A 72,089-nucleotide genomic window follows, 5' to 3' on the forward strand; every position below is an offset into this window, starting at 1 on the left:
GGCTAGGAGTTGGGTTCGGCCGGAGACCATACCTCTGGCTCCAGGAGCTCTTGTTTGCTTACAACGCCTCCGCATCGCTCTCTGACTCGGGCGACGCGGTTCCAGTACTCTGTGATTCTTCTGCAGCAATTACCGCTCTTCCTGCTTGGTGCTGGTTTGGCTCCAGGCTGTCAGGAACAGTATCTGTGGAGACCACCCCTCCTTCTTCCTCGAGGTCTTCTGGGGTACAGTCGGCTGACGGTCCTTCCACAACTTTCTTGAACCATGAAGTGTTCCTCGTGACTACGCGAGTCCCTCGCACCGCAGACACCATTGTGCCCTGCACATTGACGACCTCCCACACTTCATGCTCATACGGGGTGCGATACTTCCAGCCGGGGTATCAATCTTTCACCACAACTTGGTCTCCAACACGAATGTGCATCGATTGGGGTCTTCTAGCTTGGCCCGCCTTCTCATTGGACATCTTCCTCCGGCTCTGGGCAGCCTCTTGATCCAGCGCTGGGGGAGTCCACGATGGGTCTGCGGGGACACTATCCCTGGGCACTCTCCGAAACAGCAAATGAGCCGGTGCACACTGGGTGGTGCAATGTGGGGTTTGACGATATGTGTTGAGAAACTGCAGGAGGAACTTCTCAGCATCTTCTCCCTTCTCGAATCCGATTCTGAGCGCCCGATTCATTGTTCGCATGAACCGTTCTACTTCCCCGTTCGCCTTGGGCCACTGAGGCGTGATCTTACGGTGTCGGATGCCTATGGAGGCAAAGTACTCCTGGAATTCTCTTCCCTGGAACGGGAGCCCATGTCTGACTTCACCTCCGCAGGCAGTCCCATCATGGCGAAGATGCGTTCAAGAGCAGTCTTAACATGGTGAAACACTGTTGATGATACCACTTCCACCACCGGAAATTTCGAGGGAGAGTCGATGAGTACCAGGGTGCTCCGTCCATCCGGAAATGATCCGAAATCCAGGCTCACCTTAGACCATGGCTCCTGGCACAGCTCTTCAGTGATTACAGGGTGGGGCGCAGGATCACCACCCGTGATGTTGCATGCACGGCATGTGCGCATAACCTCCTTAACCATGGCGTCCATCCCAGGGAACCAAACTTTGCTCCTCAGCCTGGCCTTGGTCTTCGAGACTCCCTGATGCCCTTGAGGCGCTAGATGGACCACTTCTTCTTGAAGGCTCCTCTGGATCACTAGGGTGGTACCGCGCAGCACGACTCCATGAAGGCCTTCTGTTACATCCAAGGATGACAAGGAAAGTATATATATATAAAAATTTATATTTAACCCGTTGGCTGCTGCCGTCGGCCATCAGCTGACGGCAGCACTACCTTGCTGGTGCTGTCGTCGGCCAATGGCCGATGCGACCACGCCCGTTTTTTAAAACGGCCGCACTGCCGCAAAAAAGCGGAAGCAGCCAACGGGTTAATCATGGAATAAGTACAGCACTCAGATCCAAGCAGAGTGTTTCTCAGTCCAGCCCAGTCTCCAACTGCAGAGCTCAAGGTCAACATTCCAAAACTGCTAAGCAACACAGAGACTTGAAAGATACATTCTTATCTAACATGCATTGAATATCTAAAACATATTGCAAAGAAATACATAAAACCTTACAACACCTTCGCTGAGTTCACTCTGAACTCTCCACACCTGTTGTCTGAACAGCCTTTCCTCCGCCATCAAAGAGCCGACACCATCCAGGAATTGATGCCAGTTTCTGTTAACGTGGTCTTGACCCTGGCAAGGCATTCATCCAATTCTGCAGCCTTCCCGACATCTTCCAGCATGAGCACGACTGGACATGCTACGAGGGAGACCATCCAGACAAATTCTTCAGTGCAATCTTCATCGACTAGCACGTTGGATGGAGTTGGCGGGTCCGAGTGCCGTGATAAGAAGTTGTCAGGCTTGTTGGCCCCTGGATGGAAGATTACCTCAAAGGGATAGGCTTGCAGCTGAACTGTCCATCTCTCGATCCGGGGAGGGGCGAGTCGAGATGTGCCAGCGAAGAGTAGAACCAGGGGTTTGTGGTCCGTGACCAGCCGGAACACATGTCCATATAAGTAGAGATGGAAGTGCTGGCATGCCCAGTTGGTCAAACGGAGAAATAGTGGTTGGATTAGGTATCCACTTCACACAGTGCGACTGGGAGTAGAACGTGAATTTCACGCTCCCCACAGGATTATGCTCATTTGATGGCTAGGACTTCACGTTCTGTCTGTGCGTACCGCATTTCTGTTGCAGTCAGCGCCCGGCCGGCATATGCAGTTGGGACCCATTCCTTGGACTCTGGTTCTTCCATCATGACTGCGCCCAGTCCTACGGGACTTTCATCTACCACAACCTCCGTGCGAGGATGTGGGCGAAAGTATGACATGACTTTGTCATCGATGAGGGCCTACTTGACAGCCTGAAATGCCAGATCTTATCTCGCGGACCAGACCCACGGTTGAGCAGACTTTGTGAGAGCCCGGAGCGGCTCAGACAGGGAAGCCACGTTGGGAATGAATCGGCCACAGAGCGTGGCCATGGAGGAAACTCCGGACTTCCATGGCTGATGTTGGTCTCGGGGCAGAACGTATGGCCTCCGCTTTCTTCAGGGCAACACACAGCCCTTCCCTGGAGAAGATATACCAAAAGAAACCCACTGACTCCTGATTAAACGAGCACTTGGCTTTCTGTAGAGTGAGTCCGTTGTCCGCCAGCCATTGAAGAGTGGCTCTGAGGTGTATATGGTATCCCTCCAGCATCTTGGAGAACACAAGGATGCCATCACTCAAGTTTATTACACCCTGCAGTCCTGTGAGAGTCTCTCTTATTGCGTTTTGGAACACTTCCATGGTCGATGATACGCCAAAGGTCAATCTCTTGTAACAACGCAATTTGACGTGTGTGGAGAACGTTGGGATGTTCCTACTGTCAGGGTGGAGCTCTAGCTGATGATAGCCAGCATTGAGGTCGAGTTTTGTGAACCATTTGGCGCCATTCAGGTCAGCCACAATGTTATCCATCGTTGGTGTGAGATGACATTCCCTCTTCACGGCCTTGTTAGGTGTCGACACAGAGTCGGATGGCCACTGGTTGTTTCGGTTTTGGGGACACTCATAGTGTGGGGCCAAACACCTTCTCTATCACCCCTAGGTCTTCAAACTTCTTCAACTCCTTCTCCACTTGCGGCCGCAAATGAAATGGCACCCGCCAATGCCTCAAAGCCATGGGCCAAACCGTTGGATCAACGTGCAGCTTGAAAGTCTTCCCTTTCAGGCAACTAAGGTCCTCGAATAACTTGGGAAAGTCTCTGAGCATCTCTCGGGCATGTAGGTCATGTACCTGGTTCACGAAGAACACTAGCTCCAGGTCCTCTGCTGTGTGACAACTGAGGAGGGGGCCTCGTTTTCCTTCAGTGACGTGGAACTTTGTGTTGAGACGATGGCCCTCACTGACAATTTTGACCACCATGACTCCTCGTAGAGGAAGCAGCTCATTCCCATTGTACGTGTATATTCTTGCTTTGGACGGCAGGAGTGGTGATAGCTTCTCATACTGGTCACTGTCCATCACGTTTACTGACGCTTCTGTGTCTATTAGGGCACTCACAGGAGATACTGCGATGGTGACAGTGCACATGGGTGGCGGTCGGCACCGTGTTCCTTCCCGGCTGATAAAGGATACAAAGACGACATCTTCGTCGTCACCCAAGCCTGGCGGGGTTTTGTCCATTTGCGCCGCCGGGTCTTCTAGTGACAGTTGCTTCACCGCTATCGAGAGTCCGCTCTTGCAGACTTTGGCATAATGGTTACGTTTTCCACACTGGGAGCACGTTTTTCATCTTGCGAAGCATCTTCCTGCCGGTGGGTGATCCAGACCACAGTTGCCACATGTGGTCTTCTGGGGAGGCTGAGAGGATCCTCGTGGTTGAGTGGGCCGTCTCTGAATCGCGTCCACTTTCTCTTTTTTGACCACCAAGGGTCGTGGAGCTACACCTTGGGCCGGTTGAGGGCCGCTTCCATTTCGTCCGCACGCGCATTGGACAGCTCGTGGGACCTGGCGAGCATGAGGATCTCATCAAGACTGATGCCTGGCTGGCGCAGTATCAGACGGCGCACTGTCACAGAAGGGCATCCCTGGATGACCTGTGCTCTAATTTCTTCCCTCTGGTCGGGCAGTGTGCAGGAGCTAGCCACCTTCCATAGATGAGCGTTGAAAACGTTGATGTTCTCAGCTTCCCCTTGACGTGCTTGACAGAGCTTGAAGCGCTCGAAGTCAGGGTTTATTTGTGGATCAAAATGTCGGTTCAAGCCGCGAGTTCTACATTGTAATCATCATCCGGTCAGGTGTTGGGCAGCGTCTCAAATAGCTCGTATAATTCACCCCTCCATAGCACATGAGGAGCGACCTCTTCACCCTTCCATTGGTCTCCCGCACACCCACGAAGTAGTGATCCAGGCGGCCAATCCAGGACTTCCAGTGGGCCGCAGCGGTGGCGGGATCAGACAGTTCACTGAACGGCGGTTGGGGGGCGGCCATGGCCTGACCGGGCCGAAGATGATCGGGCCTGGCAACCTGTTGAGGCGGTGGTGGTGGTGCCACAGGCACATTCCCTCCTCGATCAGCATTCTGCACGCTCATGACGTGTCGTTAACGTGGGCAGGCGCGTGTGTCAGGGCAGGCGAAATGGGTTGTCACCAAGTATGCAGGTGCAGAGCGATGGCTTGTGTTCCAAGTGCCTCCACTGTTGTAGTTTAAATAGCGCTTTTTTTTCACATGTGTCTTTAGGTGACGGAGCCAGGCAGGCAAGTGTAGCACTATTCATGCAGGTGACAGACAGATGCAGGAGCCGTGCTGAGCAGGTATGTGCCTTCTTGCATTTGACTGCACTTTTGTTCTCTATCGTTCTCTTTACTATGTGTTGTTCTTTTTTTGCACAGGCCGTGCAGAGGCTGTCAGGCTTTGGAGCGTGTGAGGGCACTGACGGGCCGACCGGGCAGGAGACCAGTGCACCAAGCGGAAGAGGGACACACCCTGCGGTGGGTCCAGCGTCTACACATTGTGCTGGGAAGGCTCTAATCATGCCTGCTGGCTGCGAGCTCCACCGCATGACTGGGGGAGAGCAGCGCACAGCAGGCCTTGCAGGGCTCAGCACGTATGCTCGACCACACCAGTGTGGGAGCAGTGTGACTGGCGCGCGCACGGGCGTTCATCAAACAGGCTTACCTTCTGAGGACCGCAGCCTGTTCCGTCTTCTTCCGCCGTAGCCACCACACGGCCCAGGCATCAGGGTGGGGAACTGGGCACCGCAGGGTGGGCACCCGCTTGACGAGGTGCGCGACGGAGCGACCTCGCCCACCAGGTAGTAGCTGCTTCGCGGGGTGGGCACCCACCGCAATGGTGTGCTGGGCTGGCAGGCAGGCCACACACGCTCCGCGGGGCTGCTCCGATGGTGGCGCACGCCGCGGCCACAGCACAGGGCCAGGCACGGTGAGCACGGCATGGCACGGCAGAGGCATGGGTGAGACTCACTCTCGTCGCCAGTGTGGTATCCTGTCACACAAGGATACTCAGGTAATGCCAGGTATGCCGCATGCACTGGTACTTGATAAATGATTCACACTGACACTGTACTTCGTCACTGGGCCAAGACCCCGAGTGGTCAAGATCCCCTTTGTTTATACCCTCGGGCGAGCCCGCCCTCGGGGTGCGGGAATACGTGTGGCGTGCGTGGACGGGCTGGGTGGCTCCGTCACTACAACACCCTCATACAATCTCCAACAAGCTCTCATCCAGACTTCAGTGGTCCCTCAAACAGGAGGACCCAGTCGAACCTCACACTGACCACAAAACCTCTCACGCAGGACTCAACGGACGTTCACAAAGACCCACCTGACCCCCATGCAGCCTCTATCATACCCTCACTCAACCCCCAACACACCATAATCTTAAATCGTAACTGACCTTCAGTTCTCACCAACACCTCATTCCGCTCCCACTTGACACAAACAAAAGCCAACAAAACAACCCTCACCATAACACACTCTCACACAGCTCCCAATAGATGAAAGCAGCCTCAAAAGCCCTTCGCACAAGGCCCTAGATCCCCTGGAACAGGGCTAAAAATAGACTCACAAAGCAGGGCTTTAAGTAGGCCAGGTCTCACTGGGTCTGAGCACCGGCAGTTTTTTGAACGGGGGCTTGAAACGGGTCTCTATCGGGCTCTGTTTTGTGCCCTGGCACAGGCGGTCCGTTTTTTCCTGGACTGCGGACTAATAAGGTCCCCAGCAAGACGAGCACCAAGCCTGCAGATGGTGTTTTGTATATGGCTCGGTAGACAGTTCTACGACCCTTTATGTATTATAAGTCCCAGGCAGCAGGGCCAGCTTTAGCGCTGGTGGTGCCTGGTGCAAAATTCTATTGCGGCACCCCCCCATATGACCTCCTACTTGGATTCCCGCACTACCATCCAGCAAAAGTGCTACTCATCTCTCCATAGCCCCTTTCCTCAAATACATTTAATTTGCATTAAAGTTCTGGTAAAGGCTGGCTTTACTAATCCATAGAAAATACAGATCAGTTCTGTGCAAAAGGCATACTAATTCTCTGCGCTACTTTATGGTTAGTCAAAACTGCCACTAGACAAAACTCCATCTCTCTCTAGCAAAGGCATTATTCACAAGAGTTATCTTGCCATTTTTATTGCTGCCTGGATGTATAAGGAACTCTGAAGCCAGGGCCGGACTGGCCGTAGCGGGCACCGGGCAATCCCCCGGTGCGCCGCACAGGTGGGGGCCGGTTTTGAGCCCCTGGCGTACAAAATGGGCCGAAAACCGGCCCTGACAAAGAGCTCGGCGGCACCCCAGTAGGGGATGGGGCCGGTTTTGGTTCCCAGTCCAGCCCTGTCTGAAGCTGGTGCTTTTAAATCATACCTTATTGCTAAACACAGCACTCCTCTCTGAGGTAAGTGACCCCTCTCGTGGTCAGCGCCCAGTGCGGCTGCACTGCCCTAAGGGCAGCTCTGCGGACAGGCAGGCAGTGCAATGTGCTCTCCCAGGTTCTGCACAGATCACGAGTTCTCGCTCCAGGATGAGTTGGAATGAAAAAAGGAATCAATTTGTTCTAAGAAAGTAAATGCTTCTCAAAAGTGGTCTGTAAAGTTTAGACAGCCCGGAGAAGTCATTGGTCACTACCACAACTTCATGTCCTCTCTCTGCATACTCATTTCACCCACAATGGGCTTATTTTCACAGTTGCAGTCAGGCTACACATCTATGTCGCATTTCCACTATTCTTATTCATATGGCACTTAGGGTGACCAGATCCTGAGAACCAAAAACCGGGACATTTCGGAAAAATTGAAGAAAGACTAACATTTTTCATCCAAGGAATGGCGCAGAATGACAGCTCTCATTAATATAGGATCACAGAAGATGCATTATGAAAATAAATACAATTTAATATCTACAAGAAACATCGTACCTATTAATTAATTTGCTTACTTATAACAGGGGCTAACTAGCACAGCTTTAGAACACCTAAAAAAGTGTCTCTCACTGCTTTCAGTTGTTCCCCTCTAAAACAAGCATTTACAATGCAATGGTTTCGCCTTTGGAAAAGTTAGAGCTATTGGCATTGTAAATGACAAAATTTGTATTTATGTGTTGGTTTTGAAAACAGATAAATAAATGGCATTGTCTTTTACATTGCCATTAGCTTAATCTCTCGCAAATGTGAGACCTATTGTACCCTACGGACGAGCTCAGCAGACAGCAATTACTACCACACACACACCCAGAGCCACACACAAGGTTGATTTGTGGAACGGTGAGATTAGAAATCAGCGGGTTTCAAGGCAGTTTTTTGTTTCTGGGCTGAGGGTGCAAAAGGAAGGGCGATGATCTCTGCAGAGCCGGCTCAGATGTTCATCGCAGCGAGGTGGATGACATAAAGGTTTAGCTAATAACTCCTCTTCACAAGGGCCTGGTCAATTAACTCCGGGCACTGCAGTTTACTATCACCATTAAATTGTTATGTACGTCTCTGCTTTTCGAGTATTTTAGAATGACTACCTCTGCAAACAACACGTGTTCTCACAAAATAGGACCCTTTCCACCTCGATTGAACATGCACATCTGTGAGTAAAGCCTTCAACACAGTTTTAATGTGATTGACAGCCGTCTAAATCAATAAATATGATATTGTGCAGCACGCATAAACATTTTATGGGCGCTATAGGGAAATCGGGAGATGCCATCCTGACAGCGGGTGCCCATGAACTCCTGAAAGGGCAGGTAGAGGTATGGTTGTTTAACGTGACGTTGTTAGAAGTATGGACATAGTCACCCGCTCTACGGCACAGCTGGGACACTTTTTGACAGCTTTGGGCTGGTGCGCGCGTTTAATTGTTATGTTGAATGTTTGGATGGCGCTTTTGAGAATATAGCGTTACTTCGAAGCGCCCAGAGAAGCAAGAGGGATGGAAAAGATACAGGCGGGGGCTAGAAAGCGAGGAGGGTGGGTTTGATGAAAGCAGCTTCTCCAAAACGCTGGCAATGCACTGGACTGAATGACAGCACTTTACCGGAGCGCCCGGAGGGTTCTTGAAGAAAGGGAGGGAAAGGAGCTGGAAGGTAGAGGGGAGATGACAGCAAGAGGGCAGGAGGAGAGGGGGGGCAGTCAGGTGATGGTGCGAGAGAGCACAGTTTGGGGAGTCCAGACCGGACTGAGTGAAACATCACAGTACACCGGCTCAAAGATAGGTGGGACTAGGAGTCCAACAGGGAGACCCCCCTCCTCCCCCTCCCAAACTCTGCTTTTAATGGGGCAACATCTCATGGGTCCTGGGCTTATAAGACGCAGCACCTGAGTGAATGAAAGGTAAGGTGACGGGCTCCCCTCAGACCTTGTCTAGTACTGCCAGTGCCTACATGCCAGGGCGTGAATGAATGAAATAAGGCAGTGCGTCCGGATGGCGTCACAGCTATTCACCCACACAGACCGCTAGTAGGGTCGGTGCAGCAGCCTCTTAGGGGCGGTGTCTCTGAGGGGCGCTTGGCCCGGGGCAGAGTCACGTCCCCTCGAGCTCTGCCAGACCTGGCCCTGGTGCCTTTCAGAGCCATGGGCATGCATTCTCCCCGCTCCACATCAGCTCACCCCCCTACGCAGCGTCTTGGGCATGTTTAGCTATTTATATGGTAAATGAAAATAGATGCACACAAACAGATCCCGTCAGCAAGAGAGAAGCACACAGCAGAGCTCCCGGACTCGAGGACACGTATAGGAAAATCAGTGAGTAAGGAAGGTATTTCCCCTTGTGCAGCCCATCCGCGCTGAAGGCACAAAGGACGCGTCGTGTCTAGACAGGGGACATCAGAGCAGCTCGGTGGGTTGAGAGCCGGAAGCAGAGCTCTGCCCTGAAGGGAGCCCGCTGACTCCTGCTGGCCAGCCCTTGGCCTCTCCAGGGTCGTTAACATCAGACAAACATTTTCTTAGGTTTACAGCACAACAAGGCACTTCTGTGGGTGAGCTGTCCATGCCATCAGATCCCATTCACCGCAGCGCGAGCCCCATTCTACGGAGGCGCACGGTGTACACGTCCACCAAAGTGGACAAGGGACAGTCACATTTCCCAGTATGGCAGTTCACCTGTGGCACCCACAATGCCACACAACCCCATAGGAACTCCCCTGTGGCATCAGGCTTACGGGACTGAACCAGGCCCCCCTGCCCAGTGGGTTCGCCCAGAGCACCAGGAGACCCCACTCCCATGGGGCTCAGCACAGCAATTAGAGAACTCACCCACCCACTCCCATGGAACTCGCCTACAGCCTCTGGAAAACTCATCCGCCCACTCCCACGGAACTCACTGACAGCTTAGGGAAAACTCATCCGCCCAGAGCACCAGGAGACTCCGTCCACCCACTCACACGGCACACATCAAGAGCACCATGAGACTGCACCCAGCCTCTTCCACGGGGCTCAGCACAGCATCGAGACCTCACCCACCCACTCCAATGGGACTCACCCACAGCTCCGATAGAACCCATCCACCAACTCCCACGGGACTCGCACAGAGCACGAGGAGACTCCATCCACCCACTCCCAGGGGACTTCCCCACAGCACCAGAACTCATCCTCCCACTCCCAATGGACTCACCCACAACTCCGATAAAACTCTATCGCCCACTCAGCATCGGGACTCACACACACAGTCCCATGGGACTCTCCCACAGCAACAGGAGACTCCGTCCACCCTCTCCATTGGACTCCCATGGCACCAGAACTCATCCTCCCACTCGCAAGGGACTGGGACTCACCCCAAAGTACCAATAGAACTCATCCTGCCACTCCCAATGGACTCACCCACAACTCCGATAAAACTCCACCGTCCACTCAGCATCAGGACTCACCCACACAGTCCCATAGGACTCACCCACAGCTCCGATAGAACCCACCCACCCACTCCCAAGGGACTCGCACAGAGCATGAGGATACTCCATCCACCCTCTCCATTGGACTCCCCACGGCACCAGAACGTAGCGTCCTACTCGCAAGGGACTGGGACTCACCCAAAAGTATCCATGTAACTCATCCTCCCACTCCCAATTGCCTCACACACAGCACCAACAGAACTCAACCACCCATCCCATAGGACGCAGCACAGCACCAGCACATACCCGCCCCTCCCACGGGACTCACCCACAGCAACTGGAGAACTCACCCATCCATTTCCATGACTCAACAACTGCACATCCGACTCACCTGGAGAACTCACTCACCACAACAAACAGGGGGCTTCGTCGTCGCCCACATACTGGCCGATAGGATAATTCACCCACTGCTCTTGCACCCACCTACTGTTCACACAGGACTGACACCCCAAAGGCTCAGCCAACACCCCCCCCTTCATTCCCCCACTCCCGCATGCACTCACCTAGCGCTTTGAGTAGCTCATCAAAGTTCTCAGAGTGCTTCATCTTCCATTTGCCGTTTAAGTTCGGCATGTTTTCAGGATGAGTCTTGAGCTGTGTGAGGCAGAGGGCTGGTGGCAGGTGCGTCAGGGGAGGGACCTCCTGAGGCTGGCTTCTTGTGCCCTGTGGCGGGGGTCTGTGGGCGCAGCACCCCGGTATCCCTCTGCGAGCACCTTTTCAATCACCCGAGCGCCAGCCCCCGTCAGTGGTAGGGCGAGGACCGGGACCCGTGCCTCTGCAGTGCCGGCCGCTCTCCGTCTGATCTCCACGCTGCGGTCTACAGTCACCGGTCTGTGTGCTGCCTGCAGCCGTGTCCTCCGTGCCCTCCATGCCCGCTGGCTGCTTCCTGGGAGAAGGCGACTCGGCGTGAACGCTGTACCTTTTACCGCGCTCCAAGCGCCATGTGTCTTTTATTCCTCGCCAAGCCCCGGCCTCCCTGCTTGAGTCCCTGCCCCCTCGGGGAGGAGCCCGCCAACAAAACCTTTCTCCATCCCACCTGTGGAGTTTGATTCTCCCCACCCCCTTGTTGTCCCCCTCTGCACCCTCTCCCCACCGAAAAGAAAATCTATCTATTTTAAGGTGACACTTAAGACTGAGGGTGGCTGCTGTATCTGCAGATCGCCCTGATTCCTGTGGCGCCTGGTCAATACATGTCTTTTCTTTTACAAGTGAGGCCGGGGCCGGAGACACGGACAGCGGGATGGGGGGCGGGAACGGGCAGACGGACAGCGGGGGTGGCGGGAATGGGCACACAGACAACGGGAGGGGGGGGGCGGGAACAGGCACACGGACAGCGGGAGGGGAGGGGAATACTCACCAGGACGTCTTCCAGCGGCGGTCGGCCTCGAGGAATGACCCAAAAAAAGCTAATTAAAAAAAAAAAAAAACACCGCCCACCGCCGCATGACGATCGCAAAGGGGCGGGATGAGTAAAAATCACCGGAACGCCCACGAATCTGCTCCGGCAATGACGGACAGATCTCTCTTCCAGTGGTTAGCCTCCATTTATGGAGCTAGCCAATGGAAGAGAAGGCGGGACAAAGCCCCACACTGGTAAAAACATAAGATTTCGCCTGCGCGAAACGCTGCTGCGCAGCTGTTCGCCAGGCGAAACCTAAAAACGGTACATGAGCCAAAATTACCGAAATCTGCCGGGACAGCTGGTGAAAAACAAGGACTTTCCGTGCAAATCCGGGACGTCTGGTCACTCTCTGATGCTTAAACCATGCCGGCAAAACACAGCTCGTACCTTTTGCCACAGCCATAACCTTCACTGTCTCGGGTCTCTCAGTGTTGGGCCAGAGGGTTGCCTAGACTTTCTTACGCTACTGACAAGTATGTTGGGCAAGCCCAGCAAATAGGAGTTCAAGACCCATTAATTGGGGCAGTAAGAGATGCCAAAGTATAAAAGAAGTAATGGTTGCATTCTAGAATATCACCTACAGAAATATTGTCTGACATACATTTTTGTGGTGCCCATAACTTGTGTAATTCAATGTAGCGTGATCATGCAGAATTATCAAAAAATTCAGTGAGATTACACATAATTGCGCAAGAATAGTAAAGTAGGGTTTAGCTCTATTTTTGAATGCCAAAATTTCCCCTCACATCCAAAATGGGCACAAGAAGGCATTTTGCGCTACGAAATAGTGCTGAAAACAATAGAGCACAAATGGCAGCCGCTAGCAGCCTCTTGCGCTCGTAAAATGTGCTCTTGAGGTAGAATTTTCACCCACCTTACCCCCCGACATTTAGCGCTACGTTTTTATCTCAACATGTCCCCCTCATGTCCAAAGTGGGCGTGAGAAAGCAATGTGGGCTAAGAAATACAGTTAAATGTGCTGTTGGGGTAGAAATGCCCTCCACCTTACTCCCGGAATCTAGCGCTGTTTTCTTAGTGCATAATGCACCCTCATGTCCAAAATGCACACAAGGATGCATTTTGCATTAAAAAAATAGTGTTAAATGCAACAGAACACATAGAGCCAGCGAGAGCTGTTGCTCACGGTTGCTAAATGTGATCGTGTGGTAGGATTTTTTCCCACAAATTACTCTTAGCTACGTTAACAGTCATAATAATTCTCTTAACAGCAATTCTGCTTCAAAGAGTATTGTGGGACTACCTGAATTACTTCAATTATGCCAGCAAAATGAAAATTAAAACCGGGCCCACTAAATATCATCTTTTCACTATCATCATTTTATAAATAACACTTATGAGAATATAATGTAATTGGGTGTAGAGTTTTTTATTAACTCAGATGGAGTGATATTTTTGTAAACAATATTTAGGACGCAATAATTATGTCGGACGTTATTCTGACGACAATATTCTGATACCAGAAGTAATGCATGAGATGCAGAAAGAAGTAAACCTGTTTAACTCAATATAATGATCATCCTGAAAATTCTGGGCATAACATTACTTTGAGGTTTTTAAACATTTACGAATAGGCGTGATTTACAGTTGATTTAGGAACTAGAGAGACAGAATGAAATCAACTGAACTTGTCCTGCACCTGATCTGTTAGTGTTTTTGTTGACACTGATAAAATAGTTGTACTATCCACTTTTTTGCCACCCACGCTGGCCAAGGCACATTTTGTTGTTTGAAGAAAATTTATTTGTGGTTACTATGTTTTTTTTCTTGGGAAATTGACAATTTCTTTACATGTTAATACTGACTTCCTATTTTTTTAATACTTTTTTTGTTTATGATGTGGGTTTACTTATTTTAGTTAAAACCAATTCCAACTGATAAAACACCACCAACTGGAATATTTACTTTAGAATAATAAGTGGAAAGCACTCATTTTTTCTGCATGTTTACTGCTTTGGTGCCCATTAGTGACAAAACAGTATACGTTCCCACCTCTACCTATAATCCCTTTTCTGTGACAGAAGGTTCCACTATGACCCACTCGACCACGGTAATCCACTCTATTTGTCCTTTTGGCACCCACAATGCCCCTGGAATCCCTTAGCCTGCCTCCTCTCAGGTTTTGAGACCATCATTCACCTCATATGACATCAGCTTACTGTTTCCTGCCCATTGCTGCATAGTGAACATCACGTTTACAGCTGAACTAAGCGTACGGTCTCTGTTCAGGAAAATGGACGCCAACCAGCATGATGTCATCCTCCTTCACTGACAGTGGGCTAGAGCTTTGGTTTTGAAAGATCAGGCATCAGGATCATGACAAAAAAGATGACCATAAATAATGGATTCCTCCATAATCAATATTCTACCCTAAAGTGCAGCACCCAAAACTCATGTTCTTAATGTTACGGTGTTGTGGTCTGAAACGCACGCCTGTAGAAGTCACATCCCTCATACAAATGAACAAGGACTATAATATAAATAACTTCAGCAGCTATGCACATGCCCAGTGAGGGTGTTTGCCCCAATTTTGCTGAAACTGTGCTGCCTCCGGTGCATACATTAACCCAGGATAGGTACAAGGTACTGCATGAGCTGCAGGCCGTGCAGCTCACAGGCATGGCGAGGCAGCCGCATCCGTTTCTTACTACCTGCTGCAGACAGCACAAGTAGAGGTGCAATGACCCATTCTCATCCTGCACACCAAAGTAGAGCGTGTTCATGACACAGCCCCAGGATCAACTTTAGTTCCTACTGCCTGCATGTCAGAATGAAGCTTGGCAATTATGATGCCGAAACTAGGCCAAAACCACCCGCAGAAACCATGGTGACCATGTTTAATGAAGACATATTGAGCTTTGCTTCTTCTTTCTCCCAAGACAGAAAATGGGGTAGAACAGTGAACGCTGCACAGAACTCAAAGGTGAAGTGCCTTGGCAACTCTCAAACAAGCCTGCAGGAGCACAGTTCCCACACTGCTTTCAAGTAAACAAAGGACCGCACGCTTGGTGAAAATTGATGCTTAGTGGTCCTACCTCTGGTTTTCAAATAAACACAAGATCACTTTGGCATAGCCTACAATGTAAAATAAACTTCAATCGCAGTGTGAACTGCACTGGCAACCACCCCAAGTCAACCTGCAGGCCACGAGGTTTCTTTACTAACTCAGCTGGAGTTGTATACAGTGGCATGGTTTACTGTCTTAAAAGACCCTACAGCTAAGAGTATGCATATTACTTTCTATGCTGACGTTTCCCCCATGACTATATAGAGCAGTAATAGGCCACATCAAACAGTAAAACTACATATAGCAAAGTCCTTTCTTGGTATATTAGGGCAACAGGGCAGCATGACACTGTCTTGCAATAGTAGAGCATGTCTCTTGTCCAAGCAGAAACCTTCACTTGATCTTTGCAATTTATCTGAAGAATGTTGCATCAGGGAGGGGTGTTCAATGCTGATCATTAATTTCTACCTGCTTCATTTAAATCCTAGCGAGGTGTAAACATATTGCCATCCATGCACATCCTGGGAATTGGGTCTGATTGACCTGCTGGAAAGACTAGTGTGAGTGCCGGGATATGAAACAGGCATGGAGGTGAGGGAAATAACGTAATGTTATTTATACGAGCAAATTCAAGAAAAATGCACAGAGAAAGGAATTAGGAGGTGGGATGAAAGAAGAGAGGACAGCAAGAATGAAGGAGGGAAGAAAGATAATAAAAGTGAAATTACTTATAAGCCCTGGAAAAAACACGTTCCTCGTGTTTTTTATTCTTGAGCACAAAAGCATAAACACTGTTGACCACTGAAAACACTGAATAAAATCCACCAGAATACACAATAAATAGGAACTAAAAACAGGAAACCTCTTTGATAGATTTCATTAGCACTGATATACCTAAGAAGGTGTTTAATTGTGCCTTATAACTAATCAAGAAAGAACAATAAAAGAGTGAGATACATCAAGAAAGAACAGGCAATAACGCAGAGAATGACAAAAGGGGTATTTATTTATGTGTTTTTATATAAGGGTAACTTTACCCGAAGGTGTCAGGGACCTTTACAATAGAACCATTTACATTGCATAAGGACTTCAGATTACACGAATTACATAAAAGATACAAACAGATAAACTCTAAATTCACATAAGAATGGTAGTAAGCACATTAATCTACTACAGATACTAGTGGTTACAGTTACATATATACAAGTTGCAAATTCACTCAAGATTACAGATTAAGAAGGGTGTGGCGTCCAGTAGGGGGCTACAGACTCCAGTGGCCTTTGTCACAAAGGTATAAAATGTGATGAAGATCAACATGACTGTCTAAAAAACATGCAGCCCGGGACCAAAAAAGAATATTTCCCTGCCTGTTTCTTTTCTCATCATACACGGTGTTCACTCATCAGGCTCGAAAGCAACGAGGAAACCCCCAAATGAACAGGACTGGGGAGAACCTGCCTCCCCAGCCCTGTACCCCCTAACATCATGGGGTGCCATGCTAGAGGCACTTGGCATAGTGCATGATGCAGGTGGCCGCTGTATAAGTGAGCAGGCCACAGGAAATGCTGGGCAGAACACGCGCAGGCACTGCTCACAGCCTTCAGGCACTACACACTGGCAAAATTCAGAGCAAATGCATTAAACGTCCCCGCTCTCGCCACCACCTCCTGAGCTACCTTATGGCAACTGTGACCTGAGGGTGACCACAGATATCTGTGGCAGGTGCATTAGCTCGCTGAGCTGTCTCCCTGGGATTCAGACCTGTGGCCTGCAGGTTACACACATATCCCTGCAACAGATGCACTAGTCTCCTAAGCTATCCTGGTCTAGTTTTAGTGTTTCAAAGATGCCTAATATAGGAAAGTTTTAGCTCTTGGAATGCTGTTTGAATCCTGTCTACTTTTTCGGTTATAACTAACTACTCCTGTCAACTCTGTATTAATGATTCTGTGTAACTCTCATACATTGTCATTTTTTGTTTCCGAAATGCCTGTAATTCTTAGGGGCGCTCAGGTGCCCCCTGGGGACTACACAACCTGCAACAAATACATCATATATCTGAGATCGAAGCTTTGGCTTCACTTGTCATCTACACAACCCTCTTTACGGGAGTGCATTGATTTAACTCCAGAGGTCTTTGCAATTAGAAGAGCCCTTTGACCAAAAAGATGTTCTCGGATCGCTGCTGCAGGTGCATTAACACCCTGACCTATCTCGCTGAGATTGAACCTGTGGCTTGCAGGTAGCACCCACCTCTCTGGCGTAAACACATCAACCCACTGCACTCTCTCACTGGTAACGGAACCTGTAAACTTACACAACCCCCTGCAGCAGGTGCTTTGACACCATGAGCATATTACAGTTGATCGTGACTGCAGCTCCCAAAATGTGGCAAGTTTTACTTGGCTTCTCCCCCCCAGTCCACTACACCCCCTCGGTCCCGGTGCTGTGGTTTGGGCAGCTTCCGAGGCCACCTCTCTGCCCCCAGACTGGCTCGGATCCCACCCTCCAACCTGACCTCAGTGCTCGGGACCTGCGGCTTCCACCCCCGGCCAGGGATGTGTGGGGGGCGGACACAGCCGGCATTGATGCTCCGGGAATAAATAGGACCTCCCGGGCCAGGGCCAGAGCAAAGCCAGCCAGGAGCAGCCAGACACCTGCGGGACTTTCCATGAGTGCGGCAGGTGGAGCCTGAGGCCAGCTGCCCGAGTTTAGGACGAGGTGAGCGCAGACTGGGGGGCGCCGTGGCAGGAGAGGGGGCGGGAGACTGGGGGTAGTGCAGGGGGGTGGCAGGAATATGGGTGAAGGACTGGGGGTGCTGAGTTAGGGCAGGTCTGGAGAGCTCCGGCCAGTACTGGAAAAGTGAGGTCCGGCGAGTGCAGAATTGTGAGCTCGAGTGGACGACTTGGGGGTGTTCTCAACGAGGACAGAATTGGGGTGCAGGAGAGAGGTCAGTACTGGGTTGGATGTGGGGCAGGGCCCCTGGAATTATGCGTCAGGCAAACTATGAGGCAGGGTTGAGTAAATAATGTAGCAAGAAAAAGCTAAGTATGTGGTATAATGTGGCACATATTGCAATCGTATCACTTCTTTATTTCGTCATGATTAAACTTGGTTACACTGTATGGGCATTGGTTACACTTCATTAGTGCCAGTTTAACACCACAGAAAGAAGCGACAGAAAGGTGACCAGTCCAACTCTGCAAAGGGCCTTTCACTCTGCAGCAGCATGTGTCGCTGCATGTTCTGTAACTTTTGAACTGTCTGAGCTAGAAGCAAAATCTTTTTGTGTTAAAACTGCAGATTATGCTGCAGACGCTGGATTATGTGGCAAATACGGAAATGTTTTAATCGTGTGAAAATCGCTGCAGCCACACAATTGCATAATTTCCGTGGCCCTGGTGTAGGGCGAGGCCAGGGACAGGGGAACGAGTGCATGATGAGGGCAGGACTAGAGTGCAAGGCGAGGGCAGGTTTGGGGTACCGAGTGCAGAAGGGTGAGGGGTGCCCAATGACGGCATGGCTGGGATGCAGGTTGAGGGCAAGGCTGAGAATGAGGGCAGGACGGCGAGGGGTGCGTGAGGGCAGGACGGTGAGGGGTGCGTGAGGGCAGGACGGCGAGGGGTGCATGAGGGCAGGCCCGATGCCTGCAGGGTTGAGGGCAGGTCGGTATGCTGGGCGAGGGAACGATGGGGTGATTCGACTGTGGGTGTGTGAGACTAGCTGTCTGAAATGAGAGTGGGTGAGGGCAGACCTGGTCGAGAGAGGGCAGGGCTGGTCGACTCAAGGTGACGGGATGACTAGGGAGTGATGTTTGAAGGCAAAGCTGAGGGATGCTGGGGGAGGGAAAAAAGCACGGAGAGACTTCAAGGCACAAGAGGGTGAGTACCCCTTAAGGACAAGTCTGGGGGAGCTCGGGTAGGACTCGTGGAGTGCTTTGCAGAAGTTAGGGATTGTTGCGTAGCACAAGGAGCATGCAGGGCAGAGGTGAGGGACTATTGGGCAGAACTAGGGGAATGCAGGGCAGATGTGAGGGACCATTGGGCAGAACTAGGGGAATGCAGGGCAGATGTGAGGGACTATTGGGCAGAACTAGGGTGCTGCAGGGCAGCAGCGATGGGTTGCTGAATAGGACCGGCCTGAAAGGGTGCCATGCAGAATGGGTGTTGGCTGGTAGAGTGCGGGAGAGGGTATGGATGCAGCTGGGCAAGACTGGTGATTGTTGGGAATGGTGACATAAGCATTGGGCATGACTGGGCGAGTGCTGGGCAGGAGGGAGGGCTGCGTGAGTGCTGAACTGCACTAGCCTAATGACAGGAAGCACTAGGAGAGTCCTGGACTGGTGATCAGGGCATCATCTGAGCGACCCAGGCACGCGTCAGGATGGAGAGACTGTTAGGTGTAACATGGAGAGGAGGGTGTGCCACGCCACCATGGGCCATTCCTAAAGCGGTCATCCCCAGCTACATCAAAGACAAACAGATTCACCTCAAATTCATGACCGAGACTAGCGCCTTCACCCACAAACTGACCAGGGACAGCGCTATCCCCTAAACTATGTTCAAAAGACAACCAAGCCTTCGGCAGAGATCTAAATGAACTGAATCACTCCCAACCTGACACTCTGGCCAACACTGCTATCCCAAATGATCACCAAGGCCAGATCTGTTACAGAACCTGGGGCAAAGGTCAACGCTGTCATCCCACGGGATGGTCATAACAAGGAGAATTACGCCCCACCTATGTGCAAACCCAACTCTTAGGACCTTTCAACACCTCTGGGCAAAGTTATCACCCCAGCATTGTACCTAGGCTTGTCCCATCTTCCAAAATTGGAAGAAGATCAATGCTTTCATTAGCAATGAGTCCAAGGCCAAGACCATCCTGCTAACCGATGACCAAGGCTTGCACCTAGGGCCAAAGGTACCTCAGGTATTCCCAAAGAGGGCAAAGGTCAACACAATTGCTGCTCCCTCCCCGTGGCTAATCTTCTTGGGGTCATTATGTAGAACTGGCCAAAAAACTCATCCCAACCTCCTCTCAAGTTATGGCAAAGGCCTATCATGGCTAATACCATCATCCCTATCTCATACCAAGACCAGTGGCAACTTCCAATCTGGAGCCAAGGTAAACAACATCACTGAACCCATGGCCAAGGGGACATAACTGAACCCAGTGCATACTGTGATTCTGGGCAAATCACTTAATTCCCCCCGTGCCTAAAAAAATGAATGTGTCCTTATGTAACTCAACTGGTGCTCATGTAAAGCGCTCTGATACCCGATTTCGGGTCAAGTTTGCGCTATATAAAACTTTGGAAATAAAAATGCCTTCATACATCTTGGGGCCAATGCCTTCATACCAAACGATGGGTACAATTAAACAGAATTACTCCTATATTTATGTTGAAGGCAAATGCTATGGACTTTTAACTATGCCCAACTTAATTATCCAACCTAGGACCAGGGTCATGGTCACTGCCCAATCCATGCCCAAGGTCCATGCTATCATTGAACTTTTGGATTTGTCCAATTCTAGGACCAGGACAGCTTTATCATTAAACCCTGGGCCAAGGCCAACACCCAAGGTGAGTGAGACTTGCTGCAGCCCTGTCCACCACTCTCATCCCAACCTTGTACTAACGGGAATGCCATTGTCTCAATTCACAGCAAAGGCTGATGCTCTCTCAAAAGTCAAACTCCATTGTCCAACCAGGGGTGTTGGCCAATGTCCCATGCCACAGCCAAGAAACACATAAACACTGCCAAGCTATAATGAAGGCCAGGGTTACTGGGGCCCATCTGTATCAGTGACCAAGAGTATCATCTTGACCTGTGACTAATGTCAATGTCATTGTCCACACCAGGGCTACGGTCTACTTCATCATCTAAAGCTGCAGCATAGAGTAAAGCCCCAGTCCATACTTGAGACCTAGGCCAAAACCACTATCGCCACCCATTTCTGACGCCAGTAATTTTGTCGCCAATCTCAAATCAAGAGCAAAACCGTTTCCCAATCTGGTATCAAGGTGAATATCATCACTACCATCCCAACGTTCAACCAAGGCTACCACCATCATCCCACCTGTTAATGTCATCATTGAACTTGACGCCAAGGGTAACACCATAGTACTGCATAGGGTTACCTATAACCTGCTCTAAACCATGTCCAGGGTCATCAGCCCACCACTCGATATCAAGGCTGACGCTCTTAACCAGGTCTGGAGCACAGAGCAGCACAAGTTCTCCATATAGGGTCAAGAAGACTGTCGCCACTCCTAAGCCTGAGGCCAGCAGCGTCAGCCCGAATTTGTTCTGGGAGTAAGTGTGGGATCTAACCTGGGCCAAGGTAAAGGCCGACACTAAATCACCGGCCAAGGCCACTATCCAGAACAATGGCCAAGACAGAATTACGCCCAACCTATGGCCGACAGCCTACCCCGTCATCTTGATGCTAAGGGCAATCTCATTGTACCATCCCAAGATCAAGACTATCTCTAGATGAGGAGGGTGGGCCACCTACAGGAAGGATAACTTTTGAGATCCACAGACAGCTTCTGACACCAGAGAGCCAGGTCTTTCCATGATGGAGACCCTATGGTTGAGCAGCGCGTGTCCCAGATTCTCTTTCTCGAGACTCCCACAGGCAATCCTTTCCTCTCCCTTCTGTCTGTCGATCATTTCCCTCTCCTCTTTCTCTCCCAGCCTGCGTCTGCCCTCCTTCCCACCCCAACCCCTCTATCCTTCTTTAACACTTGCCAATATCTCTCCAAGCACCCCTCTGCCCCACTCTTCCCCTCCCCCAGCTGCCTGCATGTTGGTTGTATTACAGTCCAGGAAAGTGTTTTGAAAATGTTTTTCCCTCTATGACTCCTGGCCAAAAATAACTCCCTCTGCCCCACACCATGTCTCAACCCTCCCCTCAAACCCTTCCACCTCCAGCCTAAACCCCTCCCTTCCTCCCAGATGCCTGATTCTACTTAAACACCGCATATTCTGTTCTGCACCTCAGAAGAGCAAGCGCCCAGAAGACCAGAGCTCCAGATAAGAGCGGACTCCGCCTGAAAGGCGACAGAAGACGGACTTGAACCCCCTTCCTCAGACCCATCGGGCACAGGGGACAGCGCCATGCGGACCCTCCTCATCCTCGCCCTGCTCGCCCTCTGTGCCATGGTGACCCTTGGCTCTGGTAAGAAAAGAGGGGAATACAGACTTTTGGGCGTGGGTGGGGGAAGTGGGGGAGTGGGGTTGGGGGGGAGCAGGTGTTTTCAAACCAAAACCAGACTGGGCTCGTCCGTTTGAAACAAGGGCAGGTCCTGTGAATGTTGAGCTCAGTCAGTGCACCTCATCCCTTCATGTAACACACCGTGCAGTTCCAGTACTGGGACCGGACACTGCTCAGTCAGTGCACCTCATCCCTTCCTGTAACACACCGTGCAGTTCCAGTACTGGGACCGGACACTGCTCAGTCAGTGCACCTCATCCCTTCCTGTAACACTCCATGCAGTTCCAGTACTGGGACCGGACACTGCTCAGTCAGTGCACCTCATCCCTTCCTGTAACACTCCATGCAGTTCCAGTACTGGGACCGGACACTGCTCAGTCAGTGCACCTCATCCCTTCCTGTAACACACCGTGCAGTTCCAGTACTGGGACCGGACTCTGCTCAGTCAGTGAACCTCAGTCCTTCCTGTAACACACCATGCTGCTCCAGTACTGTGACCAGACGCCGCTCAGTCAGTGCACCTCAGTCCTTCCTGTAACACTCCATGCTGCTCCAGTACTGGGACCAGTCTCCGCTCAGTCAGTGCACCTCAGTCCTTCTTGTAACACCCTGTGCTGTTCCACTACTGGGACCAGTCTCCGCTCAGTCAGTGCACCTCAGTCCTTCCTGTAACACACCATGCTGCTCCAGTACTGTGACCAGACGCCGCTCAGTCAGTGCACCTCAGTCCTTCCAGTAACACCCTGTGCTGTTCCACTACTGGGACCAGACACAGCTCAGTCAGTGCACCTCAGTCCTTCCTGTAACACTCCATTCTGCCCCAGTACTGGCACCAGACACCGCTCAGTCAGTGCACCTTATCCCTTCTTGTAACACTCCATGCAGTTCCAGTACTGGGACCGGACGCTGCCCAGTCAGTGCACCTCAGTCCTTCCTGCAACACACATGCTGTTCCAGTACTCGGACCAGGCACTGCTCAGTCAGTGCACCTCAGTCCTTCCTGTAACACTCCATGCTGCTCCAGTACTGGGACCAGTCTCCGCTCAGTCAGTGCACCTCAGTCCTTCCTGTAACACACCGTGCAGTTCCAGTATTGGGACCGGACACTGCTCAGTCAGTGCACCTCATCCCTTCCTGTAACACACCTTGCAGTTCCAGTACTGGGACCGGACACTGCTCAGTCAGTGCACCTCATCCCTTCCTGTAACACTCCATGCAGTTCCAGTACTGGGACCGGACACTGCTCAGTCAGTGCACCTCATCCCTTCCTGTAACACTCCATGCAGTTCCAGTACTGGGACCGGACACTGCTCAGTCAGTGCACCTCATCCCTTCCTGTAACACACCATGCAGTTCCAGTACTGGGACCGGACACTGCTCAGTCAGTGCACCTCAGTCCTTCCTGTAACACACCATGCTGCTCCAGTACTGTGACCAGACGCCGCTCAGTCAGTGCACCTCAGTCCTTCCTGTAACACTCCATGCTGCTCCAGTACTGGGACCAGTCTCCGCTCAGTCAGTGCACCTCAGTCCTTCTTGTAACACCCTGTGCTGTTCCACTACTGGGACCAGTCTCCGCTCAGTCAGTGCACCTCAGTCCTTCCTGTAACACACCATGCTGCTCCAGTACTGTGACCAGACGCCGCTCAGTCAGTGCACCTCAGTCCTTCCAGTAACACCCTGTGCTGTTCCACTACTGGGACCAGACACAGCTCAGTCAGTGCACCTCAGTCCTTCCTGTAACACTCCATTCTGCCCCAGTACTGGCACCAGACACCGCTCAGTCAGTGCACCTCAGTCCTTCCTGTAACACACCATGCTGCTCCAGTACTGGGACCAGACGCCGCTCAGTCAGTGCACCTCAGTCCTTCTTGTAACACTCCATGCTGCTCCAGTACTGGCACCAGTCACTGCTCAGTCAGTGCACCTCATCCCTTCTTGTAACACTCCATGCAGTTCCAGTACTGGGACCGGACGCTGCCCAGTCAGTGCACCTCAGTCCTTCCTGCAACACACATGCTGTTCCAGTACTCGGACCAGGCACCGCTCAGTCAGTGCACCTCAGTCCTTCCTGTAACACTCCATGCTGCTCCAGTACTGGGACCAGTCTCCGCTCAGTCAGTGCACCTCAGTCCTTCCTGTAACACCCTGTGCTGTTCCACTACTGGGACCAGACACCGCTCAGTCAGTGCACCTCAGTCCTTCCTGTAACACACCATGCTGCTCCAGTACTGTGACCAGGCGCCGCTCAGTCAGTGTACCTCAGTCCTTCCAGTAACACACCATGCTGCTCTAGTACTGTGACCAGGCGCCGCTCAGTCAGTGCACCTCAGTCCTTCCTGTAACACACCATGCTGCTCCAGTACTGTGACTAGGCGCCGCTCAGTCAGTGAACCTCAGTCCTTCCTGTAACACTCCATGCTGCTCCAGTACTGGGACCAGTCTCCCCTCAGTCAGTGCACCTCAGTCCTTCCTGTAACACCATGTGCTGTTCCACTACTGGGACCAGACACCGCTCAGTCAGTGCACCTCAGTTCTTCCTGTAACACACCATGCTGCTCCAGTACTGTGACCAGGCGCCGCTCAGTCAGTGCACCTCAGTCCCTCCAGTAACACACCATGCTGCTCCAGTACTGTGACCAGGCGCCGCTCAGTCAGTGCACCTCAGTCCTTCCTGTAACACACCATGCTGCTTCAGTACTGTGACCAGGCGCCGCTCAGTCAGTGCACCTCAGTCCTTCCAGTAACACACCATGCTGTTCCAGTACTGGGACCAGACACCGCTCAGTCAGTGCACCTCAGTCCTTCCTGTAACACTCCATGCTGTTCCAGTACTGGGACCAGTCTCCGCTCAGTCAGTGCACCTCAGTCCTTCCTGTAACACACCATGCTGTTCCAGTACTGAGACCAGACACCGTTGAGTCAGTGCACCTTAGTCCTTCCTGTAACACCCTGTGCTGTTCCAGTACTGGCACCAGACACTGCTCAGTCAGTGCACCCCAGTCCTTCCTGTAACACTCCATGCTGTTCCAGTACTGGGACCAGTCTCCGCTCAGTCAGTGCACCTCAGTCCTTCCTGTAACACTACATGCTGCTCCAGTACTGGCACCAGACACCGCTCAATCAGTGCACCTCAGTCCTTCCTGTAACACACCATGCTGCTCCAGTACTGGCACCAGGCGCCGCTCAGTCAGTGCACCTTGGTCCTTCCAGTAACACTCCATGCTGCTCCAGTAGTGTGACCAGGCGCCGCTCAGTCAGTGCACCTCAGTCCTTCCTGTAACACTACATGCTGCTCCAGTACTGGCACCAGACACCGCTCAATCAGTGCACCTCAGTCCTTCCTGTAACACACCATGCTGCTCCAGTACTGGCACCAGGCGCCGCTCAGTCAGTGCACCTTGGTCCTTCCAGTAACACTCCATGCTGCTCCAGTACTGTGACCAGGCGCCACTCAGTCAGTGCACCTCAGTCCTTCTTGTAACACCCTGTGCTGTTCCACTACTGGCACCAGACACTGCTCAGTCAGTGCACCTTATCCCTTCTTGTAACACTCCATGCTGTTCCAGTACTCGGACCAGGCGCCACTCAGTCAGTGCACCTCAGTCCTTCTTGTAACACCCTGTGCTGTTCCACTACTGGGACCAGACACTGCTCAGTCAGTGCACCTCAGTCCTTCCTGTAACACTCCATGCTGCTCCAGTACTGGGACCAGACACCGCTCAGTCAGTGCACCTCAGTCCTTCCTGTAACACCCTGTGCTGTTCCACTACTGGGACCAGACACCGCTCAGTCAGTGCACCTCAGGCCTTCCTGTAACACTCCATGCTGTTCCACTACTGGGACCAGACACCGCTCAGTGAGTGCACCTCAGTCCTTCCTGTAACACACCATGCTGCTCCAGTACTGTGACCAAGCGCCGCTCAGTCAGTGCACCTTAGTCCTTCCAGTAACACACCATGCTGCTCCAGTACTGGCACCAGACACCGCTCAATCAGTGCACCTCAGCCCTTCCAGTAACACTCCATGCAGTTCCAGTACTGGGACCAGACGCTGCTCAGTAAGTGCATCTCAGCCCTTCCTGTAACACACCGTGCTGTTTCAGCACTGACACCAGACACTGCTCAGTCAGTGCACCTCAGCCCTTCCTGTGACACTCCATGCAGTTCCAGTACTGGGACCGGATGCTGCTCAGTCAGTGCATCTCAGCCCTTCCTGTAACACACAGTGCTGTTTCAGCACTGACACCAGACACTGCTCAGTCAGTGCACCTCAGTACTTCCTGTAGACCCCGTGCTGTTCCAGTACTGGGACCAGGCGCCGCTCGGTCAGTGCACCAGTGTCCTGTCCCCGCCACTTCCCTTTATATTCTAGCACTGAAACTCAGGCGCCGCTGTTCCCAACCCTGATCTGCACACCCCTCCTATTGCAGGACCGGGACCCATACACAGCTTGCCCCGATCACCCGAATCCTGCCCTGCAACCACACCTGCTGGCTGCTGCCCCAGTGCCAGGGCCCACACACAGCTCTGCCAATGCACCCCGACCCTGATCCTCAGCACGTGCGGCCATTCGACGAGTGGGCCTCTCACAGAGGTCTGTCCACGCGCCTGAATACCAGCCTGCACTGCCTCTGCTGCCCCAGTGCCAGGACCCACACACAGCTCTGCCAATGCACCTCAACCAGGGCCTTCCGCTTGCTTGGGATGCTGACTAAAGACTGAGGCCATATGCAGCTTGGCCAGCACACACGTTTTCTACCCCACAGCCCTTTTTACTGCCCCAGGCCCCCAGTCCACACCAGCTCTGCTAAAGCACGTCTTTCCAGACATGCAGTATCTGGGCGCTTCAAATGCTAGAGCCGTGCCGAGCTGTGCAGTGCACGTCCACCGTGCAATGCAGCACAGGGGCCCATCAGTGATTCTGCCAGTGCACCGCCTCCCTTACCTGCAGCGCCCCTGCTATTCCAGTGCCGGATTCTGCACCCAGCTCTGCCAATCCACCTCTCTCCCGACGGACAGCCCTCTGGGTATTCGCCCACGCGGTGCGCGCACCAGAACCACAGCCATCCAGACATTCCAGTACTGGGGCCCCCACCTGCCTCTGCCGGTGCTTTTAACTCTTGTCCTCCAGCACCCGCTTTTTTACAGTACTGGAGCCAACATACAGCTCTCCAGTTCCAGCCCGCATCACCCCTTACTATACCCACACAGAGTGGCAGCCTATGCACCTCACTCAGGCGTGCAACACCCATTGGACTCACCGGGCTTCAGCCCCCCCCCCCGCCCGTCGTGTGTGGCAGCCCGGGATGAGACAGATCCCGGGCACACACAGAGCCGCACCCGAACGTTTCACAGGTCTTTAAAAGACCATTTGAATGTTGATTAGGCCTTGCAGTTGTTTCACTCCTTCTAAGAGCCCCTGCAGCTCCACTCTGCCTACTGATTAAAAGTTCAGCCCCCACCGAAATTTTTTCTTAGCCCCGCCCCCCCCCCCCCCCCCGAAATTTGGCTCTAGTTGCGCCTCTGACCTCACTCATATGCTTTAGCCCCTGCCAGCCCCCCTACCCCCCCCCCCCCCCCCCCCACCGTCTCACTGATTTGCATATGGACAGATCTAAACTGGGGTGGCATGGTGAGCAAAAGAATGATGGATTTAAAACCAGATCTCCTGACTGGGGTTGAATGTTTTGATTTGTTCTGCATTCCTCCCATCAATTGTGTGTCTTTTGCATCCACATATTCCAGTACTGGTGCCCCCACCTGGCTCTGCCAGTGTTTTTATCTCTTGAACTCCAGCACCCGTGCTATCACGGTACCGGAGCCAATATACAGCTCTCCAGTTCAAGCCCGGTATCCACTGGTGGCTGTACCAGTGCAGCAGCACACATGCTACTCCAGTACTGAGCCCCACATACACCTCGGGTAATGCTCCCCATCCTTCCCTCAGCACACACGCACCCCCAGAGCATGTGGGCGGTCCTGGTGATAACGGATTCCCATCATGTCTGCCACAGTCTCTGGCTGCTGCTGGCGCCAGATGAGGAAATGTGCTTGGTATTTCCTCCAGAACTGCTTCACTTGAATTCTGGAATATTGGCAAGTCTGAGGGGCTGGTTCATTTGCAAAATGCATTCGCTGCAGAACTGCAGAAACCCAATATGCTTCAAAAAACAAATGTCTGTTTCCAACATTTTCCTCTCTCTTCACACTCTCTCTTATTTCTCCCCATGTTGACTTCGCTTTTATATCTTCAATGTTTTTTTTTCAACTTTCCTCCTGTTTTTTAACACAAACTTTATTACATGTTCAATATTAGTAGGCATTACAGGAGAATGACACTTTACTTAGAACAGGAATACAGTCGGATGGAGACAATATAATATGTAAACAGGGTGTGGCATTCAGTCTCAATCTCAGTATGCTGAAAAAGGTAACAAAACAAGGAATAAGAAATAAAACGAACCTTCCCCCCCCAACCCGGATCCCAAGCCAGCCAAAGCCCGATGTGTCACCTATGAACTGTCTCATCTATGTTAGGGGTAAGTGCATGTGGGTAAAGTTCAGGGCCAGACTGGCCATAGCGGGCACCGGGCGTTTCCCGGTAGGCCGCTAGCGTGGGGGCCGGTTTTGGGCACCTGATGATCCGGTTTTGTTACCGGGGGTCGGACGGTATGGAGATGGGCTTGCCACTCTATTCAGTGCTTATGACTCGCAAACTGCTCGGCTGCACTCTCCCTCACCCCGGGGGGAGCCAGCAGAACTGTTTGCCAGGGCCGTTTTCTGTTCCCAGTCCAGCCCAGGTAAAGTCTGGCCATGGACCTGGTAGAACCGGGGGCATTGGAACCTCTGTAGCACAGGGTTACACAAGGGCGTAACCAGCGCCAGGCCCGCACGAGACCCCCCACACCCTAGTATCACTTGGGAGATCTGAGACTTGTGCTTTAAAGCCCTCCAAAATCGTATCCCATTCCATGGAGATTGGCGTTTTGCGCAGCCCTCTGTATTCCTCCCGCCCTCGGGCTACACTTTCTGCAAGACCCCAATGATGGACCTCCTCCCGCCAGTCCTCCACCCTCAGGCCCAACGGCGATTTCCAGCATCTAGTGTGTAGGCGTTTCGCCCGTAGTAACTTGAGGTTTGTGAATCGCACTCCCACCTTGGAACCTCTAGGTCTCCTGGGCAGCCTGAGTATACAGTGTTCTATGTGATCCTATCAGGCCTGCCTTGTGACCTCGCCCGAGGCTCCCGCTAATCCCAACCAGTAGTTTGAGAGGTACGGACATACCCATAGCATGTGAATCGGATCTGCTCAGGGCACAAGTCCCCAAAAAAGAAGTGGGGAGACTAACCTAATTAATCAATATGCATGTGCCATTAAGGCGCGTGACATCACGGCGCGTGAGGTGCATGACATCATAGGAAGTGGCATCACAAGAAGTAACATCAGATCTTAAGCCCTCACATATATGTTTAGCAGGTCTTTCGTGAGTACATTTGAGCAGGGACTGGGAACCAAAACCGGTCCTGGCAAAGTGCTCGGCCGGCCCCAGCCCCCCCTCCGGGGGTTGGGGGTACTGCCGAGCTCTTTGCCGGGACCAAATCGGCCCTGTAACAAAATCGGCCCCCAGAGGCCGGTTTTCGGCCGATTTTGTTACAGGGCCGATTTTGCAGCTATGCTGCAAAAACGGCCCTGTAACAAAATCGGCCCCCAGGGGCCCAAAACTGCCCCCCACCCGTGCGGTGCACCGGGGGTTTGCCCGGTGCCCGCTACAGCCAGTCCGGGCCTGCATTTGAGCACATTTCGAGTATTCACATTTTTGAAAGCTTCACATAAACCAATGTTGCCTTTTCTCAGAGTAAAGCTTCCTCCATCCATAGTGCTTTAAAAGAAAAAATTGTGAAATTTAAATTGTTACAATGCCTCCTCAGGGGCATTGTATATGAATGCTGTTTTGTGCAAATATTGGGAAAGATCAACACATCTGACGTTCTTATAGTGCATGCATATCTGCTAAACAGAGCCTAAACAAAGTGAAACGCTGCCTCTTTTAAGTATGTGTGAAGTGCAAACAAGGTGTGAGCCTTTGTTTCCCCTCTGATACTTTTGATTTTAGGTGTGAGGCTCCGGACTGCTGCTAGCCAGGAGACTGGAACAAAAGGAGACCTGATGACCCCACTCAGATTCTTTCTTTGTTATGGGCCCAGCAGGAGTCTGCAATAAGAGAGCCCCGTCCCCACCTGCACCGCACGTTTGTGACAAAGCATCACAGATCAATAAGACAACCTAAACAGCGACTAAAAAACTCAAAATGAATGTGGAGTAATGAGGCTACCGCCTCTGTATCCAAAAACTCACCACTGTCAGAAGGCATCTGACAGACGAAAACAAGACACAGACTGCACAGCACATTGTTGAGGATGGAAAGCTGACAACAACGTGCAGGCGCTGCTGAAAGTGTCCCAGTGTTTGGAAATTACACCGGGACAAATTCAGCATCTTTTGTCTGTGTGGCCCAACTTCTTGGCAGGGTGAACGGCGTCCACCCTGTATAAAAAGTTGGGGGAACACCGTCCATCTGCGTGTACCCCCAACTCGTGCATCTGCCCTATGCTTTAGGCACTGGAGACACATCGAGGACACCGAGGGGTACATCTGACTGATCTTGTGTGGCGTTAAATATGCCCTGTGTAGTATAGCAAATTGAATGAATTTGAACCTCAAGTAGCAAGATACTTTTTTAGGGTATTCAAGCATGCACGCCCCCTCCTTGTCTGGGACTTCCCTTCCCCAGTCTAATCAACCTCCCAGCTACCTTTCAAGGACGCGAGTAATGCCATTAATTGGTCTCAGAGCCCTTTGTACAGCAATCGCACCAAATGCCGACCGAACCCCATCGTGCTAGCTTTCCTTCTTAATTGTGATTTTTTAGGTTGAGCCTAAGGCATTGCTTTAGCAATGCTTGTTGGCGAGATTATAGTAGGCGACCTAAAAAGTCTAACAAAACTGCGGATTGGACACAGTGCATGTGAGCACAAGCACGCGCTCGTGCGCGCGCGCCGCGCAACACCTCTGCTGCCACTGCAGCTCACCAGGCTGCACACCCCTTCACCCCTCGCTCGCCAGTGTCCCTCCCACCCTTCCTTTGACCTGATGCGAGTGCACATCGCCAGCCAAATCACACACCACCATTTGTCTGTGCCTTGGCATCAGACTTCAAAGGCTGCCGCTCCCCCGCCCCTCTCCGCCGCGTGCACATCGCACACCACCATTTGTCTGTGACTCGGCATCAGACTTCAAAGGATGCAGCTCACCCACACCCCACCCCCCCCCCCCCCGCCACAGCAATGCCGAGAGCATGTTTTTTTTGCATCCATTTCGCGAAGAAGTTGTGTTTTGTTCCGCGTTCTCTGCACCTTTCTCAGTGTTTTTTTCTGGACAAAAGTGAAAGCTTACCGTGCTTGTTCACAGTAGCCTTGCTCCTCAAATGCTGTTGCTGTGTTGCCATCTCTCTAGGGACACTCAGCTTGAAAACACTCGACTTGCTAGCTGCAATGCTACATCCGCTATGTTTTGCCTCTAGACACGTTGATCCCTCGCAGACTGTGCTGACTATGCCCCTCCTGATTCTGAAACTGACTAACACAGTCAACATGCAGTCTCTTCTCTCTGTCTTATGATGTCTGCCCTGCCACCATTTACTTCGGACCCTCACCCTCACACCTCCTCACCCTCACACACCCTCACACCCTCTCACCCTCACACACCCTCACTCATCCTCACACCCTCACCCACCCTCACACACCCTTACTCACCCTCACACCCTCACCCCCACAACCCTCTCACCCTCACTCACCCTCACACCCTCACATCCCACACCCCCTCACCCTCACACCCCCTCACCCTCACCCTCACACCCCCTCACTCTCACATCCCTTCACCCTCACCCTCACACCCCCTCACTCTCACACCCCATCACCCTCACACCCCCTCATCCTCACCCTAACACACCCTCACCATCACACACCCTCTCACCCTCACACACCCTCTCACCCTCACACCACCTCACCCTCACACCCCCTCACCCTCACATCCCCTCACCCTCACATCCCCTCACCCTCCCTCACACCACCTCACCCTCACACCCCCTCACCCTCACACACCCTCACCCTCACACACCCTCACCCACCCTCTCACCCTCACCCAACATCTCACCCTCACACACCCTTTCACCCTCACACACCCTCACATCCCTTCACCCTCACCCTCACACCCCCTCACCCTCACATCCCCTCACCCTCCCTCACACCACCTCACCCTCACACCCCCTCACTCTCACACCCCATCACCCTCACGCCCCCTCATCCTCACCCTCACACACCCTCACAATCACACACCCTCTCACCCTCACACACCCTCTCACCCTCACACCACCTCACCCTCACACCCCCTCACCCTCACACCACCTCACCCTCACCCCCCTCACCCTCACACACCCTCACCCACTCACACCCCCACATGCCCTCACCCTCACACCCTCACTCTCACACACCCTCAACCTCACACCCTCTCACACTCACACACCCTCACCCACTCACACCCCCACACGCCCTCACCCTCACATCCCTTCACCCTCACCCTCACACCCCCTCACCCTCACACTCCCTCACCCTCACACACCCTCACCCTCACACCCCCTCACCCTCACACACCCTCACCCACTCACACCCGCACACACCCTCACCTTCACACCCTCACCCTCACACACACCCTCACCCTTACACCCCCTCACACCCACTCTACCGCCCGCACTCTACCACCCTCACGCCCTCACTCTACTGCCCTCACTCTACCACTCCACTGCCCTCATGCCCTCACTCTACCCCCCTCACTCTACCACTCTACCGCCCTCACTCTACCACTTCACTGTCCTCACACCTTCACTCTACCGCCCTCACTCTACCACTCTATCACTCTACCGCCCTCACTCTACCGCCCTCATCCTACCACCCTCACTCTACCGCCCTCACTCTACCACTCTACCGCCCTCACTCTACCACTCTACTGCCCTCACTCTATCGCTCTACCGCCTTCACTCTACCACTCTACCGCCCTCACTCTACCGCCCTCACTTTACCACTCTACTGCCCTCACTCTACCACTCTACCGCCCTCACTCTACCACCCTCACTCTACCACTCTACCGTTCTCACTCGACCACTCCACCACCCTCACCTAACCACCCACATGCCCTCACTCTACTGCCCTCACTCTGCCACTCTACCGCCCTCACGCCCTCACTCTATGGCCCTCACTCTACCACTCTACCGCCCTCACGCCCTCTTTCTACCACACTCACTCTACCACTTTACCGCCCTCACTCTACCGCCCTCACTCTACCACTCTACCACCCTCACGCCGTCACTTTACCACCCTCACTTTACCACTCTACTGCCCTCACTCTACCGCCCTCACTCTACCACTCTACCACCCTCACTATTCTGCCCTCACTCTACCGCCCTCACGCCCTCACTCTATCGCCCTCACGCCTTCACTCTACCACTCTACCACCCTCACGCCCTCACTCTACTGCCCTCACTCTACCACTCTACCGCCCTCACTCTACTGCCCTCACTCTACCGCCCTCACTCTACCGCCCTCACTCTCTCACTCTACCACCCTCACTCTACCTGTTTTCTTCTCCTGTGCTAATCTGCTGTTCTCTTCCACCCCCTCTTTCTCTAACTCCCTGTTGTCTTCTCCTGTGCCGATCTGCTGTTCACTTCCATCCCACCTCCTTTTTAACTCCCTGTTCTCTTCTCCTTTGCTGATCTGCTGCTCTCTTCCACCCCACCTCCTTCTTTAACTCCCTGTTCTCTTCTCCTGTGCTGATCTGCTGCTCTCTTCCACCGCCTCCTTCTTTAATTCCATGTTCTCTTCTGCTGTGCTGTTATGCTGCTTTCTTCCACCCACCTCCTTCTCCAACTCCCTGTTCTCTTCTCTTCTCTCGAGCTGATCTGTTGATCTCTTCCACCCGCCTTCTTCTCTAGCTCCTTGTTCTCTTCCCCTGTGCTGATCTGCTGGTCTCTTCCACCCGCCTCCTTCTTTAACTCCCTGTTCTCTTTTGTTGTGCTGATCTGCTGCTCTCTTCCACGCCGCCTCCTTCTTTAACTCCCTGGTCTCTTCTCCTGTGCTGATCTGCTGCTCTCATCCACCTCAACTCCTTCTTTAACTCCCTGGTCTCTTCTCTTCTCCTGTGATGATCTGCTGTTCTCTTTCACCCTACCTCCTTCTCTAACTCCCTGTTCTCTTCTCCTGTGCTAATATGTTGTTCTCTTCCACCGCTTCCTTCCTTCACTCCCTGTTCTCTTCTCCCATGCTGATCTGCTGCTCTCTTCCACCCCGCCCCCTTCTCCAACTCCATGTTCTCTTCTCCCGTGCTGATCTGCTGTTCCCTTCCACCGCCTCCTTCTCTAACTCCCTGTTCTCTTCTCCTGTGCTGATCTGCTGCTCTCTTCCACCACCTTCTTCTTTAACTCCCTGTTCTCTTCTGCTGTGCTGATCTGCTGCTCTCTTCCACATACATCCTTATCTAACCGCACACACACATATATACAACCACACACACACACACACACACACAATCTCACACACAACAACACACAACCACACACACACACAACACACACACACCCACACACACACAATTGCACACAACCACACACACAACCCCACACACAAACACCCACATCACCCCACACACAACCACACACACAACAACACACACACAACAACACCCACACACACCCACACACACACACAAACACACACAACCACACACACACACACAACCACACACACACAACCACACCCACAACCTCAAACACAACACACACACAACCACACACACAACCACACACACAACCACACACACACAACCACACACAACCACACACAACCACACACACAGCCACACATACAACCAGACACACACACAACCATACACACACACAACCACACATAACCACACACACAACCACACACAACCACACACCCAATCACACACAACCACACACACAGCCACACACACATACAACCACACACACCCACACACACACAACCACACACACAACCACACACACACAACCACACACATCTATCTATCGCCCTCACTGTATCTATCTATCGCCCTCACTCTATCTATCTATCTGTCAACCTCACTCTATCTATCTATCTATCTATCTATCTATCTATCTATCTATCTATCTATCTATCTATCTATCTATCTATCTATCTATCACCCTCACTCTATCTATATATTACCCTCACTCTATCTGTCTATCACCCTCACTCTATCTATCTATCGCCCTCACTCTATCTATCGCACCACCACAGCATCACTCAGGGGCACCACAACAACACTATACGCTACCACAGCATCACAGAATGCCACAGCTTCACTCGTCGCCCCTACATCACTCAGCGCCACCACAGTATCAATCTGTGCAACCATTCAACAACAACTGGTTCAAATATGTTCTCTCAATGTTTCAAGCTTTATTACAAATATCACAAAAAGATGTTAATATTTCACTTCGGCTCTTGGATTTTCGTCACAATAAAATACACTGAACATATTCTTCACAAAAGTTATTTACAAAAGTTTAAGCTATTGCCATTATAAATTACAATAACTTTTATGTAAATGTAAATGTGGCGTATTTGTATAGCGCGAACAGTGACCCGGAGGCATCCCGGCGCTTGTACTCCTCCCACAAGGGAACCCCTCCTGGCTTTTCCTTGTGGGGTGTCCACTCCTGGGCATCCCATGGTGAAACCAGGCATCCCTTGTGTATCAGGGGGCCTTTGTGGAGACTAAGCAAGCTATTGCCCAGAGTTGCAGCGTGGGACCCATGCTTAGAATCGGCACTGAGGCGAGAATATCCGGTCAGAGGAATTTAAGCCCGAAACCCACCGAGGCGGGAATCGAACCCTGGTCCCTGGCCAGCGTTCTGCATCAAGGTCTGCCGCTCTAAGCATTGAGCCACACTTCTCCACTTTTATTTAAGTATTAATTATTAAAAAATAAATAAAAGCCATTGTTATTTGTAATATTAATACATCTAAGTCACGTAAATACAACACATATTGCAGTACAAATGCTATAGGTGTCACATTTGCGAAAGTTATAACTATTGGCATTGTAAATGACAAAGCTACTAATTTCGCTGTTTTCAAAACCAACATATAAATAAAACATTTGCCATTTACAATACCAATAGCTCAAACTTTTTTAATGCGAGACCTATTGCATTACAAATGCTTGTTTTCTTTTTCCCTCCATGTTTGCCTCTGTCTGTCTTTTTTCCGTTCCACCTATCACTCTGCCTGTTCACTTTATTTTTTTGCATCAAGGTTTTTGTTTCTTTTTAGTCTTTTCTCATTGTCATTTATTTTCTTTTTGTTCCCCGTTCTGTGTGTACTTACTTCATTCTTTTATTTGCCTTTCCATTCCACATCACTTGATTGCTCTGTTCATATTTTCTCTATACCCTTTATTGCTTAATTTGTTACTGTCACCTTTCTGTTTTGTATTTTTTTTTCCTTTGTTTATTTTTATATTTCCCCTTTCTTGGTCTTTACTTTTCCTCTGCTTTCTTGTATCTCTCATTCTTGTTCATTTTTGTTCTTTCTCATTCTATCTTTCTCGGTATCCCCTCCACCATCTCTCCTTTACCCCACCTGTAATCAATAATATCCTAATCTCCTTATTTCTTATCCTTTTTCCACAGATTCCCAGGAGAGTCACGAGTCCTTTGAGAGATACAGTAAGTGAATCCACACCGGTTTCAGATTCCCTGTTCAAGCCTCATACCGCTTGGCTCTCTATCTAGCTGTAGAACAGCAGTTGGGGAATACTACAGTGAGGGAAGAAGCTTAGTCAGTGAGATTGAGGGGTGTGAATCTCAGATTTTCGGACTAAAAAATGGTAGGTCAATGGATAAGATAACCAAGGTTCAGGATGGACTGTTCTCATGATGAAAAGGATCAGTACTGATTTGTATTAGATGGGTGTCTGTCTAGAGTGGAACAATGGACAAAAACAGTGGTCTGGTATGCTACCCCAAGTGATTGTCAATATTTATATAATTTACAAGCATTCCTCCCATCACGTTTTGGGTGTTTGATTGCCAGTAGTATGCCTGGAAACCTGAGACTGATGCAGCTTTCCAGGACTACTACTACCAATGTTTGTGAATTCCAAAATCTTTTAAATTTACACCAATTTTAGGACCACTTCTGTGGCTGGAGATTTAGTATATTTTTTTCAGATAAACCAGTCACTATATATATTCAAGTTTCCGATCCCCAAAGTAAATAAGTGAAAACCTCTTAGTGCAATGAGAGCAACAAGAATAACCAACAGACCTCATCCAGGGCCCCCTAGCCCAACTACCAAGCCAAAAATACATTTATGTGAGGAGTCACACCCCAAATACCACCTGAATCTACGCCCCTGTCCACAGTTATAAATAATTCAGAATTGGGAATACTCACTTTCTAAATCTGCTGTGAGGATCCAACATACTGCATGTTTAATGCAGCAGCATCCAGCCCTGAGGGCTGCTCTTTGATTCAAAGATGCATCTTGTGGCGACAGAAACCAGATTTCAACAGCTCAGTGTTCCACGCTGCTCAATCACCCTTCATTATACACGTCATGAGCAACTTAGAGTTTGGTAACAGAATTTGGTGTCAGTGGTTCAGCAGGTAGAGGATACTGGGGCCAGGGACTGTGGGGGCCCACTGCACAAATTATAGATGTTTTAACTATTGAACAGGAAACTAGCATGCTTGTGTTAGGGCCCATGGCACTCTGAATATGCCAATGGGTAACAGCCACTATGTGAGGTTCCTAAATGGTTACATGTCAGCATATCAATAACGAGGATATTTTCTGACAACAATATTGAGGCCTAAGTATCATTTACAAAAAAATCGCTCCATTGGATGTCAATTTTCTATTGTTATCTCCAATGAGGTGATATTTTTTCTAAACAATATCTAGGAATTAACTCCAATGAGGTGATATTTTTGTAAACAATATTTAGCACACCATATGTTTGTCCACCCATATTTAGGTCTCAATATTCTGGTACCATATGCCCTGAACAAGTCCTTCTCCCTATTTGACATATGTGTCCTATTAGTTAACCCAAGCCAACAGCGTACCACCAGTGGCAGCCGGCATGGCTTTCAGGTGGTGAGCCAGCATAGGGGGGAGGACACGCAGGGGGAGCAGGGAGGTTGTGTGTAAAAAAAATAAACACTTACCTTGCCACCGGGTCCCGCGACTCTGCTCCTGCTCTCCTCGTCTTGACTCGAGAAACAGGAAGCACAGCCAGGCTCCCCTGACCAATCACAATGCTGCAATGCAGCATTGTGATTGGTTTAGCACCAAGGCTCTCCTGACCAATTACAACGCAGCAATGCAGCGTTGTGATTGGTCTGATAGTCCTGGTTCAATGCTCAGCCAGGAAATGGGGTCCTGGGCATGTTCTCCATAATGCAGCCTGCATGGAGAACAGGAAAAGTGCACGTGACTGTTTTGGGTAGTCCAGGAGGGCCGGTCAAACAGTGGGTGCGCACTTAGGAGTGGGCAAACCCCTCCTCCCTGCCCTGCACCGAGAGCAGAGCAGCCCCACCCACCCACCTGCCCACAAAGCAGAACAAAACATAAAATGATAATAACTCAAAGTTATTTTCATTTTATGTTTCCTTCACGTTGCACTGCTTAAAAGCAGTTGCGTGACTCTCCTCCGCCATAGCAGAGGAGCCACCACTGCTCACCACTCACTCCCATCTACAGGCAGCACAGTCATTTGCCAGCTGAAGCACCTCACCCAGTGGCATAGCACGGACTGCCAGGGCCCTAAAGCAAGCAAGGAAATTGGGCCCCCATCCCCTAGTTTTCTAATAAAAAAACAGCCACCATTTGGGGTGTAGTGGCTAAAGTGCCCCCATGGCCTTTTGCCCCAATACCACTGCCCCTGATGCACTATTGATAGCTGTGCTTCACTTTGGGTTTCGTCCATCAATGTATCATGCTATCATGCAGACCCCTCCTCCTGCTGTCCCACAGCAGTGTCACTCGATCTGCAAACTTTAACCGCCCTGACGCAAAACACCCTTCCACCCCATCCTGCTGCCGTTCACTCCAGCAGAGTGATCCACCAGGTGGAAACTACTCCCAGGTGACCTAAGGGCATCCCCATCCCTAACAATATTCAGGGTCACAGTAATCTTCTTACCATGAGGACCATCATAACTGACAGACATTACCCCCAGGACTAGAAACATGCCCCAATGTTAATATGGCCCACACTATGCCAGTTCGGAGCCCTACATGGGCCACTAAAGCCACCCTTTCTGCTCTTTCCTCATATGCAAATTAATGTATCCCACTATAAACAATTTAGGTAAATTTGTATATTACTCCATTTGATTCACTGTTTGCCTTGTCTTAGCTAGCACATTTACAATCAACCAAATGTTTACGTTCCCAAATGGATGCTTGGTGCTGGTACCAGATGTAGTCTGCCAGAGTGGACCTGGGACGGATGAGAGCTCTGCTGGCATCCCAAGAGAAAGCCCCCATCCCCTGGTTAGAGCAGCTGGAGAGTCTCTAGGGGAGATATAGCAACCCTTTGAAAGTGTGTGCTGCATCCATTTGCGTCATTGTATCTGGAAGACCATGCCTGTCTATTTTAATGTAAAAAAGACAGCATACCAGTAGAGTTTCTGCTTAGTTAAACATTCCTCATTGCAGACTGTACTGGAGAGCATAACAGCAAAAGGAAGGAGGAGCAATGTCATGCAAACTTAGTTGAAGCTTGCACCGTCTCATCACATCCTGACTAGACTACTCTGCTTATCTCTTTTAGGTCTAGTGTTCGCCAAGACCTTTTGATTGCAATACAATTATTTATGCAATTTACTTCTAGGGTCTTTCGTCCAGCTTTCTTCAACCATTGGTTTGTCAGTGTGTCATTCACATTTCTGCTCTATCCACATATCATACAGCGTAGGGCACCGGGTCAGCCAACTTCAGCCATTGGCTTACCTCTCACTGAGTGACAGCACTCTGTTCTTGCATAATGTGTGCTTCCACACACAAAAAGTAGCTCTCTTGTGCGGTTTCCAAAACATTCACAAACTTTACCAAATCCTAGAGTTGCCAGCCAAAGCAAGACCTAATTGCATCGACAAAGCTGGCTTTAAGTCTGACTTAGAGACACTGTGACCCTGCAAGGGTGCTATGGACCTTACTGCAAGCAAAGAAATTGAGATCCTGTCGCCACTGCTTCAGTAGTAAAAGACAACCATAATTAGGGTGCAGTGGGCCCAATAAACTCTGGAGCCACAGTGCCACTGCACCAGCTACAAAGGGCCAATGCTTTACTTTGCCCGTGTTTTTTTTTCTTTTTGTCATCCTTGGGTGTTTAAGCAGTGTCGTGTGATAAAGTAATTCAAAACCAATCGAACCTTTTCTTTGCATCATGAATTTAATTTCAATATCAATTCAAATTCATAGTTTTAATATCTATTCTAAATACCTATGCCTGGTATGAAGCATCTAAACATTTTATTTAAATGATATGCAATGTTTACTTTTTTACTCAAAATGTTTATCGTAAGCAAATGGGCGTCGCTTTAGGCTGTTATTTTCACTTTTATGGTATATGCTTGCATTCAAGAAAATTTAAGAAACAACAATTCCACCATCTTGACAAGGCAAGACATATTGGCTTGGCCAATGCTTACTTCTTTTTGGAATGGCTTACGAATTGTGGGGGATATTATCAAGCCCATTTTCACCGCATTAGCGGCCGATTTCGGCCGAAAAGTGGCGATTTAAATATCGCACTATTATCAAGGAGACTTTAACGCGTGTTACCTTGATTTAGTAGCTGTTTTTTCTCCATATTGCATGTCAGCAATTATTATCGCTAATGACATGTAAAGTGGGCGCTCCTCACAATGTCTGCATAATTTATGTGGCAAACACAACTTCGCACTGTTAACAATGCGTCACCAGCAATAAAACAAACCGTCGTAACCGCGGGTTATCGTATGGAGTTAACGTCTGCTTTTTCTTTTACTTAGCTATGCTGATAATGGGAGGTGGATCGCCATGTTACGCCCACACTCCCCTATCAGCAAGCATTTCCATAATCATCACTGGATTTCAGGCGATATTTCTGTTTCTCACCATCTATCGCTGAAATTACATTGCCTGTTCGCAAAACGTTGATAATACGCCACTAACACGACGATGTAATTCAGCAATAGATGGTGAGAAACAGGAACCCGCTAAGTGCGCTTAGTGATGTTTATCGCTCTTCTTTGATAATATGCCCCTGACTTGTTTAGTAGAGTTTACTGATTGAACCGAACAATTGTGTTTTTTTAGGTAAAAGGTGATTGTTTTCTCCTTCCTCACAAAGGGGCAATGTGGTGACAAAAAATTCATTCTTCAGGTGCAGCTAGCAGGTTAGAATTAGTTTGTCTAAATGTACTATCTCCCAATAGCCAGCAGTGTCCCTGTAGGTGTGCACCCTGAATATTAAACCCACATTATTGATGAGACAGAATATTGAGAAAAAATAGAAAAAAAAATATTGACTGGTAAGTATTTTCTTTATCTAACTCTATACCTGAGCAGCAGATAAATCTTCAAGATAAGTAGATGTGGAGTTAGGAATGGTAAATGTATACCGCCCAATATGCACTTATCTTTTGATATGTTGTCCATCATTATTTTGTCCCTGATATTCTTCTATCTCAATGTTGTAGGTATCAAGATTCAGTAGTACAATCATTATTGTCAGCGTCGGATTGGTAACGCTGGCCCTCGGGCAATGCCTGAGGGGCAGGTATCTGAATTCCAGCTGTGGGTTACTTTTTTGTGAAGCCTGGGGGCTAATTTGGGCAGTTTCTACGTTGTTTAATGCTGCCAGCGGCCCAGTGGGGACCTCAGTGGACTTTCTAGAGGTAGATGGAGTTCTTTGCCTCCCTTTTATCAACGGCAGAGGTGTCATTCCCTTTCTCTCGCTGGACCGGCCCATTAATGCATGTTGAGCGAGGGCAGGGGGCCTGAGCAAAAGTGGCCTCACTTGTTTTCAGGTGTGTTTCACCAGTGTACACTAATCTGTGCATTTTTTTTAAGCCCCCCACCCCCTTTTATTAATAAAATGTTGCCAAAGCAGTGTTTTGCGAAAAGGCAATATGCACATTTTGGCCACTTTTTTTTTGTGTGCCCGAACCGATTTTGACTCCCAATCGAACCCTGATCCCTGTATGCAGGCTACACTTGTTCTTCCTGAGTTCAAAGGGCATTCCTGAAAGCAAGCCCTTTGTCTTGAGTTGGCACACGGACACCAAGTCAAGGACTCAGGTCTCCAGGATCTGGAGGCATGAGCACAAGGACAAGAAAACACAGAGGCAAAGAACAACAAACATTGGGGTAGGGAGACACAGACCACAAGGAAAGGAGACATGGGCACGAATAGACAAACTCTAGAAAGACTGAGGTCACACAGTGTGGCAAAGTTGGGTGATGTTCAGTCGTGGCCGGTGCAGTTAAGAGCAGTGGGTGGGGCGGTGGATACGGGGGAGGGGCGAAGTCGACAGACGACGATGAGGGAAAATACAATTTTTAAAAAAGAAAACCACTTACCTTGCACCCGCCGTATCACCGACTAGACGATGCAGTAAGTGGTTTTAATAATATATATATTTTTTTATTTTCCCTCTTCGGGGTCTGATGACTTCAACTCCCTCCCCACCACCCCCCACTCCACCCCTTCCTGGCCCCTGTCGCTCTTACCTGCACCGGCCGTAACTGGTGATGTTATGGAAGAGTTGTTAAACGCATTACTGCCCACCTTCTGTTACCAGCTGTTAATTGCAATTCTCAGCATTATGTGCAGGGCTCGAGTCGGGGTACCACGCGGGTGGACGGCATCCCCCCACATATTTTACCGGTTGGACGCCCTCCCCCCTGCCAAACAGCTGGACTTCACACTTTGGCCTCTCTGAGACGAGGAGCTCGGAGCTCACAGCACGCAGGTCACACGCTGACTTCTCAGATGCAATTGTATCTAAGGAGTGAGCAAGGGGACGCAATGAGCCCGATGGTGCAAGCCGCCTTTTGTGACGTCACTTCCTGTCGTGATGTCACTTCCGGTGACATTGTCTCCCCACTTCTTTTTTTAGGACTTGTGCCCTGATTATGTGCTCTCGTCTACAGCTCCGGATCACAATTGCAGGGCAGGCAATTAATATGTGTTTATACCCTCTGCAGAGGGCAATACCTTTTAATTATCACTAGGTGCCAAAACTACACCAGTCAGTTATTAGCTCAGCTGCCCTTTGACAACTGGAACAATTAAGTCTGAGTTGGATCTTTGGGCCCAGTGCAAGGAGCTGTGTCTTCTAGTGCCTTGGAAGTAATCCGAAGGATTTCCAGGCCCATTGTTAAGATCATAGGAAGAAGGCTCTAAGAGACAGCACAGAAACTTAGCATCGCCACCCCAGCAACCGCTGAGACCCCCGCTCCGACGACCACCTCCCGCACCAACCGCCTGCTCGCCTGGACTAATATCAATGACGAGGACACCATCAAGATCATGAACACCATCCACTCCGGATCCCCGTACGACCCATGCCCGCACCACATCTTCAAAAAAGCCAGCAGCACCATTGCACCCCATCTTCGTAAAACCATCAACATCTCCTTCGAGACAGCGACGTTCCCGGAGAGCTGGAAGCACACAAAGATCAATGTCTTATTCAAGAAAGCCAAGGCGGACCCCAAGGACCTCAATAACTTCCGACCCATCTCCCTGCTCCCGTTTCCTGCGAAGGTCATCGAAACGGCCGTCAACAAACAAATGACCAGCTTTCTTGAGGAGAACAGCATCCTGTATCCGTACCAGTCCGGGTTCCGCAGCAACCACAGCACCGAAACTGCCCTCATCGCCGCCACCGACGACATCAGGGCCCTGCTTGTCAACGGAGAAACCGCAGCCCTCATGCTCTTGGACCTGTCTGCCGCCTTCGACATGGTCTGCCACCGCACACTACGAACACGTCTCCATGACGACGGAATCCAAGTGAAGGCCCTGGACTGGACCACCTCCTTCCTCTCCGGCAGAGCACAGAGCATCCGCCTCCCCCCCTTCCACTCTGAAGCCACCAAGATCATTTGCGGCGTACCCCAAGGCTCATCCCTCAGCCCAACGTTGTTCAGCATCTACATGGCAACGCTCGCCCCCGTCGCACGACGACATGACCTTAACATCATCTCCTACGCCGACGACACCCAGCTGATCCTCTCCCTCATCAAAGACCCCCACACCGCCAAGACCAACCTCCACGACTGAATGAAGGCCGTCGTCAAATGGATAAGAAACAGGCGACTGAAGCTGAACTCGGACAAGACGGATGTCCTCATCCTCTGACCCACCCCCTCGCCCTGTGATGACACCTGGTGGCCGACTGCACTAGGAGCACCCCCTACACCCACCAACCACGCACACAACCTAGGGGTCTTCCTCAACTCCACCCTCTCCATGATGAAGCAGGTCAACACAGTCTCCTCCTGTATGCTCCGCAAGATCTTCAAGTGGATTCCCCTCGAAACTAGAAGGACGGTCACCCAGGCCCTTGTGAGCAGTAGACAAACTCCTGAAACAGCTCCAACGCATCCAGAACGCCTCCGCAAGCCTGATTCTCAACATACCTCGCCGCAGCCACATCACACCCCACCTAAGAGACCTGCACTAGCTCCCCATCAACAAGAGGATAACCTTCAAGCTCCTCACCCACGCACACAAGGCTCTCCACAACACCGGACCAACGTACCTCAACAGACGACTCAGCTTCTACACCCCCACCCACCAGCTCCGCTCCGCCAACCACGCCCTCGCCACCCTCCCCGGCATCCGAAGAGTGACCGCCGGCGGCAGGTCATTCTCCCACCTCGCCGCCAAGACCTGGAACACCCTCCCCATCCTCCTGCGTCAGACCGAAAACCTCCTAACCTTCAGGAGTCTCCTCAAGACCTGGCTTTTCGAAAAGTAGCAGCGCCCCTCGCGCCTTAAGACCCTCACGGGTATGTAGTGCGCTTTACAAATGCTATGATTGATTGATCCTACGGTAAACAAAGGGATCGCCAACAATGAAACCAGTGTATGTGAAATACATGAGTATCTTACTGAAATGGACATACTCGTGGATAAGGATATAGATAAATGTAATAGAACAGCTGTAATAATATTGGTAATATAGAACCACAATTAGAAATAGTAACTAGCAAGCCACAATAATTCAACATAGTAAGAAACAATCGTAAAAGTAGATGACGACAGCCGATTGCACCTCGAACTGAGTCCTCTCTCTCTCGTTGTGAATGCTGTCAGTAACTGCTACTGTGTGCGGCCTCTCCCCTTCCTCGCATGACGTTTACAAGGGGGAGGGGTCACTCTAGGGACGTGACTCCCACTATCATGGAGGTGTTGTGTAGAACCTTGCAATGCATTGAATGGGCGTAGGCCTCTGTCATATTGTATAGCAATATTATAAAAACGTCTTCAATTTCTTTTGCCAGCAGCTATGCATTGCATATTTAGAAAAGCGTATCAGTCTATTTGATTACCAATTTGCTGCCCATGTGCAAACCCGTGACCTGTAAGTTACACACTGGTCCCTATAGTTGTTTGCATTGCTCATTGTAATGTTTGATTTAGGTTAATCCGAATACAAAAACCTTCTCTGATGTAAATGTGATGACGAAAAGTCACTCAAAAACAGGAATAGGTCGCGTTTCCAGGAGAATTCCTTTCTCTTCAATTCCTCCTGAAAAAGATAGCAGGGCAGATCGAGGAAGTTGGGCATTTCCTTAAATTAAATTTGTCACCTGCACAAGTGCATTCATGGGCAGAGGCGCAACTAAAGCCACATTTCAGGGTGGGCTAATAAAAAATTTCGGGGGGGGGGGCTGATATGCACTAGGCAGAGTGGAGCTGCAGGGGCTCTTAGAAGCAGGAAACCACAGCAAGGCCTCATTAACATGCAAATGGCCTTTCTTTTAAAGACATGTGAAGTGCTCGGGTGCGGCTGTGTATGTGCCCAGGAAGCTGTCTCATCTCGGGCTGCCACACACGAAGGGTGGGAGGGGGGGCTTGGGGGAGTCTGAAGCCTTTTGAGTCCAATGGGTGTTGCACGCCTGATTCTGGGGAACCAGGTGATCGGAAAGACACTTTGACCAATGACACTGGCCAATTAAGTCAACCTTGGCCTTGTCTGTCTGTTTGAGTCCTGGAGGAGGACAGGGCTTTAAGTGGGCCGGGTCTCACGGTGCTGAACACCGGCAGTTTTTAAAAGGGGGCTTCAAAACGGGTGCCTCTCAGGCTCTGTTTTGTGTCCTGGTATGGGCAGTTCGTTTTTTCCGGACGGCAGTCACAGCAGGCACATCAATGTGCGCATGCTCACACAGCTCACTTCTCACTAGTGGAGAAGTTGCGGCATGACCTCATGCCAGGTGAGCATTGTAGGGGAAGAAAAATCTTTTAAAGAGAGTCATTTTCTCTCTGATTTCCCTTCACTTTTTGAAACTCAGCAGCAGCAACATTGTCGTGGTGTCAGCAGGGCTTTAAGTGGAAGCTTTTTCAATATTATATACAAGACATAGTTACTGCTGATTTATCTTATGCAACTAACCATTGACAAAGCCAATTGTCCTGACTTCTTGTAGGTATGATGTTACTTGTTATATCATATCTGGATGCAATGACAAACACAGCAAAATACCAGTCGAGCGTCACACTAGGCTAAGCACAGGTTTTTAGTTTAGATGTTTTAAGCCACGTCCTTAATTACATTGACCACGCCTCTTTGAGAGACCACCCCCCACGGTTTTGTCATCCCACTTAAAGCCCTGGAGGAGGGAGTAAGGCAGTGGGAGGGGTGGTGGCGAGTTTCTACAAAAAGAGGTCTGCCCAGCCATGGATATCTGATAACCAGGCACAGAAACACCGCAGAGCAGGTGGCACCCCGACCCAATTAGCCACTTTTTTCCAAACCTTCTCTTATCCTTCCATGTTCCTCTTGCCTTCCAACTTCGACTGTTTCTCCTCTCTGATGTCTCTTTCGTTTGCCTGGTATAAGAACTTGATCAGTGCTTTAAGTAGATTGATGAAAGGTGGTGAGGCAATGCTCTAAAAGGGATGTGTGAAATGTGTATCTAAGAAAGTGTAACCTTCAAAAGCAGTTGTGGTCCAAATGAAATAAAATCCTTTGCTGCACAAATTAGAAATAAAAGTGTAACGTCTCCATCCAAGCTGAGGGTTACATTAATTTGTACAAGAATTCTGAGTTGAGGTGTAATTATTACACCCTCACTATTTTCTCCTGATAGAACTTCAGACGGTAAAAACTGCTCCTGCTCCTTCCTAGAAGTAATGCTTCCACACTATTACAAACCTTGACCATCCCATAAGCTGATGCCCCCTATTTATTGGGCCCGATGTAGGTAAACTCCAATTTACCACTTCTTAAATACCCAATCATACCGATTCGGTATTTAAGAAGTGGTAAATTGGAGGGGGGGAGATGTGGGTATTTCAGAATCTGTAAATACCGAATCTGTAAGATTCGGTATTTACCGATTCTGTAAATACCGAATCGGTATCCCCCATTGATTCCTATGGGCCTTGAAGCCCATAGGAATCAATGTGCATTACCGAATCGGTATTTACCGATTCGGTAATTACCGATTTCTGCAAGGGTGCAGGGGGTGTCACTTTGACACCCTCTAGCACCCCCAATACTGGCTTGTGTGCCATGGGGCACACAGACATGCCCTAAGGGCATGTCTGTCTGTCACATGGCATAGGTGTGCATGCACACATGTGCATGCACACCTGGATTCGGTATTTTAACACCCAATTGGATTGGGTGTTAAAATACCGAATCTGAAGGGCCTGTGGGACTGAAAGTAGTCCCACCTACATCCCAATTTTTTAAAATCGGTAAACTTACCGATTCGGTATTTTTCCGATTCGGTAATTTTACCGAATCAGTAAAATACCGAATCGGAGAAAAAAAGGTCCCCTACATCTCAAAAGACCAAATACCGGTCGGAAACGGCCGAATTCGGCCGTTTCCGACCGGCATTGGCCACCTACATCGGGCCCTAAGTACTTGTACCTTTCTCTACTGCGTCGTTTGATCTCCTTTTTTTATTTTGGGCCTCCATTTATAGGACAACTTTGGTCTCCTCACTCTTACATGAAAAGTCATATTAAAATGTAAGGGGAGAAGAAAAGTGAAATACTGTACAGGGTCTGTCTCTGAGGTGTGCTAATAAGCATGGACATTTGGAACAATGACTGCTCTGTTTTCTAATGGAAGAACATTCATGTTTTTCCATGCCCTCAAGCAAATCTGAAAATCAAAAACAAGCAACTTGTTCTTCCTGGTAAGGCAAGGACACACACACACACACACACACACACCCACACACACACACACATATATATATTCACTCCATAGGCTCCCTTAGACACAGGAACCACTCGGACACTCCAGGTGCTTGCAAGTAAATTTATTTGGCAAGGGAATAACGACGCGTTTCGGGGATTAGCCCTTGTTCACGCTCGTAAATGCAAGTATCCACCATGTTTAAATACACACTAAACATTACGTGAGGAAGCGTAAAAAACATTAACCTCCATGTGATTTTCGAAAGGCAACAAAGGCGGCCATCTTGTAATGTGCACAATTGCATTGGACACATACAAAATGTAAACAAATATTCAGTTTCTTATATCAGAACTCGATATTCATTGCTGTATATTTAGTTACACATAAGGAACACAATTTTTTAGTCTCATTCGACTATAACATGTTTTCATCTGACCATATTGGCAAAATTTCAAAAATGTTGTATAAGTACACAGATGATTAGTACAAATCATAACAATTGTCACACTGATTTTTCAGTGAGCTGATAAAGCCCTAAAAGGTTTTTGTAGCCTGTGTCAATCTCATAACTTTATTGAGACATCGTGATTACTGCCTAGCCCAAGTTGGCAAACAGACATTCATAATTAGCCCAAGTGGGCAAAATGCACTATACACCAACTATGTATCTAATTCTTGATTCCAAATGTGCAAGTCAGTGCCATTCATCTTTCATTTGTGCAATTCATTATTTCATCTCTGTGCCGCAAGGTGCCAAGATTGAAGTGCTCAAAACATCTAGAATAAAAACATGATTAAAATTACAATCAGCTAAACTGAATACAGATATAACTATCTTATTCATATAAATGAATTGCTAATTCTTCGTTTAGATTCAGACCTTTAGTTGCAAGACTTTCCAAATCAATAATGTATCGTGACTCCAACTTACGCAGAGAGAGTTCACGATTTCCTCCTCTCGCTCCCAAATTTACAGTATCAATTACCACCATTTGTAGCAGGGTTTCATTGCTAAAATGATTTTCAGCGAAGTGCTGAGGTACCGGGTATTGTCTGTTTTTATTCTTAATGGCCTGCAGATGTTCTAGCACTCGTTTTTTTGCTTCAAGTTTGGTACTACCAATGTACCATTTTTGGCATGGGCAGATTAAGACATATACACTGTATGTGGTATTGCAAGTAAGGTTCATTTTGATACTAAACTCCCTACTGGAATTGGGTATATGTAGTTTGTCACAGTCCCTGCTATTCCTACAGGCCCCCCCACCCCCACCGCAAAGCTACTGTAACAAGGAAAAAAGAACATTATAATAACTTAGAATTATTATTGTTTTTTTTTTCTTTAGTTATACTGCTTAAAAGCAGTGGAGCAACGCTCCTCTGCCTTAGCGGAATAGCCGCCACTGTTAGCAAATCAAAAAAATCAATTTCCTATGGAAACGTTGCCCTAACTGTAACTACCCAGTAGCGCCCGCCACTGGGCAAGACAGACAGACAGTAGATAGATAGATAGATAGATAGATAGATAGATAGATAGATAGATAGATAGATAGATAGATAGATAGATAGATAGATAGATAGATAGATAGATAACATTTAAAAGGGGTATAATATATGTTTAGGCCCAGGTTCTGTAGCAGAAGTTGAGTAAAAGATGGAGGTTTCTTCTAGATCAACTGGATTGTTTTTAAACTGTGCTGCAAAAACAGACAGGTTCCAGACCCCCGTTCTTTGACACAACACACCTCAGGCATATTTTGGGTATGAAATCCTAATATCTGTACCCTGTTTGTCTCCTCTTTTATTTGCATAGGTCCTTTCATCAGCCCACGGAAAGCCAACACATTCATGATGGCCCAACAGAGGAAGAACGCGAGAATGAACGAGAGGTGAGCAGAACTCTATTTCCTAAGGCGAAGATGGAGTTTACTCAGGGCTTTAAGTGGGCCTGGCCTGCAGGTGCTCAGCACCGGCAGCTCTAAAAAGCAGGTGCTGAGACAGTCTCTATCGGACTCGCCATTGTTGCCCTCACCCTCACTTCATTGAGACTCTACAGTACTCGCACAGTCCTACCATTTCATTGCCTTTTTTTGCAGCTTTATATAAACCGATGGTATTGGAGCGCTTCACATGAGCACCAATTAGTTACATTACATGATAACATATTCATTTTTTGGATCACAGGATGTCGAGCGAGGACGAGGCTGGGGCTTGCTTCCAGAGCTCCAATGTGGGTAGCTCTAGCCATTGCGCCACAATCTCTCCCACAACTCCTGAGTCATTTTCAATATTATATACAACAAAACCATAGTTGTTGCTTATTTATGTTATGCAACTAACGACCATTGACAAAGCCAATAGTTGTGGCTTGTTGTAGGTGTAATGGGGCATATTATCAAGGGGGTTTATCTCCGCTTTTTTGGCTTTAAAAGCCAAGAAAGCGGAGATAAAATTATCTCCCTATTACCAAGCTGTCACTAACAGCAGTTAGTGACAGCTAAAAGGAGATAGCGACCATCTTGGGCCCCGCTTTGCATGTCAGTGATATTTATCACTAATGATATGCAAAGTGGGCGTGCCAAGATGTTAGCGACTGGAAACAGTCCCTAACATCGCTATCTCCTATTACCAACTTTTGGAGATATTCGCGCTAAGCGCGAATATCTCCAAAAGCTAACACCTGCCCTGAGCAGTTCTTAGCCATGTTATCTAATGGGAGGTGGATAACATGGCTAAGAGCATTTGCTCGATAATGCATGAATATCGCTGACTTTTCAGCGATATTCATGCATTGCGGCCGTTTTTTATCGCATTTGCGATAAACCTTGCTAATAGCAAGGTTTATCTGCGATAAAAATCGCCGATGTGCGGCGATACTTTTTGTCTCTAAACAAGTTAGAGACAAAAATTATCGCTAGTTGTTGGTAATATGCCCCAATGTTACTTGTATTATATAGCTGGATGCAATGACAGAAAGAGCAAAATACCAGAGGGGCGGCACGCTATGGTAAGCACAGACTTTTAGCTAAAGTTTTTAATGCATCGACCACGTCTATTTGAGAGACCCCCCTCAGTGTTTTCATCCCACTTAAAACCCTGAGTTTAGAATGCTCAAGAGGAGGAAGCTGGCCCGTCCTCAAAACACATACCCTAAGCCAGAGTGAGGCAGGGTAGTGCTTCATGATTACTCAGATGTTTGGCCTGCAAGGCACCTCTTCCTCGTCTCTTACACACCTTTTTGGCTTCCCCCACAGGATCCGCGAACGGACCAAGAGCCCCCAGGAGCGCCAGCGGGAAATCTGCGACGACTTCGACCCCTGCGAGCGTTTCGCCCTGCGCTACGGATTCCCCGCCGCCTACAGGCGCTATTTTGGGCGCAGGGTGGGCAAGTAAGGCACCGCGTGCAGAGACCACCTGTGCGCATGACTGCGCCGCCATCTTTGTGTGGTGCTTCAGTCCAGCCAGAGGCCTGGCACGAGGGCTTTCTCTACACCTGTTTTAAGACCCGTAGACGCTGTTTGCTTTGGCGATACCACGGCCCCACCGTCCCGCCCCTCGGCTTGTTATGGCTAGACACGCCATCTGTTAAAAATCCCCTGCGCGCCCTTTCCACTTAGATGAAAAATAAAATGTGAGACTTGAAGTAAAATGGTTTCTAAACTAAAGTGACCCGTGTCTGTGATGTCTTTATTTCTGCGCCGCTGTGTCTAGAAGCTCTGGGAAAACAACACAGACGCCTCGAAGCCCTCCGCCAGAGATATGATAGCTCCTAATAAAACATTGCAGACTTTTTTCCTGGCACATGCGCTAGATATATATTTTTTTCAAAGAAAAAAGCGTTTATTTGGCTTAGGTTTGCTCTGCTTATGTACCAGGGTTTCTTATCTACTGCGCCTCTTTTCAACATGTTTTGGAGGAATAAAAGGTGTGCTTCTTTTATTACTCAGATAGTGAATACAGTTCCCGACCTAGGTCTTGCTGAGAGTGAGGTGTTTGTTCTTAGCCAGGTAAGAGTTTGAAATAAAGGTGGGATTCTGCTCTTTCAGTAAGGGTAGCCACCCAATGTGCTGGACCCAGGCCTGGGCTCCTGAAAGTGAGGCAAAGTGAGACTGAGGGCCCACTGAGGAAATTCAGAGTGTTCCAGACTAGCCAGAAGGGCTTTGGAAGAATCCGCCACACCGCCGGCGAACACCTCAGATAGACTGGAAGGGCTGGAACAGAGTCAGTCACAAGTCAGGAAAATACCTCCGAAATACTGCCAGGGCTGGTATAATGTCGGACCCATGTCAGGGACACAAGTCTGAAATACAGTCAGGACTGTGGCAGAGTTAGTTATTGTCAAGCACACACTTCTGGGCTGGAACAGAGTCAGTCACAAGTCAGGAAAATACCTCCGAAATACTGCCAGGGCTGGAATAATGTCGGACCCATGTCAGGGACACAAGTCTGAAATACAGTCAGGACTGTGGCAGCGTTAGTTGTTGTCAAGCACACACTTCTGGGCTGGGAAAGAGTCAGTCGCACACATCTCAAACAATGAGACGGCTGGGGCAGAGAGTGTGGCATGTCAGACATAGTTCTGAAATACTGGCAGGGCTGGAGAAAGTCAGTCACATTCACATACGTCTGAAATACTGACAGGGTCTGACAGAGTCAGTCACATGTCAGGCACATACCTTTGAAATATGGTCAGGGCTGGGAAAAGTCAGTCACAGGCACATATATGTCTGAAATACTACAGGGTCTAAACAGAGTCAATCTCAGGTAGGGTACACATATTTGAAAAGTCACTAGGGCTGGGGCACAGTCAGCCCCATGTCTAGCACATGTCTCTGAAATAACTGCTGGGCTGGGATAGCGTCTGTGTGGCACACTCACCCCTGAAATACAATCCTTTGGAGGTCAGTCATTCATGCATAAGGTAAACACCTCTGAAAATCCCGGCAGGGCTGGGACAGAGTCTGTCGCGTGTCAGGAACAGGCTTCGGCCTTTCGAGAACTCTGCAATGTTTACCGAGCAGGGCCAGAGTCATGAAATTAAAAGTTTTCTTTGGCACCTCTGAGTAAACACTCCAGCGGCTCATGGAAAATCTCTCAGGCTGTTCCCTCCCTTCCTGAGTCTCGCCCAGGCTTGGCTGCTTCGCCTAGTTTGAGGAGAGTTATTAACAGCGGATTATAGACCCCCCTGGTCTCTGGAAGAGGCCCCCACTGCTCAAAGGCTGCAACATCACTCAGCTCCGCTGTACCTGGACTTCAGGCTTCAAAGGGGTTTTTGATGTATGCTAGAGTGGGTTACTCGCCTCAAGAGGCTCTCTGCTGGGTATGCGCGTGCCTACTCGAGCCAGGAGGCTAATTTTTGTGTCCATGTGTGTACCCACCTCAAGAGGCTGTCTTCTGGCTACATGTGTGTTATTTCACCTCAAAGAGGTTGTCTGCTGAGTATGTGTGTGCCTATTCGCATCAGGAGGCTGACTAGTGTGTGCATATCTGTGCACTCCCCTCGATACACAGAATTTTATCCAGTACTGTGTTCTCACCTCAAGAGGCTGTCTGCGGGGTATACATGTGCCTATTCATGTTAGGAGGCTGACTCATGTGTACATGTGTGTGCATTCCCCTCAAGAGACAGTGTTTTATGCACTTATGTGTGTTCTTACCTAAAGAGGCTGTTTGCAGGGTATGCATGTATTTTCTCACGCCAGGAGGCCGATTAGTTTGCACGTGTGTCCTCCCTCAGGGGGCAGTCTGCCAGGCACATGTCTGCATACTCCCCTTGAGTGGTGGTCCTACAGGCACATGCATGCGTGTACTCACCTCAGAAGGTTGTGTGATGGGTTCAGATGTGCGCACTGGCCTCAAGAGACTGTCCATATGTGTGGGATTTTAAGATTGACCCCTGATATTGCCAGCATCACGCTATAGATCCTGGTGATCTGGTCAGAGAAGGATTTTCCAGTGATGAAAGTCTTCCTGAAGAAGGGGGTGATCAGAAAAAGTCCGGGTTCCATCGTAATTTGGGAGTATGTCTGAAGTTTTAGCTGGGGAATATTGATCCGAATACCACTGAAGACCAAGTAGGCGATGCAGAAAATTGGAAGGAGGTGCACCTGTCCACAGGCAGTTGTTTGAGAGCTTTCATGGCCATGATGATGATGCCGCTCATGTCTCTGGGATACGTTATGTGGCGCTACATTCACGATTCACTGAAGATTTCAGAGGAGGTTGAGATGCGCCACCAGGTACAGTTAGGTTAATCTAGGTTCAGCAAGACCAATGTGATGGCCCTTTGGCCTCTGTGTGGGAATCTATTTTTTATGTTGAGCTTGGGGTGTTGAGAAACGCACAGTTGTTCCCAGTTTCCAGGTCCTGACCCAGGGACACAAGAGTTCTGATAAAGCAGATTTCCTGGATTTAGAATCATATGGGTGTCTTCATCATTATTGCAGCTGGTAAGGCTGAAGGATTGGGGTAGGTAGAACCTCGGGTAAGCCCACAGCTGAATGGTGCAGAGGAGAAAGGCAGGAGTGAAGCAATCTTTGATTAATTGGTGAGGTAGGAACAAATCCAGTCTAGAATAGTGCGTAGAATTAAAATGCCATTCGGTGTCTCTAATGGTGAGGGGGCATGTACTCTGAAAAGGCAGTGCCTCCATTGATGTCCACAGTGGTCATCCAGATGGCAATCAAAGCAGATTCATCACCTCTGCCTGGGCAGAATTGTGTTTGGTACTTAGAAAAGTGATTTCTTGTTATATGAGGATGGCAGAGATCTGGGCTAAGTCTCATCTGTCTCTGAGCTTACCCATGAAGGCCATATTGGAGAATTGTCTAAAGTTGAATGGTGTCTCGGGTCAAAGCATTGTGCTTTTAGAACGGATTTGATTTGAGGGGACCTAAGATCACATCAGAACTTGCCAGGATCCGTACATTCTGGCTCTGACCAGGGTGCAGCTGATGTTCAAAGAAGGATGTTTTTGAATACTTGTGAAGGGTATCCCCTTCCAGTAATGCCATTGGTTCCTGACTAGTTCCTCAACATAGTTGACAGAGGGTAGTTTGAGGGAGTGGAGCCTGGTTGCTCATTGGTGTTGCAGTTTCTGGAGTGATGAGACGTCACATGTAAATTCACCGTGAGGGTTGTTCATGTCTAGATTTTACAGATTCTAGACTATACCGATATCCCTGCTTTCAGTGAATCCCATAAGTGGGTAATGACGAGGTTGAATTCTGGAGTAGGGAGTTTGTTGATGATTTTGAGAATATCATTCAATGGGGGCACTCTGCTTCAGAGACGCATCAGGCGGAGTGGTTCCACTTTACCTTCTTGATTGTGACATTGGGGCATATCAGCAAGGCGACGCAATGAAATTAGCATTCCTCCCCGAAATAACTGGAGAAATGTTGCGACATGTCTCCAATTATCAAGCTGGACACTAACAGGCAAAGCGATAAGAAAACTAGTGCTAACCACGGTTATCGCTACTTTCCTTATGCCTGCTTGTAATCTGATTTAGCCATGTAATCCAATGGGAGGTGGATTACATGGCTAAGAACACCCTGCCCTATCAGCAAGGTATCGCTGGTTGCAGTGCAATTATGCTGGATTTCCAGCGATAATCACACTGTTTTCCAGCTGAAGCTTGGATTCCTATCGCATTGGAGATATGTGTTGCTGATAGGATGCTATATCAGCGATAGGAACCAGCGTTAGGAGGCGATAATTATCCTAGCGCTAAGTGCGCTCAGCGATAATTATCGCCTGGCCTTGCTGATATGCCCCAAAGTCTTTTCTTGATTGTGCTAGAATCGCAGTGTGTTATTGAGTTTGTTCATTTCTCACTGTCTTTTTAGGACTCTTCTTTCTGTTTTCAAAGTCTTAATATCTACTGGAACACAACTGGTATTCCGTTAGTGTCCTGAGAGTGAGTTGTGGACGAATATCTTTTGGTCAAAGGTCACCTAGAAACTGAAGTAGAATGGTTGGACTTTCTTGATGTATTTGATTAATAATGGATCAGACAGCTGAGTTGGAGATAGGTGATGTCAATGTTCTTTCAGGATCTGACAGGTTTCTTGTTCTACAGTGAAGGAGGTGTAGAAGAAGCAGTGAAAGGGTTGAGGTCTACATGAACTTTGTGGTGGCCGCGCCACGTGATAGGCTCTTCATAATGAATCAGATCATTTTAATGGACTTCCCAGCTCTTGTATTGTTGACATACTATTTTCTGTAATGACTTTAGTTAATCACCAATTCTTAACTGGCTGGTAAGCTATTTTGTTGTCGAGGTGAAGGGCTCTGGCAGGGTGAAGAGAGGGAGAAGTGTGGCGCAGCGGTCAGAGCGGCTGACTCCAGAGCGCGGGGCTCACGGTTCGTCCCCAGCGGCAGCTCACCATCATGTGACTCTGGGCCATAGCTCGATTAATATCCCCGACGAACCCTCAGCGCCTGGATACCTTTAGAGTTGATAAGTTCGCTCGTTACAAATGTGGAATTAAATTATTATAAGATTCCATTGTTCTTTCATTGATTGGATGGCAGGGCTGATGATGGTCAGCTATTGAGGATGGAGTGTTTAGTGGAAGGCAGGGCTGAGAGGAGAGGGCTGAAGTGTAGACTGACAGGGTAGGCTCCCTTCTGGCTCCAGGAGAAAGAGAAGTGATTTGGTGGGTGGACATAGAGCTGTTTAAGGATGTAAAATGTCAGTAGGTGAGTTAAGAAGGGAAGGGCAGAGAGAGGCAAAGAGGGTGGAAGAAATGGGTCTGAGGAGCAAGGAAAAGGAGAGGATGGGGTGGTGGACAATGAAGGGAAGTCACGACTGAAAAAAGGTTTGAAGAGGAGGCTCTTCAGTGGCAGGGGTATGGGCTGCGTGATGTAAAGGCAGAGATGGGTGAGGCGCTGATTGGTTGTTTGGGAAGAGATGTGTGAGAGGTAGGGTGGGGAGAATAAGCCAGAAGGAGTTGAGAGGGTGATAGGATAGATTGGTAGTAGACGAGATAGGGAAGGTGGAGTGGGGCAATGGCCTGGTTTGTAGGGCTCGATGAAGGATGGGAGGCCGGAGTTAGGGCGAAGGAATTGAGTAGTTAGTGAGGAAAAGAGGGTTTCGGAGGGGAGGAAAGGGAGTGACAAAGATACAAAATGAGGTGATTAGCAGAGAAATGGAGGAATGAGGGGGATGTAAGAATTGACATAGACTAGAGTGGACAGGAATGGACCTCTCTGGGAAGCAGAAGGCATGCAGCAATCTTGATAGGATTGGCCTTGCTTTCTGCAGAGACATTATCAGGCAGTATGCACATAAGAAAGGCAGTCGATGGGACAGTAGAGGATGTTCAGGACCCCACAGGTGCTGGCAGTCTTCGGGGTGCCAGGCAGGAGACTCCCCCTCCCAAACACCAATCATTTGGAGTTGCTGGGATCTACCCAGGCGCGACAGATGTGCGACCCACTGGACAACGCATCTTATCAAAAGCCACAAAATTATCAAGCAACTGTGGGGTCAAACTAGAGTGTTGGGCTCTTGCATGAGCAAAGGCATAAAATGAATCAACCAACAGATCTGTGAGGGTCGGAAAATGCAGTTAGAAAACCACAATCAAATTTAATATGTTCCCTGGCTTGAAAATGTGGCACAGTATGTTCCCCTATAGTTGATGACGTAGGATCGAGTGCACTAATGGGGTTAGAAATAGGAGACAATAGTTTCAGGTACACCTGCCCCTGCACCAGGAATCACGCAATGTCTAGGTACTCACCCAGGAGGCCCTAGCATGGCATGTGTACCCACCTCATGGATGGATGGGAGGTATGTGTGTGTGTGTAATAACTCCAGAGAGCTCACCAGCATTGTGTATGAGTGCATTCTCACTTCACGTAGGTCCCCAGTGCCATCAATGAATGATTGTACTCACATTCAAAGGCGGACTACACTATTCATATGTGATTGCCCCAACCCAAGGAAGGTCTCCATAACAGAGTGTGTGTGTCCTCTCATCCCTACTAAGCGTGCTGGCAGACTGTGTGAGTTAGCACATACTTTATGGCACTCCCTATCGTTGTGTGCTTCAGAGTCATCTTAAGGAATGTTGGGACGTGGGCAAGACATGTTTTGGAGTCCCACGCTCAGAACAGCTTTCAATGTATTATTTTTATTACCCATTTGCAAGTACATTGCTGTCCTAGGGGGCGGCGCATTTAGTCTAATGCTGAGCATTCTCCTTGTTTGCGCAGGGCGCACCTTTAGAAAGGAAAGGTGCGCCGGACGCAATTAAGCACAATTTCTGCATTGTGTAATACAGTCACGGAAAGCTAAAAAAGTGCTCCACGTTCGCAAATCAACGCAGTTTTGAACTTGTAAACACTCGCTATATATGTGTTTTGCAAAGTATGGGAGACTAAATGCATCTGTGGTTGCTGTGGGCAATGCTTTGGTAATATCAAGGAAATCCGCTGTAAAAAAAATGCCCCCCCCCCCCCAAACCATAAAATAGGCCCTTCCAATAGCAAACAATATGGAATTATACATTCATCTTTCAGTAACTGAGGTGGGTGAAAACATCCGAAAACTCAAGCTATCAGCATCCAGCAGCCAAACAGAATGTTGTGTTTTTCAACAATACTGTATGTGGAATTTAGTGTCTAACTACTACCCTGTTCCTCCCATTGTGGCAAAAACACCATGAGGTGACTTGGTGGATGCTGAGTGGACTAATGCATAATATTATCAGGCATATGCACACGTTACTTTAATTCCTAGTTTTATTGTAATCACAAATAATTTCTAATTTACAACTACCACTCTCGCTGTGACAATGGAATCAAAGCCCTGCTCTGAGGATTTTCACCATTCCATTGGGTGAAATCTGATGATAGTCCCCATAACTCTCTTCCCCTGCCTTGTCCCTCCTTCTCTCTTTTAGTGTGTATACTTCACTGGCTAGAGAGTCAACTCCAACTCCAACTCTGCTGAGTTACAGAAATGAGAGGAGAAGGGAGATGGGAAAAGGATACAGAGGTAAAGGCAATGGTATAGCGAGAGAGGCGAGGTAAAGGGAAAACAGATGTAGAGGCAGAGATGAGGTAGAGAGAGATGTAACATAAGAAGAGAAAGGTGAAGTAACCAAAAAGAAAAAGAGAGACGGTAGCATCCACCAGCAAATAATGTAGTCCACAAGAGAAGAAGGGTGTATCTTCCTTTATTCCAACCCCAGCCAGGTATCCTTACACAGCGGCTCTCCTAGCAGAAGATAAATTCCCACATTCTCAATTCCTGCTACATACACAATATTCTAGAGCATAGAACCCAAAGTCAGGTTCTACAATTAACCCCTTACATACAATGCTAAATACAACTACTACAATACTACACACAATACCACAGAGACATTACACGTTATAAAGCTAATAGCAATATGTGTGGGGTTGCCCACCTCAGAAAGATCTGTGTGTTTTTGCTGTTATGATGAGGCAAGGTGTAGGGTCTTCTAGGTTTCCAGATGGGGCTCCCCTGGGTAGAGTAGCAAGTACTGTACTTCCGGACACAAACTCAAATCGTTCCTGCCACCATCAAATTTGAATTTGAAAGGATTTATAAAGCGCTCTGCTACCAAGTGGTTTACTGGCGGTAAGTAGCTGCCATGCAGTCAGCTTGCCCGGGGTTGTGTTTGTTTACTCACTTGAGTCAACAGGCCTTTGTGGTACCCTTGCCTACAGACATAATGGGCTTTGCAGGGCTTCTGAGCTCAAATCCAGAGATGCTTTCATGTGCCTCACACTTTTCCCATACTCTTCAATGCCTTATGTAGGGGTATGAAGCGTGATAGAAATGTGGCTCCAGGCACCTGTATATGGACAGTCACCAGTGGGATCATAGCACATTTTTCTCTGTTGGGTACAAGGCCATCACTGCATCTACACAGAGAGGGGTGCAGAGGGACAGAAGTGTCACAAAAACATTGCTTTCATTTCATTGCTAGCGTTCCTACATTGTGGAATTTACTATTGTGGGCCTTCAAGGGCGGGTAAGGAAGCAAAGGTTTGGCAGTTTTATATGTACTATGAAAAAAGTATTAGTTTTAGATAATAATTTGGTTTTATTGGCTGTGGACTTTTGTTTGAATGTATTTTAGGAACCTAAGGCCTGAGGTACAAACAGGCCTGTTGCAAATACTGGTTTAAAACTGCACACCAACCTTTTGCGATCTGTCTGTAATGTTTGTTTATGTATTAGTAGGTAAAACCACCAGTTGCTGGGGGTCACAGACCGACTTTCCTAATAAATATTAACAAGGCGGATTGAATTTTCTATCAAAATCTCATTGGCTACAAATGTATGGATGGTGGCCTGCAAGGAACAGCAGACCACAATCTCTGCATTTGCACATTTCTTTTTATAGGAGCCTGTGTCCCGTGAAGGATTTGGTGCTCCTTTATAGAAAAAAGTTTCCCTTTTGGGAACACACTGGGCCACTGCCTACTCTCCAAATGAGGACCAATCCAAATCCCAAAGGGGAAACTGTCCAAAGCTTCCCCTTTCTGAATGTGTTACTGTTGGAAACGGGGTAGCTTGGTGCGGAGTGGGTAGGCTAAACTCGGAGGCATTGTGTAAAGCATCTGCGCAGCACACTCCCAGGCGACACACTAGGCACACTACAAAAGAGACTCTACTCCAGGTTATGTGAAAACAGCATATGTATTATGCAAAACGCATTAGAATACCATCACAGTCGTGAACGTTGTGCCAACTGGCATCAGGTGGCCATATACAGGGGGACTATTTACAGGGCAGGGCCAATCAGACCCCTGCCAGAACCATCACTAAGTACCAAGAATAAATGTACAGTCCATCAGCAACAAAGGTGTGATGGCCAGTAGCTACTGGCACAATCACGCACTGTGCAACGTCACGTTTGCATAAATCCCTATAGCATGGGTTAAAAGCACATTAGGTCATGAGTCACTGCAACATTAGGCATAACCATATTAGATTAGGCGTGAATCTAGAACGTATTAGCAACTCATTAGGCATAAAACATATTATGTGCTCTCCTTAGGCCTAAGACCCATTAGGCATAAAACTAGCCATGTGGGCAGAAGGGGAAAAACATTAAGCATCAAAACCTCATTAGCATAAATACATTAGGCATCCTCCTGAGCATAGCTCACATCATGCATAACATTAGGCCTACTTCCTTAGCATAACAGTAGGCAGGGAAACAGTAGGCATAAAGACCCTTAGGCTTTGAAACACATTACGCCTTTTAACAGCATGCGTCACAGGGGCATAAAAACGTGAGGCTCCGCCTGTGGCATAAAAGCATTATCATCAGCTTACCTGGCTTAATCATAAATCATACTGGGGCATAAAGTACAGCAGCATTATTGGGCACACCTTGGTAGGCAAAGCATAAAGCATACCCCCTTAACATAAACCGAGGCCTAAATCAGGCTAGGCATAGGGTAAAAACATCATTGAATGATATGAGGCATGAAAACATATTGTGCATTCGCAGTAGTATAAGGCTACTCTGTATAATCACATGAGGTCAAGCACCATCCGTAGGTAGGAAAACACATTAGATCAGGCATCCGGTGAAACCATCATTGCAGGAATACTCTAAGCATGGAAACGCATTAGGCCTTCGGTCAGAAGGGCGGACCTTGTACATGCACAACCGTTGCAACGATTGCCACCAATACCCGGAAGTACTGTCTCTCACGTGGGCAGTACTGGGGCAAGACAGTTCTCCACTGTATAAGATTAGGTTCTGCTGGCAAGCTTGGGGTCCCTTCTGGGACTCCGGAGTCAAGAATTAATGTTGCCCACAACATTGCAACTGCCCACTACCTGGTAGGGCACTTGTGAAGACTCACATCAACACGGGTCCCATCAATGCATCCAAATGAGTCCCCCCCCCCGGGACTCCTGAAGACCAAGGTGCCAATATGTTGCAGCTGTGGAACCTAGTGCGCCACTCATGGTGCTCAAAGAGCCCCACTTGGACTCCACAGACCGAGTGTTGCAGCTGTCCGCCCTCTCATGCTGTGATGCTGTGTAGCAGGTGAAGATGGGGCACCACTACCCATGTAGGAGCCCCACCCTGGGGTTCTGAGGCCGTAAAATGCCCAACACGTTGCCGCTGTGAGGGCAGACTCTTGGGCGGCTCTCACTGAGCCTCGGGGGCCTTAGGCACAGACAATGTGCCTCGGCCGGCCCCCGAGCGGCCGAGAACTCATCCCCACTCACCGGCAGTTCGGGGCCTCCGCTCTCCTCCTCGGGTTTCTCTCCAGCCCTCAGGACTACTTCCGGACGGCCGCTGCTGCGGGCGGGCTCTCCTCCGCTCCTGGGGATCCCCGCCTTTACGGAAGGAAGTCTCTGTCGACGTTGGTGTTGGCCAGCGCGGGGTAGGATCCCGCCTGGCTCCTCTCAGCTCCGGGCTTCCTGTCCCCGATGAAGTTTTCTGGTTGTCAGGAAACGGCCAGCATCACTCCTAGCGCGGCTCCCCTCTGACGTCAGCAGGGGAGCCCGTGCGGTGCTTAAGGACACCCGGGCCGGCAGCGGTGAATTTTCTTTTGGCGGTGACACGTGGGGTGGGCTTCCGCTTTCAGTTAGAGGCAGACGTGAGGTGGGCAACCGCCTTCTTTATAATACCACCACACAATTGCAGAGAACGTGGGGTGGGCACCCGCGAGGCGCTAGGCGGCAGGCAAGTTCTTTGGGCTTGGAAAGCGCTGCTGTTCTCCCAAGGCACTAGGCAGCAGGAAGAGCCCAGTCACTCCAATTATAGCACCCATGAGGTGCTAGGGAAACATGCAGGAGTGTTCCCTCACAAGACGTCAGCTGCAGGATCCACGCTCCTCCTCTCTTTGGGGATGGAGATATAGCGCTATGACAGCACCGCACTGCAGGCGTCAGCTCCTCCTCTGGCAATCAGGAAAGTAGGGCCTCCCAGGCGCTAGGGAGTTGGCAAGGATCCAGAGTCCCACATAAGGAAGTAGTGCCCACACTCCTCACCTCCTTGGAATACAGACAGTCAAAGTATAGCGCTCATGAGGCGCTAGGGCAGCAGAGCAGGCTGGCCAGGTTGGGCAAGATCAGCAGACAGTGGGCACTCATCAGTACAGGACAGCAGCTCCTAGAAGCAGTCATCTCCAATAAAGTGGCATTCCTCCTGACATAGCAGTCTTCACTCCAGCAAAGGCTCTCTCTGGCCCTGTGGACAGCAGAGAGGTACCGATGGGCTCAGCGGACAGCACACAGGCCCTTGCGGCGGTACCTCCTGGCAGAATGACCCTTCTCGATCAAAGTCCACGCACAGTCTGAGCACAGGAGGCCCAGCCACCCTATATATACCCCCCTCACCCCTCCTACCAGAAAGGGCTAGAACCTTCTAGAAGGCTCCCGGCAGTTCCAGTCCCAACTATCACTGTGGGGGAGGTGTAGGGCACCCTGTCACTTTGAACACTAGACCGCCAACCCACCGCAGGCAGGCGGCACAAAGCACACAGCAATGGCGTCCATTTTACCACCCTCTTTGATATTTGGTAACTTTTAATGTTTTGCACACACGATTGTAGTCACAAGCCATTGATACATTACATTGCAATTAGAAGAGGAAACACCTTTCATGACCCCTCCTAATTTCAATGCAGAATGAGCTGGTAAACCTGTTTTGCAATTCATATGGGCTTTCCAAATCCCAAATAGGATTTCGTACATGGAAACTGCCATTTTGGGGTCACAAGCCCTGTGGTTTTGCACATCACAAAATCCTTTCACACATCATACCAATAGAGATTTCCCTTTGGTGTTTATTTAAACCTATCAGAGTCTTGAAATTCTGATTTGCCCTGTTCATGCCAGTGCTTTCCTGTGGCTGTACTTAGTGGTTCAGGGTTGTTGGAACATGATGCATGTGGTGTCTGTAGGGTTTTGGTAATTTGTTAAACACTCAGTGGTTTTCTCTCAGTGGTTAGGGGTGAACAGGGCTAAACATGGAACCAAAACCAGCCTGGCAAAAAAAGATTTTAAACCTCCTGAAGACCATGCAAGGGACTGTAAAGAATGAGCCGGACCCTGTCCAGTAGGCTCTGGGTCAGGAGGGCCCCCCAAACACAATTTTATTTTTAAAGAAGGTTAAACAGTGGGTATTACAACATACATTTTTGAAATATAGAAGCTACACACTCTCAGAGCTGGATGATGGCACCTATCCAGCTATAAAAGCAGCCCATTGGAAAAATGCCAGACTACGCATGTGCCAGCTCTGCCGTGGTCCAGGGGACCAGTCACGATGGAGAGGGGGTATCCACCAGGAGCGGTGGGTATTGCCTGTTCCAGGGTTGGACTAGCACGCCAGAATCCTTAATGTTGATAAGCAAACTTTCTTTTTCAAATTTCCAGTCAGGTGAGGAGATTTTGGGCAGATGTTTCCGTGATGCAGCTAGAGGTAGGGCAGCTGGACTTCCCACTAGGAAGGGGTGATGACATTATAAATCGTTCCTTTGCAAAATGCATGTGAAAGTCAAGTCCCCTCACACTGCTCTTAAGGCATATACCATCGTTGCTATGGGTCAGCATCGTAGAGTCTGAGTGAGTCAGAAAATAGAATGCCCCAGGGGCGCAACAGGTGTTTGCACCCGCTTTGTATGCCCCAGGATTCATTGGTATTACAGAAAGTGCCACAGACACTTGTGTGGCCTCTTCTGCAATACAGCTAGTGCTGGTGCACATATATCACCAGTGCAATCATCAGAGGGCATTCCCTCATTTGCATGGGGCATCACCCAATGCAATTGAGGGAATCTCGTTGCCTCTGCCCCTACGTCGTTTTATAGATGCGGGCACAAAGGCAAAGTATATAATCGGAGGCGCACTGATAGTGTGCCACGAAAAGTGTGCCTCCTGATGGCAGCCCTGTGGATGGGTTGGAGAGGGTCCTATGGTCCCCCAGTCATACATCCTCTTGCAGGCGGGTGCAGTCACTCACTGCACCTGCCTGCAAGGGGATCTCTCATCCCTCTTAAAAGTGCAGACAGGTTGCTGCCTACACAGTAAAACATGGAGCAGCTGCTTCAAAGCCGTTCCATATTTCACTTTTGAAAGCACTGCCCCCAGGGTAGCGCAAGTTCGCTGCTGCCCTAGCCGCAGCACATTTAGGGCCAGATGTATCAAAGGGTTTTACCCATTCTGTGCCTGTGGGAAAATGTGTTCATATAAGTGGCCCATAGTCTAATATGGAACATTCTACTTGTTTACACAGGGCGCACCGTTTGAAACGTGCGCCGGCACAAACAAGTAAAATGCTCTACATTGTGCAATGCAGCTCCACATAGCTTAAAAAGTGCACCACATTTGCGAATCAAGACAGTTTGAACTTGTAAACACTTGCTATATATGTGTTTTGCAAAGTATGGGAGACTGAATGCATTTGTGCTGCTGCGGGCAATGCTTGTGGTAATATCAAGGAAATTCACAGTAATAAAATAAGGCCCACCAAACTGTAAAAGTGGCCCACACACTGCAGAAAAAACAGCACACACCTAACCAGTCAGACCAGCCCTTCGCGCCTTGACAAATTTCCCGATAGGCCAGCCTGCTTCCTAAAGCCAGGATCTGGGAGGCAATAATGGGATTATTTTGCAAACTGCTACAGCAGGGCCAAGCTGTTTTTGAGCCTCCCTTTCCTACCAGTTCGTATAGTGATCTTTAATTCATATGAAACTTAGCCAGTATTATTAGCTTAATATGCCTTAGAAAGTACCCTTTGCCACTTAATGTATGTAAAAAAAATCTAATGCTGAATTCCAGGGTTGTGGTCCTGATAAGGCAAAGAAATAAAGGAAATACAGTAGGCAAGGTACCACCAAATTACAAAAAGAAACGGAAAATATCTTTTCGAAGTGACCAGCAGCAAAAATCTATTTTGCCTGGTGTCCTGGACCTGTTGAAATCCCCTACGGCAGTCTTGGAATTCTGCTAAGTTCTGACCAATCAGCCCTGCTAAGTGTCACACATCACGGGTTAGTACGCCGCATTCTAATGCTAGCATTTGCATCACAGCATTAAAATGAGTTACGACTCATAGTTAATAAGTACATTCCTCTGTACAAGGAGCATTAGCTCTAGGCCCTTCTGTGTGTACTGTGCAGAAGTGTCAGAGCAGGTCCAGGCAGAATAGAAAGTGAGTTGTTGCTATGAATACCACCTCTCCGCCTGAACCAACTTGCTTACATTAAATGTGGCACACGTTTACTGTAAGGCTTTAACAGATGAGAGGAGCTGTCTCCTGCCCTCTCCTCATATGTCAACTTTATCTGACACAGTGTACTCCTGATTGTTGTTGTGCCCTGTTAGACTTGGTGTCTTTTGGCATGTTTCCCTGTCTGTTTGCTTTCTGACCTCCTGGTTTTGACTCTGTTTTTCCTGGTTTAGTGTCTCACTGCGGTTCAGTGTTAAAATGCAAGTGCTCCTGTTGTAAGTGGTGTTATGGAATGGTGTTTCCATGATTGGCATATTTGATTTACTAATAAGTCCCTAGTAAAGGGCACTGAGAATACCAGGGCCTGTCAATCAAATCCCTCTGGTGTGTATGCTGCACTGGTTGTGCCACCCATACAAGCAGCCCTGAAAAGGGTTCTCAGACCTGCAACTGCAGGGTCCGTGCACAGTGTGTAACTGCCATGTCAACATGGCAAGTGACCCACTTGCCAGGCCCTAATTATCCCTTTTCTTACATCTAAGTCACCCCAAAGGTAGGTGTAAGGTACCCCTATCGACTGGGTGCCATGTATTTTAAAGGTAGGAACTGTGTAGGAAGGCATGGTTGCCCCCACTTTTTTACTGGTGTTTTAATGGTTTTTGACTTGATTTGGCTGGGATCCTGCTATCCAGGACCCCATCCTAGCTGCTTCCTCTCTACATTGATTACCTGTACTTTAGGTACACTCCAGTTTGGTTACTGGGGCACACTCGTGAGTCCTTAGTATATGGTACGCTAGGTACTAAGGGCATAGGTACCCCAGAGGCCTACCAGGAGCTGAAGCATGTATTATGCCATCCCTGGGAAGTCTTCCAAAATGGCACCACAGGACTGCTACTTCAGCCTGGGTAAGGTGGTGAATGCACCCCTTACTAAGATATAGATTACCTATTTCTACCTTTAATCACTGACACATATAAGCCTATCTGTCACTCCTATGGCAGGCCGTATCAATCCTGAAGGCAGAGTTCTTGGTTTTGTGTGAGAGGGTGCCCATGCATGAGCAGATCCCCTCTGCAGCTTTCAGAGCCTATTCTCTGAGGCTGTTCTGTGATGCAGTCAGACCATATACTCGTAAGTGCATTATAACCTCGCGGTAAATGCTAACTTTGCAATGGCTGCATGGAAATATGTTGTGTTTGGTGTCAAACACTTTGGAATCTTATCCCCGCCACTGCCATTCCTGGTGGCGGGAATAGAATTCCACCCTTCTAGAGGGGGAGACATGTACACACTGGTCTAACCGGTAATAGTTTAAATGAGCCCTGGCATCACAAAATGGATGCTGCAGCCTCAGACACGAGTCTGGCTTCCTGATGCTGATCGAAACTCCGGCAGGGAAGGCCTGGACAATAGGTTTCCTGTCACAGGGAGGTGTAACCCCCTCCCAGACAGGCTTTAGTGTATTGGGACTGAGTGGGTGTACTCTGAGAGTGCTTTGATGTCTGCACTTGGGGCACATTTGGTGTCCCTGTGCATTATTCAGTCCAAATCAGTTGCAGGGGCTACCAGCCCCTGCTCTGGTGTGAAACTGGACAAAGGAAATGGGTGTAGCCACCCCTCTTTCCAGACCCTCCCATAGGTGGGTCCCCCCCTTTTCTTAGTATAAATAAGGGAACCCTGGCAACAGGACTTTAGATTACACCTGGACGAAACTCTGAAACGGAATCCTGGAACTTCCACCCTCTACTAAAGACTAGAGGATGGAAGAATCTCCCTTGGGGTCAAGGAGTGACTCCCCTGTTCAAACAGGCACCAACAACGCATTTACCTGTCTGCATCTCTAAAGCTCCTGCGGACTCCGAAGTAATTGCAGCCCAGGAAGAGGATTTTCAGACTTCTTGAAGGCGAATACGAGTCCCCAGCAAAGTTGAGACCCGCAGCCCTCACGAGTGATGTGAAACCTGAATACCTGGACACCCGGCATATTTGCTAAGTGCATCAACTTTCCGAGCTTTCCTGAAGTTGTGTTTTGGGTTACTTGTAGCCCAAGCCTGGAGCACCATCTGCATCAAAGATTGTGGGCCTACACACCACTAGTGTTCCGTGGATCTGCTACATGCATTTCAGCTTGAGGCTCCTTCATGATTCCTGGTCCATTGACCGGATGGGTCCCTTTGAAGGTATCTCTACTTTTTCGTGAGCTTTCCTGGATGCTCCAGACGTGCCCTGACTCCCCACCAAAGGGTGAGTTCCTCAGACCTTGCTGGTCTGCACCAAAGCCAATCTCTGCTTTCTGTGTGGGTTGCTGTTGCCAAGGCTTGTTGGGTGCAATCTGGGCACCGACATTGCAGCACTCAACATCCTTCATGGGACAGCTCAAATCCAGTGCCTGGTTGTCGTCGACACCTCCTGGCCCTTGTGGCTGAAGAGTCAAGCTTCACCTTCTTCACCTGCAAGCACCTGACATCAGTGGGCATTCGACTATCGTGCCCCTGGTCACTGGCTAGTGACCCAGACTCTGTCTCCTCTGCTTTGAGGTTTTTCTCATCCTCAATCCAGGCTTGGATCACTCTGAACACTTTCCACTTGAACCCCAGCAGCACTTTTGCAGCAGATCGCCATTGAAATCAACAACGAAACACGACATCAAAAGACACCTATGCACTCGGCTTCCCTGGGTGAGGTAGCTCGAGTACTCCAGTGCTCATGTGGGTGTTGACTCTAGAACCTCCTAGTTCTAAAAGGGATTGCTCCAAGTCCTCTTCTAAGTGCCCTTTATCCTTAAAATTCCAACCGTGACTGTCCCCATAGAAGTTAATGGTGATTTGCGGCTGTGTTTAGACACTGCACGCGTCCCACGTGGGTCCCCTGTGTCATCACCTTGTGTGGTTCCTCCTGGTGACCCCAGCGGTTCTGAAGGCTCTAGGCCTTGTATCTATGCAAGTTGTGGTTCTTATACCACTTTATTGAATATGGTTTGGTACGCCCTCTGGGGCTCAACGTATATTGTGCTAATTTTCTGTGTGCTATTAAGTTTATTGAATGTACTTTTGCCTCTAGCCTCATAAAGAGACTAGAGGGATGTGTTTAGAATAAATGCATATATGTTATATATATATACCTGGTGTGGTTCTCCTTAAAATTTGGTAATTCACGGGAGATTATAGACTGGTAAAACAAGCTGCTTTACATTCCTCCAAGACTTAGCTTGAAGGCTGCTCTCCACATCTACTACTAGGATAGCTTTCCATAAAGTTTGTCTTTAGCCTACCATCAATAAGGGTCGTTTGGACTGGTGCAGGGTGCCCACTAGAATAGTGGGAAGCATATGCCAGGCCAACTTCTCACAACATGTACTGGTGTGTGCGACATGTCCTGGTAGTGAATTTCAGTGTCTGTGTGCGACATGTCCTGGTAGTGAATTTCAGTGTATTTCGTTTTTCACTATGATGGTTATCTGTCCCATAAGATAGAATTGGAGTTTACTTATAACATCTTATAAACATATCTTTCCATGGGGACATGATAGAGAAATGGTGTTTAGTATGCCTGAACTCAGAATATGAAAATGCATCTTTTAGTAAAGATGATTTTTGTGTTCTGCGTTTGAAAAATGCCACTTTCAGAAAGTGGGTATTTTCTTGCTTAGCCATCCTTGGTGACTCTGCTGGGTTTGTGGATTGAATGTTTGGCTTTTATGGTGTCAGGAGCTGGGTGTGTGCTTTCTCTTCAGACAAAAACTGTGGGGGGAGGTGTCTCCTTCTTTTCGTGGGTGAGTCAGGGCTGGGCTGAATAGACCTGGGCTGCATTTATAGTAATGAGAGGAGATTTCCTTGCACCTGAATGGGCCTGGTCTGCCTTGGTCTATGCTGTCTCCATCTCCTGCCAAGAAGCCAGGCCAGAGAGGGCAGAACTGATTTGGGCTGGGCACAAACACTCTCTTCCCCAGAGAACAAAAAGAATTGCAGTATAAATATTGGGGCCAAACCCCAGAACTTTAGAATTTGCTGGAATGAATGAACCTGCCAAGAATAAGAGCTGGAAGAACTGCCAGGAGTAGTACTGCCCTTTGCTGTGTTGTTGCTTTTTTGGTTTGATCTGCAGTAGCTGCTTTTGACTTGGGCAGTGAGCAGACTGGACAGAACTTTCTTTTCTTGTGCTGAGTTCTCCAAGAGCTTGAAGTAGAGCTTGCCTCCTGTTCTCAAGTCTCAGGGACAGCAAATACTTCACCGACCTGTGGATTCCGCCTCTGGAACCATGGTTTCAGTTGTCACAGAAGTGGGAAAGCAACCAACTTTGTCACCAACTCCGTCACTGGCTCTGTGTCCTGGCAGCACCTCAGAGGGCACCGTCTGCATCTCGCACCGCAACCCTGATCGCTGCATGATAACCGAGACTTCCGTGACTGCATCATGGCTTGGGGGAACCACTCATAAGTCTCACGACGCACTGCCCCATCCCACACCACAGACACCAGCTGCCCGCAACCGCCTCTGTTGCCTGCACCGTGAACTGTGAGCACCACAAAAAGCACTGCCTTCACTCCACACTGCAGCCATGGTCTCACCGACGCTGCTGGATGACCATTATCGCGCCGCTGCCTGCACCGCGACTTGAGTGCACCCCACCCCTACATTTGGCATCACAACTGTGACGGTTGCCACGACCGCCCTCACCAACATGTCAGCCACAACACAAAAAGTACTGTTTAACAGTCTGCTGACACCCCGAGTTACGTGGTCAGATGGAAATGTTGGATTCTGTTGTTTTCAGTACCACAGGAAACTGCAGGTTTAAAGTATTCTTGCAAAGTGCATATTTGTAAGTAACTATGTGTTGGATTTTTATCATTTTGGTCTTGTTTTAAAATATATAAAGTATTGGATATTTTTCTAAACTGTTGTGGTGTTCGCTGTAGTGCTTTCACTTTGTTACTGTTGGTTATGTGCAAATGCTTTACAAACTGCCTCAGAGACAGGCCTGAATGCTTGTGCTAAGCTACCAAGAGGGTGAGCAAGGGTTATTTTAGGAGTGTAACTCCCTTAACCAGGGTAGGAAAAAGGGTCCCTACTTGGACAAAGGTGCCTACCTCTGCTAACTAGAAACCCCTAGTTCTTACATGCCCTAAATAAAGATGTAAATGTGTGTGTCTTATAAAGCGCACTGCTACCCGGAGGCGTCCTGGCGCTATAGACCGCTGGGTAACCCATCCTGGCTTTCCCTGTGAGATGTTCCCTCCTGGGTATCTCCAAGGTGAAA

At 49.2% G+C, this 72,089-nt stretch overlaps 1 protein-coding gene across 2 annotated transcripts; it reads left to right on the forward strand.

Annotated features, from left to right (window-relative positions):
• Positions 1-17,468: 17,468 nt before the first annotated feature.
• Positions 17,469-52,295, forward strand: MGP (matrix Gla protein). Of its 2 annotated transcripts, none has more exons than XM_086958127.1 (5): positions 17,469-17,578; positions 21,869-22,045; positions 36,873-36,908; positions 50,444-50,519; positions 51,885-52,295. In XM_086958127.1, exons 2-5 carry the CDS (start codon positions 21,985-21,987, stop codon positions 52,021-52,023), a joined length of 312 nt encoding a protein of 103 aa, XP_086814253.1. In that variant the 5' UTR covers positions 17,469-17,578; positions 21,869-21,984; the 3' UTR covers positions 52,024-52,295. The 2 variants fall into 2 exon arrangements, with proteins under 2 accessions (XP_086814253.1, XP_086814262.1); XM_086958136.1 differs by having other exon boundaries at positions 17,546-17,565; positions 21,867-22,045.
• Positions 52,296-72,089: the final 19,794 nt, after the last annotated feature.

Source organism: Lissotriton vulgaris, chromosome 1_1 (assembly GCF_964263255.1).
Source record: "Lissotriton vulgaris chromosome 1_1, aLisVul1.2, whole genome shotgun sequence".
In the NCBI taxonomy this organism is placed as follows: Eukaryota; Metazoa; Chordata; class Amphibia; order Caudata; family Salamandridae; genus Lissotriton; species Lissotriton vulgaris.

What these genes read in the sequence shown, in the direction of transcription:
- MGP (XM_086958127.1), top strand. Translation starts at nt 21,985, where the DNA reads ATGCGGACCCTCCTCATCCTCGCCCTGCTCGCCCTCTGTGCCATGGTG. An exon ending in CATGGTGACCCTTGGCTCTG is followed by an intron (nt 22,046 to 36,872) that starts GTAAGAAAAGAG and finishes CTTTTTCCACAG; the next exon opens with ATTCCCAGGAGAGTCACGAG. An exon ending in AACGCGAGAATGAACGAGAG is followed by an intron (nt 50,520 to 51,884) that starts GTGAGCAGAACT and finishes CTTCCCCCACAG; the next exon opens with GATCCGCGAACGGACCAAGA.